Source organism: Haematobia irritans, chromosome 1 (assembly GCF_050003625.1).
Source record: "Haematobia irritans isolate KBUSLIRL chromosome 1, ASM5000362v1, whole genome shotgun sequence".
Taxonomy (NCBI): Eukaryota; Metazoa; Arthropoda; class Insecta; order Diptera; family Muscidae; genus Haematobia; species Haematobia irritans.
In genome coordinates, this window is record NC_134397.1 from 121,406,209 (window position 1) to 121,462,792 (window position 56,584).

At 34.6% G+C, this 56,584-nt stretch overlaps 1 protein-coding gene across 1 annotated transcript; it reads left to right on the plus strand.

Annotated features, from left to right (window-relative positions):
* Nucleotides 1-35,497: 35,497 nt before the first annotated feature.
* Cpr97Ea (cuticular protein 97Ea) lies at nucleotides 35,498-56,121 on the plus strand. Its single transcript, XM_075291542.1, has 4 exons — nucleotides 35,498-35,795; nucleotides 54,672-54,841; nucleotides 54,911-55,187; nucleotides 55,250-56,121. The coding sequence occupies exons 1-4, from the start codon at nucleotides 35,787-35,789 to the stop codon at nucleotides 55,868-55,870; spliced, it is 1,077 nt and encodes a 358-aa protein (XP_075147657.1). The 5' UTR covers nucleotides 35,498-35,786; the 3' UTR covers nucleotides 55,871-56,121.
* The last annotated feature ends 463 nt before the right edge of the window (nucleotides 56,122-56,584 follow it).

Below are 56,584 nucleotides of genomic sequence, written 5' to 3' on the forward strand. Positions count from 1 at the left end.
AATATCGCGGTTGTAAGACCTGTGTGTGCTAACAATCGTGAGGCACCAAAATCATATATGTCAAGAATAAATATGATAAATAGGACTACTGCCGCTGCCGCTTTGGATGTACTGATGGGTGTTATCCCACTCGATTTATAAGTAAGGAAAACAGCAGAGCTGACACTTATGCAGCTGTATAAGCCTTATACAGTGCTGACCAGATATGGTCTGTATCAAACTTTTTTAGGTTTGCGACTGTCGCAAAGTTGTAAACGTCGTAAACGTCACATACGCGTCGTAAATGTAGAAAAAGTAACAAAAGTCGCAAACTGAAAATACTTTAGTCGCGTCAGCTAGGCAGCGAATACGATGATATCCAAGACGATGGTATGTGCGAAGAAGTTTCAATTCTTAGGAATGTTCACAATTTTCGGTTTTAGTCCCCCAGTTCCCTATTGCCTTTTGCACGAGTACAGGGTAACCGTGGATTTTCTCGTCCTTTCTTAGCTTTAAGTTCAGTCTCCTGTCCAATATAACCCCAAGGTATTTTGCACACTCACCAACGGGAATTTCGATACCACCTAAGAAAATAGGCTTGACCATGGGAAAACTTTCACAAATTTCTGCAGAAACTCACAGCGAATGCTGTCAAACTAAATTAAAAAATGTTCAGGATTTCTTCTATTCAAAATATGGTTTTCTACAGTAGGTTTACGACTTTTGCGACATACGTATTATACCGTCGCAAATGTATGTCGCAAAAGTCACAGACATAAGGTCTAAGGTAGTCAGCCGCTGTTGTAAAGAACTCAAGGTTCTCATTGAACAGCATAATAAAACTCTGTGCTGGGTACCTAGGAACTGTGGAATAATAAGGAATGAAGAGGGGGATGTGCTGGCTAAAGAGGGCGCTCGTGGAACAAATAATGTCCTAGGTGACGTTTTTCCTCCACTATCTTCTTATCTTTACAGGATAGAAGTCAAATATGATGAACTATGGCGAAGACGCTTGGTCTCTTCGGATAACCTATATATAGCTGCCATATAAACCGAGCCTAAAGGAGGAGAACAATTCATCGGATCTGGATAAATTTGGTAAATGATGTTAGTATATGTTATCCAATAGTTATGAAAAAATTGGTTCATATCGGCCCATAATTATATATAGCCGCCACACGCAGAGAAGAAACATGATTGTCACAATCATATTCGAAGAGCAAAATAATATGATATGTTAGAAGCTATTTTTGCGGCGACCACGTAACATTTTCACCTGTAACCATGTTGGCTCAGTGAACATGGTTCTAAGAAAAATAAAATTGTCCTCATATAAACTGTTATTATATTGATAAAAAGAATTTTGTTTCCATTGAAAGACAATGGTCACGATCTAAAATGTTATGGTATTCGTCAAAAATGTTTTTCTTCCAGTTAAAAGAATATGGTCACAACCTAAAATGTTTTGATCTTTATGAAAAAACTTTATTCGTCGTCGAAAAAAAGACGCCACTTGAGAAAAGAAAACATAAAATTAACTTTATTTATTTGTTTTTATTTATTTATAAACTACTTCGTGCAAGCAAACATCACATATTTTTACACACTCTATTTTGGTTCAATTTCAACAATAAGTAATCATTCCATATTTACTTCGTGCCCATCAAATGTTCCAATGCAGACATCATATAACTTCAAATAAAAATAAATTATACCATATATCAAAATGCGAAACAAACATCAGTTAAATTTTTTTTTTCAATTGCACTTTCCTTTTTTGTGTTCACATAAAACCACGTGCCACTTCTGAATAAGTAAATTAACACAAAACACAGTAATTCCGCATTCTCCGACCATTCCAAGAAACAATCAACCCACGACTGACGCGCAAAATGAAAATCGTGTGTACCTACTCAATGTTTTTATAAAATTCTTTTCGCTCCCAAAAAACTAAAAAATTGAATGGTCACAAAAACAATGTATTACATGGTATTTATAGCAATGTAATGGTTCTAGACATGTCTATACGTAACCTATAAAAATACTTTTTTCTCTGCAAAAAAGTAAACAAATTGAATGGTCCTGACCATGTAATGGTCTCAAATTCTATCATTTAAATAATAGAACATGTTTGCGGCATTTGAGAACCATTTAAATGCTTATTGCCAACATATATTTGTCTCCGCTCGAAAATTATTTTTACAAACACAAAATACATGGTTTTCGCGACAATTACCTACTCTAGATAAGCATTAATTGGATGCGACAACCATGCCCAAACATGTTTTTTCTGTGCGTTTCTGTGCGGCTCTTGGAGGAACATTTCATCTGATCCGGTACGTAAAGACATTATATGGGATATATCGGTTAATACACAAGGTTCTAAATTTGCGGCGTTACAGAAAATGGTTTATTTAAAAATAATTTAGCTTGTATGTTTCTTTTCTCTCTCAAAACATAATTTAAACTCGTCCTTGGAACAGGTCAAATGAGATTATGACAGCTACAGAACAAATCACTTTAAAATGAATAGCTGAATATGTGAAAAACTGCCAAGTACAAAACGAGGTGACCGAGCCAAGCTCATTTTTAATATCGTACTCACACTAACTACACCCATATATTGTAGGGAGATACAAAACTGGTGGTATTCTTGTTAACTGAAATAAACAAAGAAATAAAATTTCAGTTGTATAGTAAATTAAAGAAAAAAAGAGTATTGTATTAGATTGTCTGCCATAGTAACATTTAAGTTGATTTCAAGTTTTTTACCTTCTCTACACATAGCAAAATGACACCTTTGTAATCATGACCAAGTCGATTTTTGACATTGAGAAGTACCAAATTTCAACTGGATCGGATGAAATATGCTCCTTCAAGAGGATACGCAAATCAAATCTGTGGATTGGATTTATATGGGAGCTATACCTAAAAGCGGCCCAACATGGTCCATTACCTATATCAATAACACCTAATTATACAAAGTTTTAAGCCGATAGTTTATTTCGTTCGAACGTTTGCGAGATTTTTGGGTGAAATTTAAGAAATTACATAAAAAATTTAGGAAATTACATAAAAGGTCACGTCTCATCAAATGTAAATTTTCGGTGCAAACTAGTATAAGTGATAATTCTTTTCGAATGGTATTTCTATCATAAGTTGATTAATCAATTTTACTAACTTAAAAAAAACAAAAAGTCAATTGATTGACTTTTGTATTCCTAGTCCTAAGGATGAAATATGACTATGCTAGACCTACACCCGTGTAGAGAATATCGCCACAAAGAGGATCAATATTTTCTAAAAGACCAATATAGAGATTAGAGAATTACATTAGAGAGAAATATGAATTTTTAATTCACATATCAAAAAGAGGATTGAGAATGCTTATTTTTTGTGATAGAATTTAAATTTAATTTTATTACTGCTTATATTATAAATATCACTTAACATTTTTTGTTTTACTGTGTATATGAACTACATATTTTATTGAATGGAATCAAAGGTGAATGGTTGGTCGATTGGTGCCATAACTGGGATGGGTGGAGTTATTTCTTTGTTTGACTACAAAATATTTTAACTAAGTGAAAAACATAGGTATCTGAAGTTTATAAGATTGTACAAATGTGCAAGTAAACTAGTTTAGTTAGGAGTTCGAACGAATCTAAGGACAAACTTAATTTATACAAAAATTTATTCTTTATATTATCTTATTGGATCTATATAAATTGGAAAAATGGTCCTCCTATAAGAAGAAAAATTTACATTTTCAATAGAGGTACATAGTCAATAGAAATAGATTATTTACATATTAAATAGAGTATAAGAAAATTATGGGAATAATTCATTGCGTTTTTCTTTCATTTATTTTGTAATGTAGATGTAAAGTTGTTTGAGGCAAATATACTGACTGAATAAAGGTAAAAAAAAGTCTTGAATGCGCTTCATAGACAATAATTACATTGGAAGAAAATTCAATAATTTTTCCTTTAATATCAATGGTATGAAATGTTTCGTAATAGAAAAACCATAACTATAGCCAGTATGTATGTTTTGAGTCTTGTCCCCAAAGTAGGACGCTTTCGTCCCCAAAAGTTCCCAATTTCATTTAAAATTCCTCACAAAAATTTCCAAAAACATTTGGCCAGTTACCATGAAAACAAAAAATTAAGAAAAACAGTAAAAACAAGTGAGTAAAGTAAAGTCGGGCGATACATATACACATGTGGACAGAAAAATAGGTGTAAGCATTTTTTTTAACGAGGCCATGGTTTTTCGTTTTTTATACTTTTTACTGAATATTTCGGATTAATTTTTAATGTAAACATATTTCGTGTATTTGAAAATTAGTTTAGAATTCACATAGGACTAAATAATAACTTAGAATTAGAAAAATTCAAGAAATTCATCGAATTTTATGTGGACAGTAAAATTGGTGTATATGAAACAAGTATATACGGCCGTAAGTTCGGCCAGGCCGAATCTTATGTACCCTCCACCATGCATTGCATAGAAACTGGTACTAAAGACTGTCATCCACAATCGAATTACTTGGGTTGCGGTAACACTTGCCGATGACAAGGTATTTTAAAACTTCTTAACATAAACAAAAAAAAAATCCGATTAAATACGTCTATAACTCAGTTTGACAAAATTTTTTATAGAAATAAAATTTTGATAAAATTTTCTAGCAATAAAATTTTGACAAAATTTTCTATAGAAATAAAATTTTGACAAAATTTTCTATAGAAATAAAATCTTGACAAAATTTTGTATAGTAGTAAAATTTTGACAAAATTTTCAATAGAAATAATTTTTTTTTCATTCGTTTTCTTTTCTTATTGTTGGTTTTTGTTTTCTTTAATCATTGTTGTTGTTTTTGATTTCAGCTTAAAACCATGCATTGACTAAACTACAAGTGTAGCTTAATCAACAGAGGGAAATAATGTTTGTCAAATTTATTTGGGCAAAGCCCTATAGACTGCACGATGGTTGGATGGACGCACGTTTCGGAATTACCACATTCCTCATCAGCATCCTCTACTTGCAGCAAAACTATCAACCAATTCTCAGAATAAATTCAGGCAGTTCACTAAACCCAAAAGTGAACCACACTTGAACCTTCCGAAATAAGGTTTTACATGATAGCCCTATAAACTGCAAGATGGTTGGATGGAAGCCGGCTGTAATCAAAGCTGAAATCAAAAACAACAACAATGATTAAAGAAATAAAATTTTGACAAAATTTTCTATAAAAATAAAATCCTGAAAAAATTTTGTATAGTAATAACATTTTGACAAAATTTTCTATAGTAATAAAATTGTGGCAAAATTTTCTATAGAAATAAAATTTTGGTAGATTATTTTTGGGGTTCGGCTATATATAACAGGTTGGCTGATAAGTCCCCGGTCTAACAAAGAAAAACACATTTTTTTGTCAAAATTCGTGTTTATTATTCAACATAGTTCCCTTCAAGAGCGATACAACGATTATAACGACCTTCCAATTTTTTGATACCATTTTGGTAGTACTCCTTCGGTTTTGCCTCAAAATAGGCCTCAGTTTCGGCGAGTTTTTCTTCTTCATATGGGGCCGTTTTGCCGCGATTTCGACCTTCAAACGCTCCAATAACGCCATATAATAGTCACTGTTGAGGGTTTTTCCCTTCTCAAGATAACCGATAAAAATTATTCCATGCGTATCCCAAAAACCAGAGGCCATTACTTTGCCAGCGGACTTTTGAGTCTTTCCACGCTTCAGAGACGGTTCACCGGTCGCTGTCCACTCAGCCGACTGTCGATTGGACTCAGGAGTGTTGTCACATATCGACGGAAAAACTCGGGTGTATTACGAGTTAACAGCTGCAAACACCGCTCAGAATCATCAACACGTTGTTATTTTTGGTCAAATGTGAGCTCGCGCGGCACCCATTTTGCACAGAGCTTCCGCATATCCAAATATTGATGAATGATATGACCAACACGTTCCTGTGATATTCTTAAGGCCTCTGCTATCTCGATCAACTTCATTTTACGGTCATTCAAAATCATTTTGTGGACTTTTTTGATGTTTTCGTCTTTTTTCCCATCAGAAAACAGTATGTTATCAAAACACGAAATTTCTTTTTTTCCATTTTTTTCACAATAACAAAAGTTGCTTCACAAAAGACGCTCTACCTCACAAACTAATTGACTTACTGACGTCAAATTTTGACACGAATCATTTGAAAGTTGGTACTATATAAAAATAATATGCATTTAATACTAGCGACGCCATCTATGTGTCAGACCGGGGACTTATCAGCCAACCTGTTAACTATAGACCGATATGGACCAATTTCGGCATGGTTGTTAGCGGCCATATACTAGCGCAATGTAACACATTTCACCACGTACCAAATTTCAACCGAATCGGATGAATTTTGCTCATCCATGAGGCTTCGGAGGTCAAATCTGGGGATCGGTTTATATGGGGGCTATATATAATAAGGATCAATTTTTGCAAGATAGTTAGAGACCATATACTAATACCATGTACCAAATTTCAGGCGGATCGGATGAAATTTGCTTCTTTTAGAGACTCTGCAAGTCAAATCTGGGGATCGGTTTATATGGGGGCTGTATATAATTATGAACCGATATGGATATATACTTTATGGAGTCTTAGAGCAATATTTCGATGTGTTACAAACGGAATGACAATGTTAATATACCCCCATACTATGGTTGAGGGTATAAAAACATGAAAATAGTGTAAGAATTTGTACATGCAAGTATTCACCGGGATTTTTAAGGACAGCTTCAATTCTCTTAGGCATGGATGAAATTAACTTACGGAAAATCTCTACCTTTGCATTATACCATACTTTTTGAATATTTTCCCACATTTTTTTTGTAGCTACAGGGAACTACTACAAAAAATAATTGTGTGAGAAAATTAAAAAAGTATGGTATAATGTACAGGTAGAGATTTGCCGTAAGTTTAATTTCATTCATGTTTAAGAGAATTATTGTAAATACTAACTTTCATGTCCAAATTCTTACATTATTTTCAACCTTTTTCACATACACATATTTTAATGCCCGAAGATTACGAAATGATTTCACAATTTAAGAAAAATGTCTTAACCAAGCTAATTAAAAATATAAATGAGTGTTATTGCGCCGTTTCTAGCCTAATTTGCCTACCTAAAATTTCCAATTGTTGGCTTAATTTTAACGACATTCTCTCGGAACCACTCTCGCCCTTGGCGACCTGTACATATCGTCGGTTTCATTTTTAGTTTTCCATCAAAAATTTGATATTAGACCACCAACATTTGGTGGTCTCTATCATTTTCCATAGAAGCCCAATTCTGCAACATTCCAATCAATGATACTGAGTAGATGGTATGCAATGGAACCAGAGCTTGATTCGAAATTCATTCACTTTTTGATATAAAGTTGACTACATCCACTTTGGGATTTCAATAATGATGGTCAGTATGGCTGGCTATTCAATGGTTCGAAGTGCCGACTGTGTATGCTATTTGGTCAATTGGTCGTTTAACTGGGCTGTGTTGGTTAGTGTGGCGTGTTTAATTGTTGGTAACTGGGCATTTATTCTAGCATTTATTCTAGCAGACCCACCATCACCACCAACCTAATCAAAATAGATTGCATAAGTCAAACAGGAAAAAAATTCCAGTTTCACTTTAGCCGCATGCACTTAACTTAGTTTTGTAGCAAAAGTGAGAGCATATCAAATATTTGCTTTTGTTGGTTTAGTTTCAATTCTATCTGTTTTCCATTTCGACTGAATTGATTTGTTTTTGCATAGATGTGGTTTTCCAAATTTGTGGAAAATTGGGAATTTTGGTTATTGATTTTATTGATAGGTGATATTTCAATTGTGATAATTGATGTTTGATACAACACAGTTTGACATTAACCACACAGGTGTAGGAGTATCTTTTTTCAGTTGAATAGCTGGGAAGAAGATTGTGAACATTTTTAAATCAGAATTTCATCGTTGTAAATCACTGATGAGGAATGGATTTTTCATTAATATAATAGTGTTTCCATTTGATGTGTAACAATATTAATGATCGAAAATTGCTTTATTATTTTTCAAAATATTCCCGATTAAGATTGATACACTTTTGCAGTTTTAGTTCAATCGACTTCAAATTTGACACAAGTGTGTACTTTGGATCAGAATAGAACACTATTGATTTTGGAAGAAATCGCTTTAGATATATCTCCTATATAAACCTCTCAAAAGGGACACGCACCGTTGCCTCAATTCTGTCCACATTTGAGATGTGTCGGGTTTTCAGGGCGTCCAATATTGATGGCTTTTACCGTATATCTTTCGTCCGATATGGCCCTTACAGTCAGTGTTTTACCCTCATTTGCGTAAAATTTTGAACAAGGCGTACAATTAATAGTATCGTCAAGCGTGATAAATTTTATCTTTCGACCGATTTACACCCATATGACCACAAAGGCCAATGTTCTACTCCGAAATTTCATTACGTTTAATGTTGCGCAGGGAGTAGAATTAAAATAAATGAATTTGACAGTGTATAAAAATTGAAGAAATAACAAAAAATGTCTATAGAAATAAAATTTTGACAAATGACTATAGAAAAAAATTTTCATAAAATTGTGTACAGAAATAAAATTTTGACAAAATTTTCTATAGAAATAAAATTTTGATCAAATTTTCTAGAGATATAAAATTTTGATAAAATATGCTATACAAATAAAATTTTGTCAACATTTTCTAAAAAAAAAAAAATAAATTTTGACAAAAATTTTTATAGAAACAAAATTTTCTATAGAAATACAATTTTATTTGTTGTTTTGATTTCAGCTTAAGCCCATGCGATGACTAAACTACTAGAGTAGATTAAACAATAGTGGAGAAGTATATTTTTCGAATTTATTTGGGCAAAGCCCTATAGACTGCAAGATGGTTGTAACAGGTTGGCTGATAAGTCCCCGGTGTAACAAAGAAAAACACATTTTTTTGTCAAAATTCGTTTTTATTATTCAACATAGTTCCCTTCAAGAGTGATACAACGATTATAACGACCTTCCAATTTTTTGATACATTTTGGTAGTACTCCTTCGGTTTTGCCTCAAAATAGGCCTCAGTTTCGGCAATCACCTCTTCATTGCAGCCAAATTTTTTCCCTGTGAGCATCCTTTTGAGGTCTTGTAACAAGAAAAAGTCGCTGGGGTCCAGATCTGGAGAATACGGTTGGTGGGGAAGCAATTCGAAGCCCAATTCATGAATTTTTGCATTGTTCTCAATGTTTCTTCTTCATATGGGGCCGTTTTGCCGCGATTTCGACCTTCAAACGCTCCAATAACACCATATAATAGTCACTGTTGATGGGTTTTCCCTTCTCAAGATAATCGATAAAAATTATTCCACGCGCATCCCAAAACACAGAGGCCATTACGTTGCCAGCGGACTTTTGAGTCTTTCCACTCGGGTGTATTACGAATTAACAGCTTCAAACACTGCTCAGAATCATCAACACGTTGTAGTTTTTGGTCAAATGTGAGCTCGCGCGGCACACATTTTGCACAGAGCTTCCGCATATCAAAATATTGATGAATGCTATGACCAACACATTCCTTTGATATCTTTAAGGCATCTGCTATCTCGATCAACTTCATTTTACGGTCATTCAAAATCATTTTGTGGATTTTTTGGATGTTCTCGTCGGTAACCACCTCTTTCGGGCGTCCACTGCGTTCACCGTCCTCCTTGCTCATTTCGCCACGATTGAATTTTGCATACCAATCAATTATTGTTGATTTCCCTGGGGCAGAGTCCGGAAACTCATTATCAAGCCAAGTTTTTGCTTCCATCGAATTTTTTCGCTTCAGAAAACAGTATTTTATCAAAACACGAAATTCCTTTTTTTAATTTTATTCACAATAACAAAAGTTGCTTCACAAAAGACGCTCTATCTCACAGACTAATTGACATACAGACGTCAAATTTTAACACGAATCATTTGAAGGTTGGTACTGTATAAAAATTATATGCATTTAATACTAGCGACGCCATCTATGTGTCAGACCGGGGACTTATCAGCCAACCTGTTAAATCAATTGCCGATGGCAATATTCTGGAGTGGTTTAATTGGAAAGCAAAAATGTGTCTAGTGTATTTCTTTTTTTGGACATGTTAAATTTTTGAAGCTCGTTCTTTGCAATACAAGAACGCTTCACCAATATAGTCTGATAATTGAAATGAGTAGATCGTCCAATAAAGGGAACTGATGAAGATGTGGAAATCCGAAACAACAGCCTTCTCAACCATTTTGGACAACAGTTTTGATTTTCCATAACATCATAATAAATAATGAGTAATGATAGGATCATATAGTCATAATTTCATTACATGTAATAGTGTACTATAATGTACTTCGTACAACAACAGTCTCGAATGCGCATCATAGATGATCAAAACATTTTGAAATAAAATTTTGACAAACTTTTCTATAGAAATAAATTTTTGACAAAAAAATTTTCTATAGAAATAAATTTTGACAAAATTTTCTATAGAAATAAAATTTTGTCAAAAGTTTGTTTGGAAGTCACAGACGACGGACGATATCGCTAGATCGACTCAGAAGTTTGCACCAAAACCAATATTTCGAAGCGGGACACAAGGAATGACAAAGAGAATTTCATCTTAAATGCATCCTTTGTGAAATTCTATACTTGTGTGGCTAGGAAACAATACCAACACTCATTCGTGTAAGGTCAAAATTTATGGAACCAGACAATCTTTTTTCAGTGTACCTAAACTGGCCTATCCTTGGATCCAAATAAACTTTGTTTCATGCAAGTATACTGTCGTTCTATAAACAGGGATATATGTAAGCATTCGTATTTCCTGTTTCGTTTTTTTATTTCACTACTAAATCATTTTATCCGCCTTGCAGGACATATTTCAGCGCTTCGACTACGCCGCAGTGCAAATCCAAATTGATTTCTGCACTGAGAATAAAAAATGTTGTAATTGCTGTCAACAAAGCTTACAATTTCCCCTTAGCAACACAGCTGAGAGAACTCCAGAATATTAACTTAAGTACAAATCGTTTATCTCAAAGCAGAAACGAGGAAATGTTGCTCTATTTCAAATGACAGTTGCTACTAAACAATAGAACGACCTTGAGTGAAAAATATTGACAATACTGGCGTTAGCTTGTCTGTCCCTCTTCTACTTTTTTATTGGAGTGTCAAGAATGCGTTCTTACAAAGCGAGTATTCAACATTGCGTATGGAACTAACTCAACCCCTAGCGAATGAACCAGGCAATGAAGGAATAGAAGTCAATAGTCACCAACCTTTAATAGAACAAAAACAGATAAATGTCTAGAATTTCTATGGAAACAAGTTTAAAAAAACCTGAAATCTGGTGGAGCCTACTCTCTTGGCCGGGACGAGTCCCAGGTATCCCTCCATAGGGTCCTATACAAAAAAACCGTATATCTCAGAACAGCATTAATGGAGCTGTAGTTAGGGTTAAAGAGGGAAATGAATCTGCAGCTGTTTTGATGCTGATTAAACACAAAAACATATATGTCATTTGCCCGGAGAGTAAACAACACAGTTTTTGGCCAGCGTGGAACAATGGTTAGCATACCCGCTTTGCATACAAGATTAGGTTAGGTGGCAGCCCAATGTATCAGACTATTCAGCCCATTGTGATACCACATTGGTGAACTTCTCTCTTATCACTGAGTGCTGCCCGATTCCATGTTAAGCTCAATGATAAGGGACCTCCTTTTTATAGCTGAGTCCGAACGGCGTTCCACATTGCAGTGAAACCACTTAGAGAAGCTTTGAAACCCTCAGAAATGTCACCAACATTACTGAGGGGGGATAATCCACCGCTGAAAAACTTTTTGGTGTTCGGTCGAAGCAGGAGTTGAACCCACGACCTTGTGTGTGCAAGGCGGACATGCTAACCATTGCACCACGGTTGCATACAAAGGACCATGGGTTCAACATGATAAGTTTCACGCCCACAAACCAGTATTTGCGGGAACCTTGAGACCACACGCATATGGATATGGTTGCCGCATACATTTAATGCTTATCTAAGGTATGTAATTGTCGCGAAAACCATGTATTTTGTTTTTATAAAAATAATTTTCGAGCGGAGAAAAATATATGTTGACAATAAGCATTTAAATGGTGCATTTAAATGCCGCAAACATGTTCTATTATTTAAATGATAGAATTTGCCATAAAGACCATGTATATTTTTTCGTGACCATTTAATTTTTTAACTTTTTTGCAGAGAAAAGAATTTTATAAAAAACATTGAGTATGTACACAGGATTTTCATTTTGCGCATCAGTCGCGTGTTGATTGTTGCTTGGAATAGACGGAGAATACTGAATTAATGTGTTTTGTGTTAATTTATTTATTCAGAAGAGGCACGTGGTTTTATGTGAACACAAAAAAGGAAAGTGTATTTGAAAAAAAATTACCTGGTTTTTGTTCTGCATTTTGCTTATGGTATAATTTATTTTTATTTACAGTTACATGATGCCTGCATTTTTAAATTTGATGGGCACGAAGTAAATATGGAATGATTACTTATTGTTGAAATTGAACCAAAATAGAGTGTGTAAAAATATGTGATGTTTGCTTGCACGACATTATAAATACAAATAAACAATGAATTAGTTTATAAATAAATAAAAACAAATAAATAAAGTTAATTTTGTGTTTTCTTTTCTCAACTGGCGTCCTTTTTTCGACGACGAAAAAAGTTTTTTCATAAAGATCAAAACATTTTAGGTTGTGACCATATTCTTTTAACTGGAAGAAAAACATTTTTACGAATACCATAACATTTTAGATCGTGACCATTATCTTTTAATGGAAACAAAATTCTTTTTAGCAATATAATAACATTTTAGATGAGGACAATTTTATATTTCTTAGAACCATGTTCACTGAGCCAACATGGTTGCAGGTGAAAATGTTACATGGTCGCCGCAAAAATAGCTCCTATCAATTATTGTGCTCTTCGAATATGATTGTGGCAATCATGTTTCTTCTCTGCGTGTAGCTGCTCCGAGGCAACAAGGGAAATGTAGTTTACATCGTATCGTTACTGGTGATGATAAGTGGAACAACTACCATAATTTTTTCATAGTTGTTTGAAGCACACTGAACAAAATATTTATTAAAATTGTGTCACCTAAATTTTAGGATGCGCAATTTACACAAATATTAAGTACAAATTTCTTTAAAATAACGACAGTTTAATTAAAAGAAAGTGTATAATATTCATAAAAGTTGAAGTAAACTTTAAACCTACTATTACCATACAAATTCCTACAATAAACTGTTAGTAAATTATTATGAATATAGGCATTAATTTGATTTTTTTTATTAAATTTAGGACATACGTTTTGGAAATTTACGTCCCTCCGTCTTTGAACTAACGCAAATTTTACTGAAAGTAAAGCAAAACATTTACGATTTAAAGAAATCGTCGTTAAATTAAATGAAATATTTAGAGTTACGAAAAAACAAAAAACGCTTCAATTATAGGCTAAGGCTTATTTTGAAGATTCTGTATCTTTGGTTTCAAGTATTTTGGAACTGAGAAAATATTTTTACATCGAAGTATATGTTATAATTTGGATTGTTAAAATGGCATTTGTTTGAAAATTCCACAAATGAGATCTGTATCCTAATCGCTCGCTCGCTCGCTCGCCTGATAGTTGACAGATTAATTTCAGTGATATTTCATTTTATTGTTGATAAGCTTAAAAGCATATTGATATATTGTGTAAGGAAATAAATTGATTCTTGAAGGAATTCAAGCGTGATCATGTGTTTGCTATATTTGGCTGAAAGACTTCCACTATCGTTAGAGCCCTCCAACATTTAAATGTAAATAATTTTTTTCATTCTCCTGCCGTGATACTGACAATGTTGCATCGTGGACGAAAAAACGGTAACAACACCAAAAATGTTCTGAAAAGTGTACACTGAAAAAATTGTTGTCGTGAAGCCAAAGATTTCATGCCCTTAAAATACGAATTCGAATTTAGCTTCGAATAAAAGATTCACTTTTCTTATATAAACGTATTTTTTTTGTCCAAAAGTCGATAAACTTTTCAATGAAGTCGTTTTGTCCATATAGTTATGTGATGCGACTTAATAAGAGTTATCGTAACAAGAAAGATTTTTTTGGCTAAGGTCAACATGTCTTTTCATACTTGAAAAAATCTTCAAAACCAATCAAATCGTCTCTAAATTTTGTAACTTTTTTCATCTTGGCTACAAAGCTAAAAAAGAAGATGCTTTGCAACAAACATAGCACAATCTTTACTTGTAGTCAAGTCTAATTTTTGAAATTTAAGTTGAAAGAAGAAAAAGTTAACAAGTTAAAAATTTGTTTCCTAGAATCAAGTATTCAAAATTTAAAAAATTTAAAAGAGAATTGAGTGTTAAAGATATCCTTACTTTAATTTTCCGCTTCTTTGGCTGCGAATTAATACCAAAATCATTAGTGCAACGACAAAATTTTTGGAAACGGGCATGTTTTTTCAGTGTAGGCCATCTCGATAAGTAGTTGGAATGTTATGTCTTGGTGTCATATCATGAGTGTGCAAAGGCGTTCTGTTATGGTACCAGCTGACCCAGGTTTCAACCCCGGTCGGATTGAAAAAGTTGTTTAAATTGTAAAAATTAGATAATTAGAATATCAAAGTGTACTAAAACTATTGATAAAAATAAAAGTGTATTGAATATTTATACCCTTCACCACTACTGTGGTACTGGGTATAATAAGTTTGTGCATTTGTATGTAACGCCAAGAAGGAAAAATCTCAGACCCATCGTTTAGTATACCGATCGTCTTAGAATTAAATTCTGAGTCGATTTTCGAGTCGATGTCCGTCTGTCTGCATATGTAATTTTGTGTGCAAAGTACAGCTCGCAGTTTATGCCCGATCGTCCTCAAAGACAATCGCTATTGATTTTGAAAAAAATGGGTTCAGATTTAGATATAGCTGCCATATATATTTATCACCGATCTGGTCATAATTGACGTATTTATCAACGTATTTTCTTAAAATTTCGTACAGCAAAATGGTTTACGGTTCTCGTAAAATGTGCAAAATATCAGCTAGATCGGTTCAGATTTAGATATAGATCTCATATATATCTTTCGTCCGATTTGCACTTATATGGCCACAAAAACCAGAGTTTTGCCCTGATTTGCTTCAAATTTTGCACAAGGAGTGCGTTTAATAGTATCGTTAAGTGTGCCAAATTTGGTTAAAATCAGTTCTGATTTAGATATAGCTCCCATATATATCTTTCCTCCCATATATATCTTTATATGGCCTCACAAGCCAGAGTTTTGTCCTGATTTGCGTTTAATAGTATCGTTAATTGCGCCAAATTTAGTTGAAATCGGTTCAGATTTAGATATAGCTCCCATATGTCTTTCGCCCGATATGAACTTATATGGCCAAAGAAGCCAGAGTTTTACCCTAATTTGCTTGAAATGTTGCACTAGGAATACCTTTTAATAGTGTAGCCAAGTGTGGTAAATTTCATGGAAATCGGTTCAGATTTAGATATAGCTCCCATATATATCTTTCGACCGATTTGGACTAATATGACCACAGAGCCAAAAGTTTTACTCTGATTTACATGAAATTTTGCAGAGGGAGTAGAATTAACATAGTAACTATGCATGCGATTGAAATAGGTTTAGATTTCGATATAGCTTCCACATATATGTTTTTCCGATTTAGGCAAAAATTACCACTGCTAAGTCGTAAACTTGTAAAAATTACTCAAATTTTCCTATTACTCTAATACACGTCTATCGACCGACAAATCATAAATACGCTTTTGCGAAGTTGCTCAAAATTGGTTCAGATTTAAATGTTTCTCATATTTTTTAGTAACATTGTGCTTCTCCAGAACTAAAATTTAAACCGGCTGATGTCCTGATTTAAATTTTAGACCTAGAGATTTTGTAGAAGTACAACAAATTGTCTCCAAATCGGTTAAGATATAAATATTTGTATATGGGAATGTAAACCTTCATGAATGAGTTGAGATGGTAACACAAATTTTGGTCTACAAAGTGGTGAAGGGTATAATATAGTCGGCCCCGCCCGACTTTAGACTTTACTTACTTGTTTTTTTTTTTTTTTTAGTTTTATACCCTCCACCATATGATGGGGGGTATATTAACTTTGTCATTCCGTTTGTAACACATCGAAATATTGCTCTAAGACCCCATAAAGTATATATATTCTGGGTCGTGGTGAAATTCAGAGTCGATCTAAGCATGCCCGTCCGTCTGTTGAAATCACGCTAACTTCAAAACCGAAACAAGCTATCGACTTGAAACACGGCACAAGTCGTTGCTATTGATGTAGGTCGGATGGTATTGCAAATGGGCCATATCGGACCACTTTTACGTATAGCCCCCATATAAACCGACCCCCAAATTTGGCTTGCGGAGCCTCTTAGAGAAGCAAATTTCATCCGATCTGGTTGAAATCCGTGGTGTTAGTTTATGACCTCTAACACCCATGCAAATATTGGTCCATATCGGTCCATAATTATATATAGCTTCCATATAAACCGATCCCCAGATTTGATCTCCGGAGCCTCTTGGAGGAGTAAATTTCGTCTGATCCCGTTGAAATTTGGTACGTGGTCTAAGTATTTAGTCTTTAAAAACCATGCCAAAATTGGTCCATAGCGGTCTATAGTTATAGATAGTCCCCAGATAAACCTATCCCCAATCACACAAAATTCGGTCCATATCGGTTCATAATTGTATATAGATAGCTTCTTTATAAAACGACCCCCATATTTCAATTCGTCTTTCTAATTACCGCGCAAAACTTCATATCCGTTGGGTCAAGAACTGAATTATATATGAATTATATTGTGGATGACAGTCTTACACAGAAAAAAATTTCCGTAGTTAAACTAACGATAAATTTAATTTATTTTTATTGGAAAAAATTTATTTGCTTGTAGTTATATTTTATTATTTTTATCGAAATTTTCCACAGCTTAATGTAATCTTACTTTTTTTTAAGTATGTCTCAAAAATTTTATGAACTAAACATGAGTATAAAGTTCAATGACTGTACACATAAGTTCAATATGAACTAAATCAAAAGAAGATTTTCGTACGATTCCCAAAAATAGTAAGAATGAACTACTGTATGGTTAAAATGGTCATGATTTGGCGCCAATGATTTTCTTCTTTACTTTTAGTTAATTTCTTCTTCTTGGAGATGATGTATTTTCGTGAACTGCAGTTAAAAATACAACGCTTTGTGGAAATCTCAAAATGTGGAGTAAAATTTAGTTCAATTTTCGTGCGAGGTAGTTCATTCTTCCTATAAAACAGTTCACTGTTTTTCGGTGTAAGTAGAAGTTTCTACTCAATCCATGGTGGAGGATATATAAGATTTGTCCTGGCCGAACTTACGGCCGTATATACATGTTTTTTTTTAATTTCTTCATTCAAATGAACTTCAAAGGCACAACTTCGGAACCAAGTGCTTCCGTCGTATGACAAGCTCATGGAGATGATCCAAGTTTGCACTACTTCCGGATCACAAATTAGAGTTCCAACTTTTTTGGAAGCTATTTGTTTTGCTGGGATTCCAACCGGACACAGCACCATCGCACTCAACACGCGTTTAGGAGCCACCGTGGTGCAATGGTTAGCATGCCCGCCTTGCATACACAAGGACGTGGGTCCGACCAAAAAATTTTTTCAGCGGTGGATTATCCCACCTCATCCACCTTTCTGAGGGTTTCAAAGCTTCTCTAAGTGGTTTCACTGCAATGTGGAACGCCGTTCAGACTCGGGTATAAAAATGAAGTCCCTTGTCGTTGAGCTTAACATGGAATCGGGCAGCACTCAGTGATAAGAGAGAAGTTCACCAATGTGGTATCACAATGGACTGAATAGTCTAAGTGAGCCTGATACATCAGGCTGCCAACTAACCTAACCTAACACGCGTTAACCAAGAATTACTTAAAAAGGAGGTTCCTCCTCAACCCTCAGAATTAGTGGTATTTCGTATAGGTCTACTACTTTACCTCAGCAAAACACATCATAGAATTGTTTCATACACACATTCCAAACAAATGCTTTGGAACCTATAACGAACTATAAGTTTGGCCTCTAAGCGATTTAAAGTCAAACAGAAAAGAAAGGCAATAACAGCATCTATAAAAAAACTCACAAAGTAAAACAAAACAAGTTTCGATTCTATAACAGTCGTAATGGCTTTCCATCATTCATGGTATCTGGAAGTACCATACGTTATGATTGAAATTGTTCGTCATAGATACCACTTTGGTCGTTAGGGTGGTGGCTAAGAGCGAGAAAACGGATTGCTTTTCTGTTTCATGAGAAAAGTGAAACCAGAACTATTGAAAATAGATGAACGACATTTTTTATTGAACACATGGACATGAAGTTAATTTAATAAGATTTACTGGTGATTGAACAATATCAAGTTTTATAAATTTGCAAATTTTTAGTTTAAAAATTCTTATTACACTTTATGGGAGTTGAAGTGCTAAACCAAATTTCAATTATTACAGATTTTTACCAGAGACTAAATTAAAGTAAATCAAACATCTATAGAATCAAAAGACAAATTCAACTCCGGTATTTGATTTCGTAAATCTCATATGTTTATCAATCCATAACCGATCATACCTTATGGTGGAGCTGGAATTTGTAAACCTCTAGACATTTTGCAAAACCAGTCCAATACGGATTAGTATTAGAAGAATTAGTAAGTACTGCTACTGCTATGATTGCTAGGTTCAAGTCATTCCCAAGAACTTGTTCGGTATGACGCGACATGTGTCCTAATGTCAATTTAGCTATAATCCAAGAATACAAGAAAACGGTTTGCACTTTTGCTACAAAACAGGTATTTCACACCCACTTCGCCGTTAATAAAAGTGGACCACTTACAATCAACAATCTCCAGAGGCTATTATGATTCATACCTTACATTTCCCAGTAGAGAATTGTCAAATGAAACAATGTCCTTCAAAATATAATTTTCAAGTTTGGTCATGTGATTTAACCCAAAGGCATGAATAAGAATGCAAAGTTTTACAATTTAGGTACTTAAGGACAGATCAAAAAATGTGAAGGACAGATCAAAAAATGTGTACGTGGTGAACTAAACCAAGTGGTACTAAATTCGAGCAGAAAACCTAATTTTAAATGGGCTTTTCTAAAGATAGATGTAAACCATATCACTGACGTTCAATATAAGCATTGATCTCAAATTCATTCGTGAGATGTTGGCAAGCCTACTAAAACCAGCTAGAAAAGGCTAAAGTCGGGCGAGGTCGACTATGTTCGGCCAGGCCGAAGCTTATGTACCCTCCACCATGGATTGCGTAGAAACTTCTACTGAAGACTGTCATCCACAATCGAATTACTTGGGTTGCGGTAACAATTGCCGATGGCAAGGTATCTTAAAACTTCCTAACACCGTAATATATACCACATAGTCCATACGTGGAATATATTAAACTAAAAAAGGCCGATTAAATACGTATATAATTAAGTTTAAAGTTTCTATAGAAATAAAATTTAGACAAAATAAAATTTTGACAACATTTTCTGTAAAAGTAAAATTTGGAAAAAATTTTCTATAGAAATAAAATTTTGATAAAATTTTCTATAGAAATAAAATTTTGACAAAATTTTCTATAGAAATAACATTTTGACAATGTTTTCTATAAAAATAAAATTTTGGTAGATTATTTTTGGCTCGAGCGGCAACCATGATTATGAACCCGATCGGATGAATTTTGCTCCTCCAAGAGGCTCCGGAGGTCAAATCTGGGGATCGGTTTATATGGGGGCTATATATAATTATGGGCTGATGTGGACCAATTTTTGCATGGTCATTAGAGAACATATACAAACACCATGTACCAAATTTCAGCCGGATCGGATGAAATTTGCTTCTCTTAGAGGCTCCGCAAGCCAAATATGGGGATCGGTTTATATGGGGGCTATATATAATTATGGACCGATGTGGAGCAATTTTTGCATGGTTCTTAGAGTCCATATACTAACACCATGTACCAAATATCAGCCGGATCGGATGAAATTTGGTTCTCTTAGAGGATCCGCAAGCCAAATCGGGGGATCGGTTTATATGGGGGCTATATGTAATTATGGACCGATATGGACCAATTTCTGCATGGTTGTTAGAGACCATATACTAACACCATGTACCAAATTTCAGCCGGAGCGGATGAAATTTGCTTCTCTTAGAGCAATCGCAAGCCAAATTTGGGGGTCCGTTTATATGGGGGCTATACGTAAAAGTGGATCGATATGGACCAATTTTTGCATGGTTGTTAGAGACCATATACTAACAACATGTACTAAATTTCAGCTGGATCGGATGAAATTTGCTTCTCTTTGAGGGTCTGTAGCCCAAATTTGGGGCCCGTTTATATGGGGGCTATACGTAAAAGTAGACCGATATGGCCCATTTGCAATACCATCCGACCTATATCAATAACAACTACTTGTGCCAAGTTTCAAGTCGATAGCTTGTTTTGTTCGGAAGTTAGCGTGATTTCAACAGACGGACGGACGGACATGCTCAGATTGACTCAGAATTTCACCACGACCCAGAATATATATACTTTATGGGGTCTTAGAGCAATATTTCGATGTGTTGCAAACGGAATCCTATGGAGGGTATAACAATTCTGATTCTATCACGAAGTTAATTGATCCAATTAATTTTTTAATTGAAATGTTTCAATCACGAAAATGATGAGTTTTAATTGGGCATAAAAAAATATTTGATTAAAAAATTAATTGATTTCATTCGAAAATTTCAACTTTTTAATTGGAAATATCTTTGTGATATTTTTTGTGTGTATACACCCTCAAAAATATGAAAAACAGTCTTTTTCGTCCGTGTAGACCAAAACTTTTGATACCATCTGAAGTCCTTGTGGGAACACTCAAATTTGTTTTTCGGCCAATGACCTGGGACAAAGCGCAATGTTAGAAACCAAATAAGGGAAATATTTAAATCTAAAGCCAGTTTTATATAATTTTCATAATAGTACATTTATAATTTATAGCGCGATAGATATTCTTAGATGTATAGGTAGATTTGACTCAATTTTAAAATTTTTTCGACTATGAACCACCGATCTTACAAGAAAATGGGCCAGATCTAGCCAAGATAGGTGGTGAACTGTGGATTTGGGATAATATTTGGCCAAGTCAGGCGATATTTATACCAATCGGAGACATAAATAAATCTTAATCGATTTTGTGGAAAGTCTAATAATTCAATTCAATCATCGTTTATATTTTGTATCAAATATGGGTATTCTGGGCCTATTTGCCTATATCGGAAGAAAATATATATAGATGCTTTAACTGTATGTGAACCGATTTGGATCAAATTCGACACATTTAAATGGAATATTATATATACTCTCCATGAGTCTGCTATCGAACAAACATATGTATATGGGAATTATATTTAAATCTGAATCAATTTTGACCAAGTTGGCACACAATGCTAAAATGTTAGCTGTACTCTCAGTGAAGAATTTCAGAATTTTTGGAATGAAACTTTGTCTGCCGTAGTCATATTTGGTATACATAGTTAGAATGCAAATTCTACTATCTCTTCAACATTTCAGGTAAATCATATTTAGTAAACATCACAAAACTTTATATCAGGGCTAAACTATGGGCTATGGGGATATACCAAAACATGGACCGAGACACACCATATTCGGAATCTAAAATACCTCTAGATCTTCAATCTCATGCAAATCGAATACAAATTGTGGTGTCTGGAAGGCCTAGAAGTCAAATCGGGAATTCGGTCTATATTGCGTTGTCTAGAAAACCAAGGAGTACAATCAGGAGATCAATCCATATGAGGACTATAGAAAACCATGGACAGAAACACAGAACACTTTGCTTAAATATGGACCGATATACACCATATTCGGAAGATCTATTTGTAAACCTAAAATACATCTAGATTTTGAATTTTAGGTAAATCGGATAAAAATTGCTGTATCTAGAAACCCAAGGAGTCAAATGGGGAGATCGGTTTATATGAGGGCGATACCAAACCGAGGACCGACCGAACATACAATATTTAGCACACTTATTTCCAAAAATACATTTAAATTTCCATCTTCTGGCGAATCGGATAAAAATTACCGTGTCTAGAACAGGGCTCGACTCCGGCTCCAGCATTTCTTATTAGCCTCGACTCCGACTCCGGAGTCGACTCCAGGTGGTGTACCTAAATCTCATTTTAACAGTATTCCAATTGTAATTTTAAGGTGTAGTGTTCCAAAAATAGACCGATATCATATAAGTATTCTATTTTGCCATATGGGTTTATATTTGGACATATAACTCTAATTTTAATTTTTGATACGACTCGACGACAAATCTCAGCATTTTAAGAATGTAAAGAACTCTACATTAGATAGGGTCACGGCCTAAAGGAAAAAAAAAGTTGATGCGGTCACCCCCCAATTTTGTAGCATATTCGAAGACAATTTTGAAATTTCGCAAAACCCGTATAAGATAGAAATTACCTTATTTTCGGTCTTAAAATCCTATTTTTTTATAATTTTTTTAGTATATACGAACACAAAATAGTGATAATAGAACATAGCTAAAATGACTTAGGCCATGACTTACAATATTAACCATAACTTTTGATAGAAATGTCCAATTTTGAACTTTTGACATCAATCCGAATAAAAAACAGCGAACTCCATCAAAATATGCTAAGTCGACTTAGCGTACTCTGGAATGAGGGCATCGATATGTAGGTGCTATATCACAAAATTGTCTTGTATGACCCATCTTAGGTTCTACTGCTATATTGCCTTAAAATTTTACCTATATCAAGAGCATATATAGCGTTAAAAATCGATAGTTTAATATGTTACAAATGGACTATAAAATTGATAAATTCAGCCAATTTTCTAGTAAAACCTACTTTTTATATCACCGTAAAATTTGATACGAGTGTAAATTAGAAAAATAATTTTTGTAAATTAATTCCATGCATATGTGATTTGAAGAATTTCCTTAACCAGCTTTGAGGTTTAATGATTTCAAATGCCAAAGAGAGTTAAGTTTTCAGTTAAACCAAATGATCCAAATAGATCTATAACATATATATAAACAAAAATTACATTTTGAATTATACAAAATGGGACAGTTTTTTGTATTGCTCAATCGGGAAATTTTAAATTCCCTAAATTACTAAATTACTTTTAAACATTTCATTTTTAATTTGATAACAACCAATTGACAGTGTAAGTTATGAAAGGAATATAAAACCAATTTCAAATTTCAAATTAAAATTTCATAAACACACTCTCATAATCCTGAAATCCAGTACTTCGTTTTTCGTTGTTTGATTAAAAACCCAATCGAATCTAATTTGTCGAAATATTTCTTTAGTTACAAAGATATAGTGATTTTCAAATTTTGTTTCGTCGGAGTCAAGCAAAATTTATACGACTCCGGCTCCGACTCCAGCAAAATCTTCAGACTTCGACTCCGACTCCACAACCTTGGTCTAGAAGCTCAAGGAGTCGGGAAGACGGGAGATGGGTATATATGGGGGCTTTATCAAAACCTGGACTGATATAGCCCATCTTCGAACTTGACCTGCGTACAGACAAATATGTGCCAAATTTAAGGACAATAGCGCATAACAAAATACAAGTAAGCATACATTCAGTTTTGCACTTTATACATAACTAATACATTAAAAGCAAATATTTTAGTATTTTTCCCATTGTCCTTTATTTCTGTGTACGGTTTTAACTCGTCTTGATATACTAGTGATCATATTCCTTCTCTGCGTATATAGGATTAGTCCCTGGTGTGTATGGACCAGTCCCAGTTCTTACACCCAGAGAAGGAATATGATCACCTCAAACCATCCAAAAATAACATTTTGCTCTTGGAAAATGGTTGAGGTGATCATATTGCTTCTCTGGGTATATGAAATCGTATGAAAGACACCTGTAACATTAACATGGGCAAATAACATGACGGACACACGCACAGAAAAAACATGTTTGGACATGGTTGCCGCATCCATTTAATGCTTATCTAGAGTAGGTAATTCTCGCGAAAACCATGTATTTTGTCTTTGTAAAAATCATTTTCGAGCGGATAAAAATATATGTTGGCAATAAGCTTTTAAATGGTTCTCAAATGCCGCACATGTTCTACTATTTAAATTATAAAATTTGATACCATTACATGGTCGGGAAAATCATGTTGCAGAGAAAAAGGTATTTTTATAGGTTACGTATAGAATGTCTAGAGCCATTATATGACCATAAAGACCATGTACATTGTTTTCGTGACCATTTAATTTTTTGGCAGCGACAAGAATTTTACAAAAACATTGAGCAGGTGTGTTGATTGTTTCTTGGAATGGACGGAGAATGCGGAATTACTGTGTTTTGTGTTAATTTATTTATTCAGAAGTGGCACGTGGTTTTATGTGAATACTAAAAAGGAAAGTGTAATTGAAAAAATTTACCTGTTTTTTGGTCTGCTTGTTGATATATGGTATAATTTATTTTTAATTGCATTTACATGATGTCTGCGTTGGTACATTTGATGGGCACAAAGTAAATATGGAATGATTACTTAATGTTGAAATTGAACCAAAATAGAGTGTGTAAAAATATGTGATGTTTGCTTGCACGGCATTATAAATACAAGTAAACAATGAATTAGTTTATAAATAAACAAAAACAAATAAATAAAGTTAATTTTGTGTTTTCTTTTCTCAAATGACGTCCTTTTTTCGACGACGAAAAAAGTTCTTTGATAAAGATCAAAACATTTTAGGTTGTGACCATGTTCTTTTAACTGGAAGAAAAACATTTTTGACGAATACCATAACATTTTAGATCGTGACCATTGTCTTTTAATGGAAACAAAATTCTTTTTATCAATATAATAACATTTCAGATGAGAACAATTTTATTTTTCTTAGAACCATGTTCACTAAGCCAACATGGTTGCAGGGGCAAATGTTACATGGTTGCCACGAAAATAGCTCCTACCATTTCTTTTTATCAATATAATAACATTTCAGATGAGAACAATTTTATTTTTCTTAGAACCATGTTCACTAAGCCAACATGGTTGCAGGGGAAAATGTTACATGGTTGCCGCGAAAATAGCTCCTACCATATTATTTTGCTCTTCGAATATGATTGTGACAATCATGTTTTTTCTCTGCGTGTAATGAGTCCATGAAGTAAAATAAATTGGCTTTAGTGAAATAGAGGGTTCACCTTTTTGTTTTGAGTGTATGCGTATTGTGTATTCTGGTCCATATTTTCATCTCCAATTTTGTCGTTTTTAGCATTTACAGGTCAAAATTTTGATATTTTCCAAAATTTACTATTCTATTACAATTATAAAAAATGCAGTTGAATCCCAACTATTTGGTAAGCTAAGCCATGAATGTCACAATGATTACCTCACTATTAAAATATAAACATTTAAAATAAATTGTATTTGTTTGCATTCGGCAATAATTTGAAGCAATTACCCATTGAGTTGTCGACAATATCAGCTTGGTTAGCTTCCTATTATTAATTTATATATAGAGTTTTATGCACTATGAGTGGCCCTAGACTATTTCAGCGAACACTTAGCGTAATTAATGAGCACTTCGTAATTGATTCGCTATGCAAACATCAATTGATGCAATTTAATAAATTAATAGTTCAACAGAAGCAAATATTATCACATATACTATTTAGATTAAAATATCAGCATCATAAGTTGATATTTTTGTCCAAAATAAACAGAATATGTAAATAAAATATGTGAAATATGTACATACTTAAATAAATAAAAATGAAAATAATTTTAAGTGCTACAAACTGGGTTGCAATTGAATTATGGCATAATGTAACTTAACAAAATTATTTAAGATGTCCCGTGTATAATCGGAGGGTATACGGGGAAACTGCTCTCATATGAAAGATTGCATTCGAATATATTTTTATTTCAATGACAAAGAACTCTGCTCATGGGTGCATTGGTAGAAAAACCTTCCTTATTTTAAATATAGGACATAAAAAATTAGCAATTGAAACAAATTCGTAATGTTAAAGTAAAGGGGGAGAATCGGGACGAAAGTTGCAAAGTGATTGGTGGTTAGGAGATGCTTTGACCGATGTCTTCAGGGAAGTGGACTGTAATTGGTGATGGTCGAAAACGGCGAAGAACTTCAATGAAAAGAAGAGAGGATCAATGCTGGAAACCCTTGCCGGACATAATATCTCACGTAAAAGATATTATGGGCAAATAAGTGTGAAATAACAAGTATATACAGCAGTAAGTTCGGCCGGGCCGAATCTTAAATACCCACCACCATGAATCAAATATTAGGGTTTTCTTTGAAATTTCAGGGGGTTTGAGGACAGATCAAGCAGAGCAGTTCAACCAGTACACTTCCCGAAGATAAATTTAAAGATTTTACCAATGAAGACTATATCAGATTCTGGATTAATAAGAACCATTTTTGTTTGAGTTTTAGAGGAATCATTAACAACTCTTCTAAGTGTGCAAGAAAACATGGACCGGTCCATCAACATTTTCGGCACACCTCTTTATGTTCCTAAAATAAATCTAGATTTCCAATTTCAGGCAAATTGGATGAAAACTACGGTTTCTATAAGCCCAAGAAGTAAAATCGGGAGATCGGTCTATATGGGGGCTATACCAAAACATGGACCGATACTCACCATTTTCAGCACACCTCTTGATAGTCCTAAAATACCTCTAGGTTTCCAATTTCAGGCAAATTGGATAAAAACTACGATTTCTATAAGCCCAAGACCCAAATCGGGAGGTCGGTTTATATGGGGACTATATCAAAACCTGGACCGATATAGCCCATCTGCGAACTTGAACTGCCTGCAGACAAGAGAGTTTGTGGAAAATTTCAGCACGATTGCTTCATTATTGAAGACTGTAGCGTGATTACAACAGACAGACAGACGGACATAGTTATATCGCCTTAGAATTTCTCCCTGATCAAGAATATATATACTTTATATAGTCGGAAATCGATATTCCGATGAGTTACAAACGGGATGACAAACTTATTATACCCCCGTCACCATTCTATGGTGGTGGGTATAAGAAGAGAGTAAGAATTAGGCTTTATGTTTGGTTTATTGGGATGATTTGTGTGCTCAGTGTGTAAGTCTTTGAAGTAAGTGTGAGTTAAAAGTTCAAGTACCATCCGCGAAACATTTTATAAATAATTTAATAATTCACAATAGAGAACAGTGTGTTTACAACTATAAAATTCATGATAATTATTCTATTCGCTATCGTGTAGTGGACTCAATGCAGTGGTATACTGCAGAGGTAAAATCAAGTATAGCCCCTACTTATAGATATGTGTGTGTATCACAATCCAGCTAAAAACGCGTCGCCAAAAAGTATTGATAATTTTCGTTTTTTATCCGGAATGACTATGGTATGAGCTCATAATGACTATTGTATGAGCTGTCATGATGCGGAGGAAAAAGAATCAATTAAACACCTCTTGTGTGAGTGTCCTGCATTTTGTGTAAAGCGCAAGCAACTTTTAGGAGCATATAGCTTCAGATTACTGGCGGATCTGGAAAACGTTAACTTAAGCAGTCTGCTAATGTTTTTAGAACAATCTGGTTGGTTCAGCGAAGAAAAATAATCGAGAAGGTTCAGCGGTTAAAACTAGAAGTGTCCATATGTAATAGATACTTTTAGTTAATGTGGTATCACAATGGGCTGAATAGTCTAAGTGAGCCTGAATCTTAATCGGGCTGCCACTTTAACCTAACCTAACCTATCCGGCAGTGGTGCACAATTGGCGCAGTAGCGATGAATTTAACATGGGCTTGTAATAGGACGGATGTCTACCATTTCAACAGCCTTTACACTGAATTTTCATCACTTTTTAAGGTGAGATAAGAATTCAGTGTTTTGGATGTGAATTGAAAAATTGATATTTTGTGATATTTTGCCAAATATATAATATTGGAAAATTTCAAACATTTGTCTATAATAGCTTTATCATTTTTCGCTAAAATTTGTATAATTTTTTTATTTATTTATTTATTTCATATTTATATTTATAAGTAAATTACAAGCATTAAGGATAAAGCTATGACAACGGAGGTCTTAAGCTTTAAATATAATTTTTTTAATTCTTAACTTATTTGAAAAAAAGTTAAAATTGCCCATTAAAAATATGAAACAGCGAGTTATAAAAAAATGAATGAACAGGTTGGCTGATAAGTCCCCGGTCTGGCACATAGATAGTGTCGCTAGTATTAAATGCATATTATTTTTATATAGTACCAACCTTCAAATGATTCGTGTCAAAATTTGACGTCTCTAAGTCAATTAGTTTGTGAGGTCTTTTGTGAAGCAATTTTTGTTATTGTGAAAAAAATGGAAAAAAAATGAATTTCGTGTTTTGATAAAATACTGTTTTCTGATGGGAAAAAATACGGTGGAGGCAAAAACTTGGCTTGATAATGAGTTTCCGGACTCTGCCTCAGGGAAATCAACAATAATTGATTGGTATGCAAAATTCAAGCGTGGTGAAATAAGCACGGAGGACGGTGAACGCAGAGGACGCCCGAAAGAGGTGGCTACCGACGAAAACATCAAAAAAATCCACAAAATGATTTTGAATGGCCGTAAAATGAAGTTGGTCGAGATAACAGAGGCCTTAAAGATATCAAAGGAACGTGTTGGTCATATCATTCATCAATATTTGGATATGCGGAAGCTCTGTGCAAAATGGGTGCCGCGCGAGCTTACATTTGACCAAAAACAACAACGTGTTGATGATTTTGAGCGGTGTTTGCTGCTGCACGGATGAAAAAGACTGTTTTTCATATGTTTGGCTATAAACATTATATGTTTGGAACACAAATTTTTACACACAATATTTTTGAGTGCAAGCATATAATGTTCATAAACTAGCATAACATGTTTGGAACATATATGTTAATATGTTAGAACATATTATATTTGGGACATAAAATGTTTGTAAATATAATATGCTTGGATGCAAACATATATTAATTTAGAAATAGCCTATAAACATATATGTGTTTAGTAGCTCGGAGCGCTATTTAAGAGGGAGCGATATTGAATTAAGTTGGTGGTTGTTGCTTGTTATTACAAAATTAACATTTTATTTTTCCTTGGGCAATTGATCAGCTACTTCCTTGATCCTTACAAACTGTGTGGTCCGCTGTTCGAATCCCCGTCCGGCAAAAGGTAAAATTAAAATAATCATACAATTGAATAATTTCTTCTACAATGTTTGTATTACAGAAAAAGGTGCTAAGAACTAAAAAATCTCGTGGAAGTGAGAAAGATGTGGGGGAATATACAATTGGGCAGAAACAAAATTTTGAGCATTCAGGTCGAAAACCTATGTTGTTAGCACCTATATTACTTGTTTATTTTCATTATTCATTATGATTGTAAATATATAAATAAATAAATAAAATTTTGAGCACAATATTGTTTGGGAGAATTTTTTTAAGCATATAATATTTTTGGGTGCAAAATGCTTCCAAACATATTATATGTTCACAAAATAACATATTGTTTTTTGGAAGACAACATTATTGAATTTGGATGCAAAAATACAAAATGTTTGGAACTTAGACTACCCAAACATATATTGTTTAGACCAATATGCTTTCAAACATATTATATATTGGAAGAGATCAAACATATAAATGTTTGGGTAATACCCAAAAATGTATATGCTTGAAGCAAAATATGTTTGGGAGTATATGTTACAGAAGCGATTTTTTATGAGGGTGTGTTAACTCGTAATATACCCGAGTTTTTCCATCGATATGTGACAATGGATGAAACATATCTCCATCACTACACTCCTGAGTCCAATCGACAGTCGGCTGAGTGGACAGCGACCGCTGAAGCGTCTTCGAAGCGTGGAAAGACTCAAAAGTCCGCTGGCAAAGTAATGGCCTCTGTTTTTTGGGATGCACATGGAATAATTTTTATCGATTATGTTGAGAAGAGAAAAAGCATCAACAGTGACTATTATATAGCGTTATTGGAGCGTTTGAAGGTCGAAATCGCGGCAAAACGGCCCCATATGAAGAAGAAAAAAAGTATTGTTCCACCAAGACAACGCACCGTGCCACAAGTCATTGAGAACGATGGCAAAAATTCATGAATTGGGCTTCGAATTGCTTCCCCACCCACCGTATTCTCCAGACCTGGCCCCCAGCTACTTTTTCTTGTTCTCAGACCTCGAAAGGATGCTCGCAGGGAAAAAAAATTTGGCTGCAATGAAGAGGTGATCGCCAAAACTGAGGCCTATTTTGACCGAAGGAGTACTACCAAAATGGTATCAAAAAATTGGAAGGTCGTTATAATCGTTGTTTCTCTATGTTGAATAATTTGCAAGTTTTTCGAGATTCATAAAATATTTGGATGTACGGAATTTGAGGAAGATATGTTGATATACACGCCAATTATGACCAAATCGGTGAAAAATATATATGGTAGTTATATCTAAATTTGAACCGATTTTTTCCAAAATAGGGATCGTCTTTGAACCGAAACAGGACCCTATACCAAATTTTAGGACAATCGGACTAAAACTGCGAGCTGTAATTTGCACACAAAAATACACCAACAGACAGACGCACACAAAAATACACAATAAGCCGATCCGTATACTAAAAGGTTGGTCTATGGTTACTCCTTCTTGGCGTTACATACAAATGCACAAACTTATTATACCCTGTACCACAGTAGTGGTTAAGATTACAAACATGTATTGAACTAAATAACGTGGTAAATGCAACATTTGGTATGACGCAAGCCAATTTCCTATCTTCCTCAAATCTATAATCTTTGATTTGGACACCCGTCTTTGTATCTGAGTTGGCTGAGACTCAAAATCTAGAGATATGGTGCGTATCAGCGTTGCCATACCGTATATTTTTCCAAAACAGGACCGAAATTTCCACCAGCGGACCAATTTTCAAATTTCGAAGAAAAAGCCTCAATTGTTTGTCCTTTGTTTCTATTAGACTATGTTACACTGGTCCATATTTTGCCTCCATGTAAACCGACTTTACTTGTTTAGAGAATACAATCCGTAATTTTCATCCGATTTCCTGTAGTTTTGTCATCGGTGGTGTGTAAGATTTAAGGCCGAACATACGAAGGAATATAAGAGAGTACACTTTAAAAAGCTATTGAAATGGTCAACATAAAAAAGCCAAAGATCCAACAACTCTGCTTTATGAAAAAAAAAACGTTTCATAAATATGAATACGGTGATAATTTCAATATTTTCAAATATTTCTGTTCGTGGTTCGTTGAAAATGGTAACCCAATTTGTATTTTTGGAAAAACTATTGAGTATGAAAACTGAAATTAAAGTAAACAAATTAAAATTCTATATGGAAAATTTAATCAAGCAATGAAAATGGACAAAAATCGACCAAATTCCACTTGGTCCGATCATCCGACCAATTTTAAAAATTAAAATTTTTTGAACCAATATAGGTCCAATGAGACCATAATGGCAACGCTTGTGTGTATCGATCCATGTTTTGGTATAGCCCCCAAATAGACCTTTCTCCCGAATTGACTTGAGACCATTAAGTCAATTCGGGAGAAAGACATCCCCAAATTTTTATCCGTTTTGGCTAAAATTCCAAATATATAGATATTTTAGGACCACAAATACACCCTTAAAAAAACGGTTCTGTAACATATACCCCAAACACATTTTGCTTCAAGCATACATATTTTCAGGATTGGTGCAAACAAAATATTGCTTGTATTATTCAAATATACTATGGTTCACCTTACGACATACACTAGTAGTAAAAAATTTTAATGAAATTTTCATTGTGTAGATATATTTTTAAGGGTTTAAAGTTGGTTACTTCCATTATTTTACTTGCAGCATACACTCTAGGTCTCTCTTTCTAAACACATATATGTTCGTAGGCTATTTCGAAGTTAATATATGTTGACATCTAAGCATATTATATTTACCAACATTTTAAGTCCCAAACATAATATGTTCTAACATATTAACATACACCCTGAAAAAAAAATCGCTTCTGTAACATATGCCCCAAACACATTTAGCTTCAAGCATATACATATATTTTCAGGATTGGTCCAAACAAAATATTGTTTGTATCGTTCAAACATATTATGTTTCATATTAGGCATGAACTGGTAGAAAAAAATGTTAGTGAAATTTTCTTTGTGTATATATTTTTAAGGAGCCAATTGGTTACTTTCATTATTTTACTTGCTGCATACTCTGTAATTCTCTCTTTCGAAACACATATATGTTTATAGACTATTTCTCAATTAATATATATTTGCATCCAAGTATATTATATTTACAAACATGACTTCCCGGTCTTCACGACACCGCAATTTTTCTTTTAATTTCTCTGAAGTTCGAAATCTAGACGTGGTTTAGGTCTAGAAAAATATGTGTTGAATTTGGTTTATATTGGCAAGTCTCCCGAGCGCCCGTTTTCAGTTATTGGGCATCCCGTTTTCAGTTATTGGGCATCTATACACCACAATAATTCTGTCTTCGTAATTAACTATATAACTTCACCCTCAAAAAAATTGCTTCTCTAACATATGTTCCAAACATATTTTGCAGGACACACATATATTATTGGATATTTCCGAAACATTATTATGTTTGTTTTATTTGAACATATTATATGTTTAGATGCATTTTGAGCACGAAAATATTATATGCTTGGAATAATTTTCTCCCAAAGAAGATTGTGCTCAAAAAAATTATTTCTGCCTAATTGCATATTCCCTCACAACTTTCTCACTTCTACGATATTTTTTAGTTCTTGGGACCTTTTTCTGTAATACAAACAATGCTGAAGAAATTTTATCAATTTTATAAATTTGTTACATTTTACCATTTGCCTGGACGGAGAATCGTACCGAGGACCATAAAGTTTGTAAGCCAACACACTATCCACTTGGCTACGTAGCTGTTATAGTCACCAATAGACAATTATCGTTATAAGTTACATTTATATAGCATAGTTTGTAGCGCCCACGATGCAAACAGAACATTATTCAACAGAAACATATATTTGTTGGCCATGTGGAGCAATGCTTTTTTTAAATTTATATATTTTTATGTTATATATTAATAAATTTAATTTTTACAATGAAACTTCAAAATGTGTGTTATTAAAGATTTACAGTCAGAAAAGAGCAGTAAACGAAATGGACTGAGCTTTTGCAAAAATTCAATTTTGTAACAAAAAAAAAGGTTTTTGTTATAAAAGTTTGAAATTTTCGAAGAAATTGAAAAACTCTAACAAACGAAAAACGTGAAATCGAGTATAAACATAAATAATTTTACAATATAAACATAAATTTATTTAGGCGTGAACTATTTTTTACTAGCATTTAACACCATTTCCTTTCTTCCTAAATATTTTTTCTTACTCGTAGTACATTCCGATTTCTTTCGACGAACCAAAAAAATGTGTCTTTTAATTCCCTCGCTGTGTTATGTCGATATCTTTCGTCAACCCTCCCGGTTTCCATCTCTATTTCTTTCTCTTTACTCTCTCACTCTCTCCTTGTCGCACCCTGAATAAAATATCACAACATATATATGTTTACTCGAAATTTGTAAATGTATATATGTTTACATTCACACATATTATTTTTATGAAACATTCTTGTCCCAAACATAATATATTCTAACATATGTGTCCCAAATATTTAATGCTACTTTAGGAATATTAAATTTTTGCACTTAAGTATATTGTGTTTAAAAAATTGTGCCCGAAACACATTTTGTTTATATCGGAACATATGAAAAACATATGTTTTTAACAGTGTTCGATTTGAAATCATATGAAAGTCGTTATTTCATTGGATTTTCTTGCACGCTTGGACAAGATATTTTTTCGATTCCTTTAAAACTCAAACGAAAGTGAACCGATCTACTTTGGAGATCATCTGTCATCAAATCCACCTGAAATTCTATATGATTTCAAGTAAAACACTACGATGAAGAGTTTTCAAAGGAAGCTGTTATATTTAATTCATGGTGGTGGGTATTTAGGCCCATATCTCATCAACTAATAAATAGAAATTAACACACGGGTTTTACAAGTTCCATCCAGCAAAAAAAAAGAAAAAAAAAATCATGAAAATCGGTGCATAATTGAGGAAAACACCTCATATAGGTGATATATTTGCCCTCCAAAAAACGCATTTATTTTATTTTTCAAAAAGAGTTTCATAAGCAATGGATAAAATCTCTAAGTTACACCCAGAAAAAAGTGAACCCACCATGAAAGAAAATGTAGATTTATATTAGAAAATTTTAACTAAAATATTTTAGTAATTTTACATGATACAAATTTGTTAATAATTTTTGTAATTTTTTTCTGTTGTTTGATAAAATTTCATATTTTGGAAGAAAATATCGTGAAAATGTCTTTAGCGCTATATGAAGTTCTAGACAGACACAATTTAAATTATTATTTAGTAAAATTTACTCATTTAAGATACTTATGATCTCAACTTCAGCAAACTTTACTCATTTTAGGAAAATATGAACTATTTTGTAAAATTGTGTTCTTCATTTTTAAGAAACATTTTCTCATATTTAATTCACGTCATTGAAGTAAGCAAAAAATAATTAAAATAAGAAACACTTTCTCACATTTGACAACATTGAACTAAAATCAACTAATTTTCATGAACTAAAATAAAGTTAAATCGGCTTTTTTCTGGGGACATGATTTGCGAAAACTTCCAATTTGATTAAATTTTTGTAAAAAAATATCTAAAGATTCCTTTTCTTTTGTTTCCCTTTGTTGTCTCGTATCAATTGAATTTCCCATCATTTCTGATCTGCTGCCGTTGAAGTTGTGTTCATTTGTTCTCTTCACATGATCAAATAATAAAAGCTTTCGATGAGAGTTAACATTTTCTTAAATAAAGCTTTGCCGTGGAGTTTCAATCAAATAAAAGGGTTTTGGAAATTCGTGGTGAGTTTAAAGGAATGCAAATGCAGGAATTTAAAAAAAATCTCAAGAGTATTTGAAGATGAGCAAAAGTTTAAAGTAGGAAAAGCCATGCACATGGCAAAAAAAATTTCCATCTCTTCATGTTAAATTAGTTTGGTTAGCAGTGACAGTGTCAGAGAAAACATTGGGAAAGGTTTCTTGAACAAAGCCACCATACATATGAACACCAGCCACCAAGTGCCTGACAATTGTTTCTTTCCTCTTTTTCTTGGCCACATACAAATCAAGTACAAGCTATAAAAAGGCCAAGTTGCTTTTGCAGCCGTTCAGTCCAAACGCGGAGTTTTACAAAGTCATTGAGAATAGACCAACCAGTCGATCTAACCGGGTGCAAGAAGAAAAACAAAAAAAAACACAGCAAAACAAAAAGAGAATTTCTGGAGTTACATTCAAAGTTCAGATACAATTGCCCATGTTATTGTTGGTGGTGGTGAAATATAACCACAAAAAATTTTAAAAACATAGAGGAGATTTTTAATGAAAGCAAATAAGAAAAAAATTATACATAGTTAATTGCTTGAATAATTACATAAGTGATCACAACAATGCCCGTGGTATGTTCAATTGAAACGTTAAAAAAAAAAGAAATAATGATTACAAAAAATATTATAAATTAAATTTTAATACTAAGCCAAGATTTCATGCATGAACAAAACAATTGATAAGTGGTGAGGGGAATTCCCCTTAACGATAGTGCATCGATATTACTCATTCATTAGTCAGTTTGCATTCACCTATACAAAAGGTCAAAGTTAACAACTGCTTGAAAATCCTACAAGACTTTATTTACACTTAGAAAAATGTTTATTGTGTTCAAATTAAAAAAAAAATTAACTAACAAAACAAACGTTTGTGGCACACGTACAGAAAAACTATTTGTTGACTTCGATCACGAAATAAATTTTGGTAGATTATTTTTGGCTCGAGTGGCAACCGTGGTCCTAACGCCTATAGGAACAGTGTAAGGCGTATTTTCAGGATGAAGATACAGTGGGACACTTCCTACACAAAAAAAGAGAATTCTGATTCATTCATGATTTTTTTTTTAGTTTTTAATTGAAATGTCTTCAATCGCGATAATGGCAGTATCAATCACAGTTTTAATTGGGTATAAAAACAATATTTGATTAAAAAATTAATTGATTTGTTTTGAAAATTTCAATTAACTTCAATTAAAAATATATGTGATGTTGGTTGCAAAAATCAATTAATTTTTTTTTATTTTAATTTTTAAATTAAATTGTTAATTGGAACAATTTGTTTAATAAAATCGGCGAACATTTTCGTTCATTTTCTTAACTACCCAGCAAAAAAGACATCGACGTTCCGTTGGATCCGGAAGTGGTGCAACATCGGCGCAGAAGCGATGAATTTAACATGGGCTTGTAATAGGACGGATGTCCACCATTTCAACAGCCTTTACACTGAATTTTCATCACTTCTTAAGGTGAGACAAGAATTCAGTGTTTTGGATGTGAATTAAAAAAATTTAGTGATATTTTGCCAAATAAATAATTTTTATAATTTCTTTTTGTTTGACCTCAAACATTCCCAAAAATGCCATATTTTTATACCCTCCACCATAGGATGGAGGGTATATTAACTTTGTCATTCCGTTTGTAACACATCGAAATATTGCTCTAAGACCCCATAAAGTATATATATATTCTGGGTCGTGGTGAAATTCTGAGTCGATCTGAGCATGTCCATCCGTCCGTCCGTCCGTCTGTTGAAATCACGCTAACTTCCGAACGAAACAAGCTATCGACTTGAAACTTGGCACAAGTAGTTGTTATTGATGAAGGTCGGATGGTATTGCACATGGGCCATATCGGTCCACTTTTACGTATAGCCCCCATATAAACGGACCCCCAAATTTGGCTTGCGAGGCCTCTAAGAGAAGCAAATTTCATCCGATCCGGCTAAAATATGGTACATGGTGTCAGTATATGATCTCTAACAACCATGCAAAAATTGGTCCACATCGGTCCATAATTATATATAGCCCCCATATAAACCGATCCCCCGATTTGGCTTGCAGAGCCTCTAAGAGAAACAATTTTCATCCGATCCGGCTGAAATTTGGTACATGGTGTTGGTATATGGTCTCTAACAACCGTGCAGAAATTGGTCCATATCGGTCCATAATTATATATAGCCCCCATATAAACCGATCCCCCGATTTGGCTTGCGAGGCCTTTAAGAGAAGCAAATTTCATCCGATCCGGCTAAAATTTGGTACATGGTGTCAGTATATGGTCTCTAACAGCCATGCAAAAATTGGTCTATATCGGTCCAGAATTATATATAGGCCCCATATAAACCGATCACCAGATTTGACCTCCGGAGCCTCTTGGAAGACCAAAATTTATCTGATTCAGTTGAAATTTGGTACGTGATGTTAATATATGGCCTCAAACACCCATGCAAAAATTGGTCGAAATCGGTCAATAATTATATATAGGCCCCATATAAACCGATCCCCAGATTTGACCTCCGGTGCAAAATTCATCCGATCTGGTTGAAAGTTGGTACGTGGTGGTAATATATGATATTTAACAACCATGTGAGTTGAAATTTGTGGATGACAGTCTTTCGTAGAAGTTTCTACGCAATCCATGGTGGAGGGTACATAAGATTCGGCCTGGCCGAACTTACGGCCGTTTATACTTGTTTTAGAATGGATTTAGCATTTTTTTTCGAAAAAAATTTAGTAGTTTATACCATTTTATTAATTTTTATTCTGTTTTTAACCTATTTAACCCAAGGAATGTTAAAATTTAACATTAAAAATATAAAAAAGCAAGTTATAAAAACCTGAATTAAAAGAACTTCATGTGTAGTTAAAATAAAGAACCTCTTTGGGAGGACGTGTTTGGAAGTGCCTTAAAGTTGTGCCTTTAGAAGAACTTCCAATTTTTTTTGCTGGGTAACTGCGTTCTTAGTTTGATTAAAAAATCATTTTTTAATTAAAGGCATAACTATTTTCTATCACTTTCTTAATTGACTATGTGTTTTTATTTTGATTAAAAAATTGATTGTATCAATTAACTTTTTTGAATTAAAAAAAATGAATAATTTTTTTAACTGACTTAATCTTCCGAATTTGATTAAAAAGTTAATTGTATCAATTAGTTTTTTAATTGAAAAAATTTTCAGCTTTAATTAATTTTTTAATTGGAAATATTTCAGTGATATTTTTTTCTGCGTCAAAAAGATATAGATCCCACCATATCGGCGAAGAAATAATAATCTGACCCAGCTTGAAAATGGACTGGAAACAAATAAGGGAATTCCTAGAATAAAAAGTGGACGATTGAAAAAAGTTTTAGCGGACAGAAAGACGAATATTGAAATAGGTTTATTAAATTTCTGTTCGATTTAACGAAATTTTCTAAATAACGAAAGGGCCTGACAATATATCGTTCGTAAAATCGAGCTTCAACTGTATAAAATAATGTAGACGTTTTTAAGCTGACAATTAAAATAAGTTGAAAGTTCCAAAAGTCACCTGTCAAAATTTCGAAAAGACTTTCTTAAAGTCGAAAATCGATTTCGATATTGATTCTCATTACAACCGCTAATAAGAAAGCTTTAGATTTTTCCGGTGTGACTGATATTTAAATCTGATGTTCTTACGAACGCAAAAAAGCACGTGGTCCCAATATACACCAATTTCTGCTTCTCTCTTGATTTCTTGAGAATCTAAAAGCCGCGTCCAATACGTACATTGGGCTTTTTTGAGATTCAAACAAATTTTAAATTTTTTTTCCGATATTTTAAGAATTACAGCAGTTGCAACTAATAATTCAGCAACCCAGATCTAGGTACCATACGTGTTTGTTTAGACTCGGCTATGCCAAAGAGAGATTATTTGTAGAGTGTAGAAAGCTAACTCTGGAAATACTACTAATATCCCTCTTCTCCACAAAATAATGCAATAAATTGTGCAGTTGATTTTGCTTTGTTGTATTCAAAAGATTTTATTGCAACATGCATGGGGATATGACTGGAATTTTGGATGTGGCAGTGCTATTGCAGCACCTTTCTTGAAAGTGAATTTGCATTGGTGAATTTTAGTGCTTACTTGCTGCCGCAACCTTATTGCTTGTATTAAACTCACTGTTGTTTTTTAGATTCTGTCAGATGCCCTGTCCGCTCAGCGGTTTCGTTTCATCGTATCACTGTTGGAGATAATGGCGTCTGGGTCGGTTGGTTACTATGCCATTCGATGGTGAATGTATCTAATGGCTTTGTTACACTTATTCACCCAAATTTGGTTAACAATGGTAGTCTGGTGCCAAGTTGATTTTCTAGTCGATTGGTCTTACATTAATACACTCGAGAAAAAATTAATGATGAAGTGATGGCTATCACCACAAATTGGTTAAAAGACCAGGGTCGTACGTCGGTTTTTGATATGCCGCGCGCGGTAAGATAGTGGGCGTATCAAAGAGGTAGTATGGATCACGAAATGCTAGTCATACGAACAAAAAGCTTGAACGAAGGCTATTTTAGATCAGTGCAATCCTTTAACGGATAGTGGTACATATTGGAGACCAAGGATCTTTCGAAACAATAAACTGATGAAACCAGTGAATGTGCTGCCCGACAACTGTTCCAAGGGCAGGAAAAATGAAGGCCACCGTTTACCGAGAATTCGCAATTTTTGATAAATATTGTCTACCTGTAATGACTAAAACGATTGCTATACGAGTACTGTGTCGATTGTTGAGACCTGCGATACACTTGAGAACTTCTAGTGTAACCGGCAATAAAAGGTGGCAGACCTTGGAAGAGTGGCACAATTTTTCATAAAGTAAAAGTAAAAGCTAAACCTTTCACTACCGTTGGCACAAAAGTGTAAAAAGTCTGACAGATTATGGCATAAAAGTATCACAATGGTAACACATAACTTATTGGGAAGATTTGAAGCCGAATCGAAGACAAGCCGTGCTCTTTCATCATGATAAGATGGTCCGAGTCGTATTTTTTTTGTTTGGGTTTCTACTGTCAGAAAGTTGCAAACGTCGAAAATGTCATATGCCTCTATAAAACGTAAAAAACGTAATAATTGTCGAAAATACTTAGAGGATACTTGGATTTGATTCCAAACTATTTTTTAATATCCTAATGCATGAAAACGTTAGAGAGATGCTGTCATATTCGTCGTATTTCCTGCTTTAAACCAACGTCACTTTTTTCTTTCCAAAACATACAAAAGTCACTCCTCGGTTTAACTTTATTTTTGTTGCTGGAAATTAGTTGATGTTAGTTAAATTTTGAAGAGAAAAACAAGCAAGAGAGGACACCGACCATCCGTTTCGAAAGCCAATACACTATCCATGGTACTTCGTATACTCATCAATATATAAATATAGCTGTAGTTACCACCACACAAGTGAAGCATACATCCAAGCATGTCGTTTAGACCAGTATGTAATGCACACATAAGCGCATTTAAAATAAACTTGGTATGAAGGTTATGTTAGATTAGATATAGTGTCAGCCCATCATTTTAATACACTCCACCATAAGATGGTGGGTATAGAAATTTTGCCAATTAGTTTGTAACGCATCGAAGTATTTGTCTCAGATCCCATACAGACAGTCTGAGTCCTGTTAATTCTAAATCGATCTAGCGATGTCCGTCCGTTTTTTGTAATCACGCTAACTTCCGAATAAAAAAACTACACTAGTTTACACTGAAAAAATAAATTTTATGAGAGGTGGCTTTTTGATCTGCTGAATTCGAAAAAAATTTTAAAAATTATTGAGATATACCGTTATTTTTAGTTTTTCGCTCTTTTTTCACTAAAAAATTATATCTCGAATTAGAAATGTCCGATTATATCGTTGTTGGAACTTAAATGACATGTATTGAGATGACGAATACTCGTGTTGGATTTGTGATAAGTGAAATGGTTCAAAAAATAACGATGCAAAAAGAGCAAATTGTCCAAAAAAAAAAATATGTTTTACGGTGACCCTTTTCCGCCGCAAAAGTACAATACATTGAAAAAAAAAATTGTTTCTCTCCATCTATACAATGATACTCTAACGTAAGTAATAGGTCAACAAGAAGAAAAACGACCAAAAAATTACATAGTTATAAGCAATTTAGTGAATAAATACGATGTCAAATCATGCAAATATGAGCAACTCACCCACACAAAAATGCCACTCGGCCATACAGAAATGCATTTTTGTGTGACTGAGTTGCTCGTATTTGCATGATTTGACATAGGATTTGTTCACTAAATTGCTTATAAGTTTTTCATTTTTCGGTTTATATATTCCAAAATTTTTCGTATATTTCGAAAGGGCCTGCATATTGTATAGTACTTTAGTAAATTGAGATCACGAAACATTTTACACTGAAAAAACAGTGAACCCACCAGGAAGAAAACTTCTTGTGAATTTTAGAAAATTTAGATTATTGTTACAAATTTTTAACTAAACAGTATTACAAACACTGACATCACGCCGATATCACAAAATTAAGTAAATATTTTTCGACAAATTCAAGAAACATTATTAAACATAATAAATTTTTTTCACTTGTTTAAGAAAATTTTGTAGTTTGAAGGAAAAAATTGGAATTCAAAATTGCAAGAATGTCTTTAGTGCCATACGAAGTTCAAGGTTGTCGCATTTGTAGTAAAATTTAAAGAAATAGTGAATAGTGAAGTACGAATTTAGTAAATCTTTATGCTTAATTTGTGAAAAATTTTTCCCATTTTTTTAGTTCATTTAACTAACGTACGAAAAAATTATTAGAATAAAGAAAACTTTCTCCAAACATAATAATTCCATGAACTAAAATGAAGTTAAATTGGCTTTAGTGAAATATAGGGTTCACTTTTAATTCCCCTCACCACTACTGTGCTACAGGGTATAATAAATCATCACTCATTTTGAAGGTGTGTGTGTGTAGAATGTTGCTCCTATTTTGATTTTGGAATTCACTCTTCAGTTGTCAAAATGCCGTCCAAGCAAGAAGAGCAGCGTATCAAAATTTTGCTCGCGCATCGCGAAAATCCGAGCTACTCGCACGCAAAGCTGGCAAAATCGTTAAAAGTTGCCAAATCAAAAGTTACAAATGTAATTAAAGTGTTTGGGGAACGTTTGTCGAAAGCCAGGAAGTCTGGATCGGGGGGAAATCGAAAACCGGAAGCCGCTGAGACGACAAAGAGAGTTGCCGGTAGTTTCAAGCGAAACCCTAACATCTCTCTCTCCGAGATGCCGCAAATAAGCTGGGTGTATCGTCTACAACCGTGCATCGAGCCAAAAAACGAGCCGGACTATCGACTTACAAGAAGGTAGTGACTCCAAATCGCGATGATAAACAAAATACGACGGCCAAAGCTCGATCCCGGAGGCTGTACACGACGATGCTGACGAAGTTTGACTGCGTGGTAATGGACGACGAAACCTACGTCAAAGCCGACTACAAGCAGCTTCCGGGACAGGAGTTTTATACGGCAAAAGGAAGACGAAAGGTAGCAGATATTTTCAAGCACATAAAACTGTCAAAGATCGCAAAGAAATATCTGTTTTGGCAAGCCATCTGTACCTGTGGCTTGAAAAGCAGCATTTTCATAGCTTCCGGGACTGTCAACCAAGATATTTACGTGAATAAACGTCTGCTGCCTTTCCTGAAGAAACACGGTTGTTCCGTACTGTTTTGGTCGGATTTGGCATCTTGCCATTACGGTAAAAAGGCCATGGAGTGTTACGCCGCCAACAACGTGCAGGTGGTTCCCAAGGACAAGAACCCTCCCAACACGCCAGAGCTCCGCCCAATTGTGAAATACTGGGCTATTGCCAAGCGGAACCTAAGGAAGACCAAAAAACTGCTAAGGACGAGCAGCAGTTCAAGGCAAACTGGCTTTCTGAGGCGAAGAAGGTGGACAAGGTGGCTGTACAAAATCTGATGGTAGGTGTCAATCGTGAGGCCCGGCAATTCGGATTTGGAAAAGCGAAAGCCTAACTGAATATTTTTCCTGAATTTTATACTAATTGAACTTGAAAAAGAAATTTAATTTGATTTTTTAAATAAACGATTTCACCGATTTACACGCGTTTTCCCTTGACCAAATTTTGACAGTATCACCCTTTATCAGCCAACCTGTTATCTTGGCGAGATCTCACCAATATCCTTGTAAAATCGCCACTGTTAAGTAGCAAAAATTATAAAAATTATTCAAATTTTTCTATACATATGTATAGCGCGACAAATCATAAATGCTCTTTTGTACAATTGCATTAAAATTGTTCTAGCTTTAAATTTCCCATATTTTTACTTTTTTACATTGCGTTAGCCGATTTTAAGTTTATTTCTACAGATTTTGTAAAAGTACAAAAATTGTCTCCAAATCGGTTAAGATGTAAATATTTGTATATGGGAATATAAACCTTCATAATAACTCCCAACAAATATGGAGGAGTTGAGATGGCAACACAAACTTTGATCTACGTAGTGGTGACGTATAATAAAGTCGGTCCTGCCCGACTTTACTTACTTGTTTTTGAGTGTAGATGCGCCATACTTGCGGCGTGAATTCAGACTGCAACACAAGATCTACATTTACAATATTCGTATTCGCCTATAGAGTTGTTTTTTCGAGTGTACATTCTATTAAAATGTGTGAATATTTTAAATAGAGTTATTAGTTGTGGTATAAAGCTTGAGTAAAACTTGTTCTTGCATGCACTAAAATAGATGTGGTCAGTTATAGTGCTCAAGTAAACATTAGCAATAACAGTATTACATTCAAGTTGATTTGAATACCCCACGACAGACAGACGGACAGACAGGTAGGCAGATTGAAAGGACGGACGTACATTCCTACCTACCTGTTAAGAATTAGCGGTTACTCGAGTAGACTTTAGTGAAAATATCCAATACAAATTAATAAATTTTTGCATAATGTTATAACGAAATCTTACATTGCTCTAAATATCAAAGGCTTACGCCACAAATGGTCTCGAAATATCAATGAGCTGGTTGTGGGGGTAGGTGGTGTTACACAAGAAACAGTTCATTCTATTATCGGAATTGAATTAGACAGACGGTTTATTGAAACACCTAATGCAAAAAACAAAAAACAGATGACGCTCTGTTTTGAAGAAGACAAAAAAAATCGGATTGTCATGTGGATCGGAAAAACGTTTGCGTGTAGAATACAAAATGTTTAGTCATCTACCAGGCATCCAACCAATCAATGGACCATTTTGGTCCATTCATTCACTTAATCATTGGCATCATCGACCAGCCAATGCTTCGCCATCCACGGTTAACTTGATAACAAGTGAGCCGTTTGAATCTTGGTCTCGTAGTGCCACCATCTGTCCCCTGGTTGCCAAAAACGTTTTACCCATGACAGATTTATCGACTACAAGTGCCTGCCTTCCAGCCAAGTAAGACACGAGAAACTCAACAACCAACGTGAAATGAATTGAAGTGAAAGGTTTATCGATGTGAATTTTCCAGATTTTGAGATTTTTCTTGTTAAGTTTTATTCAATCGCATCATAGAATATCGCAAAAAAATCGAAAATTATTCCCATGTTCTTCTTGCCGGTGTTGACTAGAGGCCACAAAAAAAACATAAACACAAAATACAGAGATTTAAAATTGCTGGCTATTGAACAGTAGCAGGGGCTGTCATTGCAAATGCTGTAGCCAGTTTTTCTTTATTGAGATTCCATTGCATTGAGAAGTGCATCGTTAGTCCAAAGTATCTTTGGATGTTGCTGACGCGTGATGATGTTGTTGTTTTAAGTTAAATTTATTGTGAATGAAAAAATAAACAAAAAATCCAGCAGCAACAACAACGAAACACATTATTTGCAAAACATACTACAATCATTCATTGCTAATTGATCAATCGCATAATTAAGTATTTATCCATCGAATATTTTATTCTTTCTACAATATTTTAATGCGAAGTAATTTTTTTTTTCATCCACGATTATTGTAGAAGTCAAAGTTCAAAGCGAATCGTTATTTACTTGTCCTCTAATGAAAAAGAGGAATGAATTGAACGGGGATGTCTATCAAACTAAAAGATTACAATAAAATCACAAGGATATTGAAATCCAACCAGATCCTGCAATTTATGCTGCAGACATATAGAAGACGTTCCTACACCCTCAAAAAAAAAAAATGCAACATATACTCTCAGACACCTTCTGCTTCAAGCATATATATTTTCAGGATTGGCCCAAACAAAATATTGTTTGTACAGTCGACTCCGCTTTAGCGCAATGCGCTTTACAGAAAAACCTCGGATAACTGAAATCGATCGCATTCCCCAGTTGTTTTTTCTGTCCATTTCATTTAAATTACTCCGCTTTAGTGAAACTCCGCTTAACTGAAAAAATCGGATTACTGAAAAGTTTTTTGTGTTCAAATGAGTTTCGTCACATTAGTATGACTTCGCTTTACTGAAAATGCCACATTCTCGCTATTGAGAGAGAGTACATTTTCTTCTCCGTATTGAGAACGCTTTATTTCAAGTGAAGATGGCACTTTCAAAACAGTTTAAATCACTCTGTAAATAAAATCAACTGAAAGGTAAAATTGTAGATGGCACACACACGGAATCAAACACCTTGTTTTTATTATTTTATGTACATAGCATTGGTCATAAGTTCGGTTAACTGAAATTGAGTGGATTTTTTCCAGTTATACGGAGTCCGCTTTACTGAAACTTTTTCAGTTATCCGAAGTTCGCATTACTGGAAGTTTTTTTCAGTTATCCGTAGTCCGCTTTAGCAAAAACTTCGGATAACTGAAATTAAATGGCTGCATTTTTAACGTTTCAGTAAAGCGGAGTCGACTGTATTGCTCAAATATATTCTGTTTCACCTTAGGCATACACTGGTAGACAAAACGTTTAATGAGATTTTCTTTGTGTGTATATATTTTTTGAGGCACGAAGTGGTTACTTCCATTTTTATACCCTGCGCCACACTGTGGAACAGGGTATTATAAGTTAGTGCATATGTTTGCAACACCCAGAAGGAGACGAGATAGACACATGGTGTCTTTGGCAAAAATGCTCAGGGTGGGCTCCTGAGTCGATATAGCCATGTCCGTATGTCCGTGAACACATTTTTGTAATCAAAGTCTAGGTCGCAGTTTTAGTCCAATCAACTTCAAATTTGGCACAATTATGTGTTTTGGCTCAGAATAGAAACCTATTGATTTTGGCAGAAATCGGTTCAAATTTAGATATAGCTCCCACATATATATTTCGCCCGATATGGACTTATATGGCCCCAGAAGCCAGAGTTTTATCCTAATTTGCTTAAAATTTTGCACAAGAAGAACAATTAGTACTGTAGTCAAGTGTACCAAATTTTATTGAAATCGGTTCAGATTTAGATATAGCTCCCATATATATATTTCGCCCGATATGGACTAATACGGTCCCAGAAGCCAGAGTTTGACCCCAATTTGGTTGAAATTTGGCACTAGGAGTACAATTAGTAGTGTAGTCAAGTGTGCCAAATTTGGTTGAAATCGGTTCAGATTTAGATATAGCTCCCATATATATCGTTCGCCCGATTTACACTCATATGACCACAGAGGCCAATTTGTTGCTCCGATTTAGTTGAAATTTTGCACAGGGAGTTCTGATTTAGATATAGCTCCCATATATATCTTTCGCCCGATATGGACTAATACGGTCCCAGAAGCCAGAGTTTTACCCCAATTTAGTTGAAATTTTGCACAGGGAGTAGAATTAGCATTATAGCTATGCGTGCCAAATTTGGTTGAAATCGGTTCAGATTTAGATATAGCTCCCATATATATAGCTTTCGCCCGATTTACACTCATACGACCACAGAGGCCAATTTTTAACTCCGATTTAGTTGAAATTTTGCACGCCAAATTTGGTTGAAATCGGTTCAGATTTAGATATAAAGGGTGATACGGTCAAAATTTGGTCAATATAAACTTGACGTATTTCTTTCAATTTTGCATTTAAAAAACCTGAAAACCCCTCATTTTGAAGGTGTGTGTGTGTAGAATGTTGCTCCTATTTTTATTTTGGAATTCACTCTTCAGTTGTCAAAATGCCGTCCACGCAAGAAGAGCAGCGTATCAAAATTTTGCTCGCGCATCGCGAAAATCCGAGCTATTCGCACGCAAAGCTGGCAAAATCGCTAAAAGTTGCCAAATCAACCGTTACAAATGTAATTAAAGTGTTTGGGGAACGTTTGTCGACAGCCAGGAAGTCTGGATCGGGGGAAAATCGAAGACCGGAAGCCGCTGAGACGGCAAAGAGAGTTGCCGGTAGTTTCAAGCGAAACCCTAACCTATCTCTCCGAGATGCCGCAAATAAGCTGGGTGTATCGTCTACAACCGTGCATCGAGCCAAAAAACGAGCCGGACTATCGACTTACAAAAAGGTAGTGACTGCAAATCGCGATGATAAACAATATACGAAGGCCAAAGCGCGATCCCGGGGGCTGTACACGACGATGCTGACGAAGTTTGACTGCGTGGTAATGGACGACGAAACCTACGTCAAAGCCGACTACAAGCAGCTTCCGGGACAGGAGTTTTATACGGCAAAAGGAAGGGGAAAGGTAGCAGATATTTTCAAGCACATAAAACTGTCAAAGTTCGCAAAGAAATATCTGGTTTGACAAGCCATCTGTACCTGTGGCTTGAAAAGCAGCATTTCATAGCTTCCGGGACTGTCAACCAAGAAATTTACGTGAAAGAGTGTTTGAATAAACGTCTGCTGCCTTTCCTGAGAAAACACGGTTGTTCCGTACTGTTTTGGCCGGATTTGGCATATTGCCATTACGGTAAAAATGCCATGGAGTGGTACGCCGCCAACAACGTGCAGGTGGTTCCCAAGGACAAGAACCCTCCCAACACGCCAGAGCTCCGCCCAATTGAGAAATACTGGGCTATTGTCAAGCGGAACCTAAAGAAGACCAAAAAAACTGCTAAGGACGAGCAGCAGTTCAAGGCAAACTGGCTTTCTGCGGCGAAGAAGGCGGACAAGGTGGCTGTACAAAATCTGATGGCAGGTGTCAAGCGTGAGGCCCGGCAATTCGGATTTGGAAAAGCGAAAGCCTGACTGAATATTTTATACTAATTGAACTTGAAAAAGAAATTTAATTTGATTTTTTAAATAAACGATTTCACGAGTTTTCCCTTGACCAAATTTTGACCGTATCACCCTTTAGCTCCATATATATACACACAAAATAATATTATAATTTTTGAGCTAACAATTAATTGTTGTTACAGAAAATTTTTTAGTTCAACAAATTTTTTGTTGATATAACAAAATGTTTGTTGATATAACAAAATTGGTTGCTAAAGTGACTAAAATCGTAATTGTATTTACAAATTACGTTGTTAGCTCAAATTTAAACATAATTTTAATTGTATTGACAATCAAATTAATTGATATTTTTTTGTGTGTACGTTTTTCTGATTTCGGCAAAAATGGTCAAAATACCAACATTTTCCTTGTAAAATCGCCACTGCTTAGTCGAAAAGTTGTAAAAATGGCTCTAATTTTTCCTAAACTTCTAACACATATACATCGAGCGATAAATCATAAATAAACTTTTTCGAAGTTTCCTCAAAATTGCTTCAGATTTAAACGTTTCCCATATTTTTTACTAACATTGTGCTCCACCCTAATGCATTAGCCGACTTAAATTTTGAGTCTATAGATTTTGTAGAAGTCTATCAAATTCTTCCAGATCGAGTGATATTTAAATGTATGTATTTGGGACAAACCTTTATATATAGCCCCCAACACATTTGACGGATGTGATATGGTATCGAAAATTTAGATCTACAAAGTGGTGCAGGGTATAATATAGTCGGCACTGCCCGACTTTAGACTTTCCTTACTTGTTTTTTACTAACATTGTGTTCCACCCTAGTGCATTAGCCAACCTAAATTTTGAGTCTATAGATTTTGTAGAAGTCTATCAAATTCTGTCCAGATCGATTCCTTACTTGTTTTAGTTGCATCATACTCTATCGGTCTCTCTTTCTAACGTTTTCAAATCCCTCAAAAAATCGCCGCTGTAACATATAGTCCCAAACATATTCCGTTCAAGCATATTTTCAGAATGTGTTCTGGGTCGTGGTCGTGACTTGAAACTTGGCACAAGTAGTTGTCGGATGGTTTAGCCCCCATATAAACCAAACCTCAGATTTGGTTTGCGGAGCCTCTTTGAGAAGTAAATTTCATAGGATCCGCTTGGTACGAGGTGTTAATATACGGCCATGTAATATTCCAAACATTTTATGTGTCCCAAACATGTTATACTAGTCTATGAATATTGTATGCTTGCACTTAAAAATAATGTGGCAAAAACTTATGTTCCAAACATAAAATGTTTACACCAAAAAATATGAAAGACAGACCAAAACACCGTTAAGACTTTCCTTTCGTCATAAGAAAGTTTAGAAGAAAGGCATATTATATTTTGATAAACGTTGACGTCTTTTACAGGATGTGAGATTGCATCTTCCCTATATCTTTCTCCCTTAAGGTAAGTACTATGTTTGCTTTTCGCGTTGAAATTTTCGTGGTTACTTTATTAAAACATTCCAATATAAAGCAGATAAATTAACTCAATTGATGCGATGTTTCTTGTTTTTCTAAATTTCGACAAGACTTTACAGGAATAAGTTTGTTTTCATTTATAATTCCGATTATTTAAGGAAAAGTAATAAAGTGAGTTTCAACTCGAAAACCGAACATAGTACCCACTTTTACACATTATTTATTTAGTCCCCCCTTCGCTTCTGTAATAAAAATTTGTCGCAAAAATATTGTTTTGTCACCAAACATGCTTGCCAAAATTTGATAGGTAACATAGTTTCCGTGAAAATAACATGCGTGCGATAAACATTTTATATGCTCCCCGTAAAAAATTAACATTACGCGTTTGAAACAAGTTTGTCTCCAGAGAATGGCTATGTATCTATAAAAAGCCAATGAACTTCATATGTTCGAATAATTCCCTCTTCGAAGTCATGTGGGTATAAAAATTTCTTCAAGGTCGGTCATAATATGACTTCATTGCGGAAGAAAATAAAAAAAAAAAACAAAAGCGGGCAATAGAATTTACTTTCATTGCCCAGCCGTATCAACTAGAGCAGATACCAGAAATCAAATGCATGAGATAATACGAGTACAACGAATCTAAATGCCATTGTAAATCGTGTATTAAATATGCGTTTTCCTACAAACCCTTTCACTTTTCTTTGCGACCATAGACTGACTGTAGTCACCGCAAATAATGAGACAAAGTAAAGGCAATATCAAATCGCCAACACCACCATACCACATGTGATCAATGTCAAACAGGAAGACAAATTTATGCATTGCATTATATATCGACTTACCTGAAACTAAAACTACTACAACATAACAGAAAGGAATACCAATTATACTTACTTTGAATGTGCTGCAAAAACAATGTGTACGACTATCTTGAGCGGAAAAAGATAAAATTATGAAAATACTCTCGAATAAGAGCAATTAGATATAGAGACATACCTTGATAATTCACCATGGTTTTGTTTATTTGCAGTGCGCAGTCATTTCACTCAATTGCGCAGTCAAGTGACTCAATTTCTTTTTGGAAAACGAGAATTACCATACAAATCAGTCAATTTGCATTACAAAAAAGGTGTGGATGTATAGAATTTTACATGTTTTTCCAATATTTGGTGTTTCATCAAAAGAACAAAGGAAAGAAAACAAATTAAAGCCAAATTAAAAAATCACTCAATTGCAGACGAAAAAGAGCCCTCTACGGTGTGCACACAAACTACAGCGCTGTGAATTCACTTTCGTTGTCTATACCTTCCTTGGTCTATGGTTATTAATGCAGGTCAGATGGTATTTCCATATGGTACCATATGGTGGACGTTTAGACATAGCCCCCATATAAACCGACCCCCAGTTTTGACAGACATACGGTGAATATGCACATGGCAAATGATCCGCTTCAACCACACTGTGGAACAGGGTATTATAAGTTAGTGCATATGTTTGCAATGTCTGTCTGTCTGTGAAAACATTTCTGTGATCAAAGTCCAGGTCGAAGTTTTAGTCCAATCGACTGCAAAATTTGGCACAAGTTTTTGTTTTGAGTCAGAATAGAACACTATTGAAATCGGTTCAGATTTAGATATAGCACTCATATATATCTTTCAGCCGATATGGACTTATATAGCCACAAAAGGCAGAGTTTTACTCTAATTTGCTTGAAATTTTGCACAAGGCGAACAATTAGTACTATAGTCAAGTGTAATAAATTTGATTGAATTCGGTTCAGATTTAGACATAGCTCTCATTTATATCTTTCGACCGATATGCCCTTATATGGCCCCATAAGCCAGAGTTTTACCCTAATTAGCTTCACTAGGAGTACAATTAACCCTAGACAGCTTATCTCGCAAAAATGTTTTATTGGAAAACAGGTACATGATTGCCCAAATCAGGTACATAATTTGCGAGGAAAATGTTCCATACTCACCGTCCAAAAATAATATTTGGCTCTTGAAACATGTTTGAGGTGATCATATTCCTTCTCTGGGTGTATGCATATCAAATTTGGTTGAAATTGATTCAGATTTAAATATAGTTTCCATATATATGTTTTTCCGATTTGGCAAAAATGACCTAAATATCCAAATTTTCCTTATAAAATCGCCAATGCTGTAAGTTTCAAGTAAAAAGGAGATTTTTAGTACTTTCACTAAAAAAAAGGTGGGGCAAAAGGGAGGTCTACCTCCCCGACCAAATATCTAAAAATAAAAAAACAGATCTTTGTCTAGTGGCCACTCCTAACCCATTCAAGCCAATTTTTAAACTAGTCTGGAGAGCCCTTCTCGTCCAAATATCAAAAAATCAGATACCCCGTATTAAAACGAAGAAGTCTAGTTTTTTGACTATACCTCTCCGACCAAATATCGGATAAGAAAGTAGCTGATCTTTGTCTAGACGCAACCCCAACCTTGCCTGAACTTTTGATCGGGGTACTTTGATATGATTTTCAAAAAGTTGGGCAAGGGGGAGGGCAACCTCCTCGTTGATATTAGAACATATTATGTTTGGGACGTCTAATGTTCTTAAATAAAATATTTGCAGATACAACACACATAATAATTTACAAATACACAATAATTAATGAGGCTCTCGCAAAAATAATTATAAAACTAATTATTAAATCATAATTAGAATTTTCAAAAAACAATGAATTAGTCTTTTTAATGTTATTGTCACATTCTGTAAAAGAGATAACGTTGATCACAAAAAATCCACTGGATGATGCCCAGTGGTTAAATTCCTCGTTTTAGACTTCAATATGCCTCATATTTACACATATTCATTTGATTGTTTTTTGTTTAATGGCCCATCATCTTGTTATTTCCTCTAGTTTCGTTGACTTAATAGTTTGCGTTATACTCCATTAAGAGCCGTTGTATGTAACCAGATCATAGGAAAACAATATCAAATTTCTACCGCTTATTAAATACAAAGAAGGAAGTCATTTCTTGTCGATATCATATGAAAATATCAATGCGATTACACTTCATGCAAATACACCGAAACTATGTAATTTATATTTTTGTATAACAGAGAAATTATTTGTGGACTCAATAAAAGTGATTTACATAAGAAAACGCAATAACTTCATTTATTATATATTATGGAAAACGGCATTTAAGTAATTTATAAAACAATGTTATATTTTTATTTGTATGTATCTTAAAAGCATTTTAAAGACAAATAAATTTACCACCTCTTATTAAAAAATTTGGTGGTAAGTCTGCAATTACACTGAGTAGAATATGACTAAAATATGGAGAAATCATTACTAACATTGTGTGTAAATTGTGGGTTAGGAATACTACAATTCTTGGATCGAATTGATATCCACTTAGACCACTATAGGTCCATTGTGATTCCTCAGGGCTATTTTCCAAATTTATTCTTCTTGAAGTGGTCTCCTTTAATGTCGCTCAAGAACGTCAATAAAGTTGCTTCAAAAATCCAATCGGGGGCCCTTATGAGAGCGAGAATTTCTCTTAGACTACACTCCCGCAGATTGGTGAGAGCCCGAAAGAAAAAGGAATCCAGTATCTTACATCTTCTTCGGCAAATATCATCATCTTTCAGGCCAATTCTTACCATATGTTTCCCAAATGTGTTATATCCTTTTATAATTCCAATTAAATGGCTCTATTCTTGTCTGTTCATAGAAATAAGAATTTCGCAATTCCTATGATTCTTTTCGTACCATATCATTTTGACAAAGACAACCAAGGTATTTACCATAGTTCATCATATTTGACATGATTCCTGTAACGATATGAAGACAGCAGACGAAAAACGCTCATAAGGACATTCTTTCTTCCACTAGCGCCCTCCTTAGCCAGTAAATTTGTTTCCTGATTTCCCCTTATTCCACAGTGCCCAGGTATGATCATCTAATATCCTCTTCACAATCTTTAAGAAGAATGATGACAATTCTTCGCTGTCCCGTGAACTATCTTCCCAGCTTTTTAAATGAAGATCACCTTAACTTTCCACCAGGCCTTTGGTATTATCTAAATAGCAATGAGGCCCTCATTAACTACGCATACGTTTCGCTCAGCAGATCGAAAAACTCGCGAAGCTTCACTGTAATCCCTGAAATCAGAGATATCCGGTATGTCGCAGCGTAGAGTCCACAGATTTGGCAGTCCACAGATTTGTTAGTTTCATGCTCAGTTAATTTCTTATATAGTCGTCTAATATCCTCCTTACAATCTTTAATAAGAATGATGACGGGCTAATGAGTCTAAAATTCTTCGCTGCCCGGTGCACTACTTTTCCAGCTTTTGAAATGAATATCACCTTAACATTCCGCCAGGCCTTTTGTATGTATCCAAATCGCATTGAGGCTCTCATTAAGATCGAAAGACTACTGAAGCATGCTTGGGTATACTCTGTCCAAGTCTGGAGATTTTACGGACCGAAGCTGTCTATCGCCCATTTAAGATTGTCTTTGGTTACAATACTTTGTATTTCATTCCTTGTTCTACTGTAATCCCTGAAATCACAGATATCCGGAGTGTTGCAGAGCAGAGTCTACAGATTTGACAGATTGTTAGTTTCATGCTCAGTTAACTTGAACATCTAATATCCTCTCTATAATCTTTAACAAGAAGGGTCTAAAACACTTCGTTGTCCCGTGCAATATCTTCCGAGCATTAGGAATGTTGTTTTGTTAGCAATAAAAGTTTGAGGCACCAAATCCGGTTGAACAACGTATGGGATACCAATCGTGTTATTTTTTCATTTATAACAGCAACAATTTTTTAATCAATCAATATGTAATTTATTTAATTCTCTTTTTTTTTTTGAATTTCAGTTAAAAAGTTTATTCTTAATATCCATACTGTGTGCAGTGACGTTGGCACAAGATTATCAAGACTATCAGGAAAATACTCCAAGACCTGCACCCTTAAGACTGCGACCCAGTTCCGCCCAATTGGATACACCCAGACCGACACCAGTACCAATTTTAAAACAAATCAATAAGTAAGTTATTCCAATCGATCAAAAAACTTGGCCTGAATTGCATATCAATGGATATCGTTTACTTTGCAGACATAATGAAGATGGTTCCTACACATATGGCTACGAAGGGGCAGATGGTTCATTTAAAATTGAAACGAAATTAGCCACTGGAGAAGTGAAGGGCAAGTATGGTTATGTGGATGAGACCGGCAAAGTTCGAGTGGTTGAATATGGTGCCAACAAATATGGTTTCCAACCATCTGGAGAAGGTATAACAGTAGCACCACCCACTTTAGTTGATGAGACGAAACGAGAGCCAGAGCCAGACTATGAAGAAGAACCCATTAATAGACCACAAAGGCCACAGGTAAGATTTCGAAATTAATTTAGACTAATTTGAAGTAATTTCCCTTTGGTTCGTATTTACAGCGTATTAATCGCCCGCAACCCCAGTACAGACCCGCTCCTCCACCACCACCACCTCCACCACAACCTCGTCCCCAACCACAATATGTTCAATATGAAGATGAAGAACCTGAGCCAGAACCTCCACGTAGACCTCAATATGTTCCACAAAATATACCAGCCAGATCTGTTGGACCTGCACCACCCCGCCTACAAATACCCGGAGCCCAACGTACCACCGATGTTGTTTATTCTCCAGTACAAAAAGTTTCCCGGCCAGAATCAGAATACTCGCAAAGCACATCATTTGGCGATGGTGGTTCCTCACCTAACTTACGCATTTCTCGTCCTGTCTACGCCCCAGCTCCTGATACACCTTCGCCATCAAGTGCCCGGGCTCAAGGTTTCCTAGGACCAGCTTCTGGTGGTCGTCCTCTACTGGAACCTTTCCAATTTGGACCATCTCCTGCTCCGGCTCCCAGACCTGCTCCACAGCCCATTCCTGTACAACAGCCACGCTATCAGCAACCTCAACCACAAAGTCGCAGCGGAGGTGGTAGTCTATTGGATCAATTGGCAAGGGATTATGCCCTACCGGAAGGTACATCTCAACCATTACATGATATCTCATTTGGATATTATTAGGAGAGCTGGAGCTGGGTGGTTTGGTTAGCCCTGGCTATTGGGTCAAAGAGAGTCATCGAGGAGATTTAATGTTGCCTTTACAGTTATTGAGTTTTATAAATTTTTTTGTAATTTTAGTTGAAGATCGTAAATTTTCATCGTCGTGTTCTGAATTTTGTGTGTTCTAACAATACCATTTCCACAATTAGAAACTAAGTTGAGTACGAAATTTACCAGTTTTGTGGTGAAAATAAAGAAAATTAAACAATGGAGTTATCTATGTTGTTTTTGAAATCAATTTTTCGCTTAGGCTACGTTAGGTGAGGATCGGTTTCCCTTTCCCCATTTAGTACTTAACGGATAAACACTAAAAGTTTTATATGTGATAGTGTTTTTTTAAAGAATAGAACATCGAGGTCTTTAGACTTTCAAGTCAATTGTGTTAGCGTTTTTCAAATGATTTAAGAATTTTTAATTATTATTCGTAATAATAACATATATTTGCATTTCTTTATGTTCAGTTCCATCATATTTAGAGAACGCCAATTATACAGGCTCTCTGGATCAGTTTGAAGTAAGGATTGGTCTTCACTATTCCGGTAATTTTTATAATTCTATTGTCGTCAGCAGGTTAGGTTAGGTGGCAGCCCGCTGTATCAGGCTTAATAAGACTATTCAGTCCATTGTGATACCACATTGGTGAACTTCTCTCTTATCACTGAGTGCTGCCCGATT

Excerpts from the sequence above, each read along its gene's own strand:
- Cpr97Ea (XM_075291542.1), top strand. Across the intron at positions 54,842-54,910 it reads ATTTTAAAACAAATCAATAA|ACATAATGAAGATGGTTCCT; the intron begins GTAAGTTATTCC and ends TTTACTTTGCAG. Across the intron at positions 55,188-55,249 it reads ATAGACCACAAAGGCCACAG|CGTATTAATCGCCCGCAACC; the intron begins GTAAGATTTCGA and ends TCGTATTTACAG.